The sequence below is a fragment of the Dreissena polymorpha genome, chromosome 7 (genome assembly GCF_020536995.1).
Source record: "Dreissena polymorpha isolate Duluth1 chromosome 7, UMN_Dpol_1.0, whole genome shotgun sequence".
Classification (NCBI taxonomy): Eukaryota; Metazoa; Mollusca; class Bivalvia; order Myida; family Dreissenidae; genus Dreissena; species Dreissena polymorpha.
The window spans coordinates 93,101,111-93,173,199 of NC_068361.1; the positions used below are offsets into that span (position 1 = coordinate 93,101,111).

Consider the following 72,089-nt stretch of genomic DNA (forward strand, 5'->3'; position numbering starts at 1 on the left):
TCGGTATCAAAAGTACTTGATATAGTGTCTTTGAGACGGCTGCTATCCGTATTCGAAAGATGAAGGTGCTGTCCGTATGGCAAATGTTTTACGCTGTACTTTCGAATGCTTGACATGTGGTGCTGGCACACGGTAGACGCTTTTGAGCACTTTGAATGATCGTTGCTGAAACACGGAATTATGTTAGCAAGAGCCTGTGAACTTCTTGTTACAAAGTAATTGCTATCGTTTGATTTTATTGTCTTTAAATTTTGAAGTTCCATTCGCACACGTGTTCGAACACCACTGGCAAGCATTTTTATGTAGTTTGTTTTGTCCTGTGTGCCCAACATTTTTAATCCAGTTTAATCCAGAAAATACTTTCTTTGTATGTGCAAAGGTTTGTTTAATCCCATCTGATAAGTGCTAAGGTTCTTGTTTTTCCCTGTGCTGTATCTATTTTTGTTAATTTTTAAGATAGGCCAGTGGTCATCTCTATAACTTTTGGATTACCTCCCTTTCATTGGGAGATATTGTCATTTTAGTCCATTGTGGCAGCCAAAGCCATGTTTAATCAAATGTTTACATTACTCAAAGTACTGTGCTTGTTTGTAGAAGAAAATTCAGTGGTAGGTTTGCATAAGAAAAGGTAAATCATGTAATTAAATGGGCTTTTTTAAATGAAAATATGTAAAAACTTTCAAAAAATTAACCTTTTTGCTATGCTTTTTGAGGATTTTTCAGCACCAATGCATTGATCAGAAGTGTTTGGCTGTTAATTATCATTTGGACATCATTTTTTAAATGATTGGGTACAAAAATGCAGTGTTTGTTGAAATTTGCTTGCAAACATAATGCAATTCCTGGCTCAGTAGTACAGTCTGCAGATAGTGGGAAACAGTACTGAACATGACCAAATTATCATGTGTAGAAAACAAGGCATAAAAAATTCACGAGTCGTCCCAGGATTTTAAAATTTATTGTACACACTCATATATGAGTAAACCTCATGAAAAGTATCAGATTTGAGTGGTAGTGGTTTGAAATGCATGCTTAGTGAATTCGAAAATGTGTCCAGTGCCTAGCCAGTGTGTCTGCTGGGCAGTAAAGGTCATGAAATACGTACATGCTGGTTTCTAGCTCCGAAGGCTAATTTTGCATGAATTTTAAAGGTGCCTCCACTCAACTGAATTTCTGCAAAAAACCGCGTGGATGACCCTAGGATTCTTCGGTGTCGGTCAAATATCTGGTTAGTGATGCAGTAAAGCAGAAAGTGTTTAATGAACTGGCATTTGCAGTTTAGTGGTAAATTTGTGTTGAAAATCACAGAAATGGCCTCGAAAACAGGTGACATTCAGACCCCTAAATTGGCTGATTTTCCATGATAAAAATATACAGCAAGTGGGTGCACCATGGCTATCCATGTATTTTCTGGAAGACAAACCCCCAACAATACTGAAGATATGTTTTGTATGATTTCAGGTGTAGACGTTGTGTTAGCTGTGAGGACGGACAGTGCCCCCACCCCGGCAGCCAGAAGCCGATTTGTGAAAAACTGTAGTGTGCCCCCTTAAATTAAGGCCAATTCGACACTAAGGCTCAAAACTGTATAGTGCTACCTTAAGAAACACCATACTATGGTAGAATCAGGAAAGTTGACTATTTTCATGAGGTTTACTCATATATGAGTGTGTACAATAAATTTTAAAATCCTGGGACGACTCGTGTATTTTTTATGCCTTGTTTTCTACACATGATAATTTGGTCATGTTCAGTACTGTTTCCCACTATCTGCAGACTGTACTACTGAGCCAGGAATTGCATTATGTTTGCAAGCAAATTTCAACAAACACTGCATTTTTGTACCCAATCATTTAAAAAATGATGTCCAAATGATAATTAACAGCCAAACACTTCTGATCAATGCATTGGTGCTGAAAAATCCTCAAAAAGCATAGCAAAAAGGTTAATTTTTTGAAAGTTTTTACATATTTTCATTTAAAAAAGCCCATTTAATTACATGATTTACCTTTTCTTATGCAAACCTACCACTGAATTTTCTTCTACAAACAAGCACAGTACTTTGAGTAATGTAAACATTTGATTAAACATAACTTTGGCTGCCACAATGGACTAAAATGACAATATCTCCCAATGAAAGGGAGGTAATCCAAAAGTTATAGAGATGACCACTGGCCTATCTTAAAAATTAACAAAAATAGATACAGCACAGGGAAAAACAAGAACCTTGGCACTTATCAGATGGGATTAAACAAACCTTTGCACATACAAAGAAAGTATTTTCTGGATTAAACTGGATTAAAAATGTTGGGCACACAGGACAAAACAAACTACATAAAAATGCTTGCCAGTGGTGTTCGAACACGTGTGCGAATGGAGCTTCAAAATTTAAAGACAATAAAATCAAACGATAGCAATTACTTTGTAACAAGAAGTTCACAGGCTCTTGCTAACATAATTCCGTGTTTCAGCAACGATCATTCAAAGTGCTCAAAAGCGTCTACCGTGTGCCAGCACCACATGTCAAGCATTCGAAAGTACAGCGTAAAACATTTGCCATACGGACAGCACCTTCATCTTTCAATACGGATAGCAGCCGTCTCAAAGACACTATATCAAGTACTTTTGATACCGAAACACTTCAATATGTAAGCAATCTGTACAATGCAAACAGATGTGAGAGTTTGCACTCGACAATTTTCAACTATGCCCCAAAATTCACATGTTGGAAAAGGAATTTTTCCGGCCTATGCCATTCAGCAACCCATTCTCGAACACTTGGAAAAGGCAGAGCCACGTTTATTTTGGCTCGCACTGTAGGTATTAAAGTAAAACAGCATTCACAGATGTACAGGAATTTACAACATATTGACAAACGGAGCACTTATCATTCACGAAGAAAGGAATCCTTTTAATATAAGCAAACCAGATACTTTTTGCGAAAACGGGTTTCAAACCTTCCACTACTGAAAGACTCACTGTATTCATCTCAGCCATCATCTTCAGCTGGGGACCATAGTTATGGAATAAGTTATTAGATCTGTTTGCAATGTGCAGATTGACAAAGAACAATCTTAACTAGAAACAAAAACAAGAAATCAGAGATTTAAAACAATGTAAACAGTGATCAACAAACCAGTTACCTTTCAAATAATACACTTCGGGTAACCATGATGACCAGTGCATTCTCTTGTCGCCAAGCACTTTTTTCGAGAATAATTCACCGATTGGGGCTCATACGACAAATGTTCCACCTTAATGCACGTTTTGTTGTGACATATATGTGAAACATTCATTGTGTCTGTCATAATCATTGTACCCAAGAAGTGCAAAAAGAACGCAAGCCGGTGTGCGAGGAAATGTATGCGCTTGCCGGCCACTGTGGCTCGCAGCACCCCATATCCATAGCGGTCATGCTCATCCACCCATAACCGACAAGCACCTGCTGCACCTGCACCTCCAGACTTTTGTTCTACAAGTTTTTTAACCGTTGAACTGTGTGAAAAGAAGGGACACTTGCATAAAATGCACTGGCCATAAGCTATGACTGAAAATGCAAACAAGTATGGATATTAATGCTGTTTTTGTCCATTTTCCCCCCGGAAAAACCTTACATTTCACTATTGGACTCTCGCTTTAGCACAAAAATCTTTGTAAGCAGTTGTAAATTGGTAAATATGGTCAATAAAACTTGTAAAGATCCATTAATGTGCATAAATAAAAAATTGCCAATACCAGACATTGAGTTACCTCCCTTTGTTTGAGCCCTTAGTATGCTGGTGTTAAGTGTTTTCCGATTGGAAATATTGTCGAAAATAAAATGCTGACATGTTCAGCAACATTTTTAAATGCAATTAAATGTTTTTGACAGGACTTGAAAAATTGACACTTTACCTTAAGAAACACCATACTATGGTAGAATCAGGAAAGTTGACTATTTTCATGAGGTTTACTCATATATGAGTGTGTACAATAAATTTTAAAATCCTGGGACGACTCGTGTATTTTTTATGCCTTGTTTTCTACACATGATAATTTGGTCATGTTCAGTACTGTTTCCCACTATCTGCAGACTGTACTACTGAGCCAGGAATTGCATTATGTTTGCAAGCAAATTTCAACAAACACTGCATTTTTGTACCCAATCATTTAAAAAATGATGTCCAAATGATAATTAACAGCCAAACACTTCTGATCAATGCATTGGTGCTGAAAAATCCTCAAAAAGCATAGCAAAAAGGTTAATTTTTTGAAAGTTTTTACATATTTTCATTTAAAAAAGCCCATTTAATTACATGATTTACCTTTTCTTATGCAAACCTACCACTGAATTTTCTTCTACAAACAAGCACAGTACTTTGAGTAATGTAAACATTTGATTAAACATGGCTTTGGCTGCCACAATGGACTAAAATGACAATATCTCCCAATGAAAGGGAGGTAATCCAAAAGTTATAGAGATGACCACTGGCCTATCTTAAAAATTAACAAAAATAGATACAGCACAGGGAAAAACAAGAACCTTGGCACTTATCAGATGGGATTAAACAAACCTTTGCACATACAAAGAAAGTATTTTCTGGATTAAACTGGATTAAAAATGTTGGGCACACAGGACAAAACAAACTACATAAAAATGCTTGCCAGTGGTGTTCGAACACGTGTGCGAATGGAACTTCAAAATTTAAAGACAATAAAATCAAACGATAGCAATTACTTTGTAACAAGAAGTTCACAGGCTCTTGCTAACATAATTCCGTGTTTCAGCAACGATCATTCAAAGTGCTCAAAAGCGTCTACCGTGTGCCAGCACCACATGCCAAGCATTCGAAAGTACAGCGTAAAACATTTGCCATACGGACAGCACCTTCATCTTTCGAATACGGATAGCAGCCGTCTCAAAGACACTATATCAAGTACTTTTGATACCGAAACACTTCAATATGTAAGCAATCTGTACAATGCAAACAGATGTGAGAGTTTGCACTCGACAATTTTCCACTATGCCCCAAAATTCACATGTTGGAAAAGGAATTTTTCCGGCCTATGCCATTCAGCAACCCATTTTCGAACACTTGGAAAAGGCAGAGCCACGTTTATTTTGGCTCGCACTGTAGGTATTAAAGTAAAACAGCATTCACAGATGTACAGGAATTTACAACATATTGACAAACGGAGCACTTATCATTCACGAAGAAAGGAATCCTTTCAATATAAGCAAACCAGATACTTTTTGCGAAAACGGGTTTCAAACCTTCCACTACTGAAAGACTCACTGTATTCATCTCAGCCATCATCTTCAGCTGGGGACCATAGTTATGGAATAAGTTATTAGATCTGTTTGCAATGTGCAGATTGACAAAGAACAATCTTAACTAGAAACAAAAACAAGAAAACAGAGATTTAAAACAATGTAAACAGTGATCAACAAACCAGTTACCTTTCACATAATACACTTCGGGTAACCATGATGACCAGTGCATTCTCTTGTCGCCAAGCACTTTTTTCGAGAATAATTCACCGATTGGGGCTCATACGACAAATGTTCCACCTTAATGCACGTTTTGTTGTGACATATATGCGAAACATTCATTGTGTCTGTCATAATCATTGTACCCAAGAAGTGCAAAAAGAACGCAAGCCGGTGTGCGAGGAAATGTATGCGCTTGCCGGCCACTGTGGCTCGCAGCACCCCATATCCATAGCGGTCATGCTCACCCACCCATAACCGACAAGCACCTGCTGCACCTGCACCTCCAGACTTTTGTTCTACAAGTTTTTTAACCGTTGAACTGTGTGAAAAGAAGGGACACTTGCATAAAATGCACTGGCCATAAGCTATGACTGAAAATGCAAACAAGTATGGATATTAATGCTGTTTTTGTCCATTTTCCCCCCGGAAAAAACCTTACATTTCATATTGGACTCTCGCTTTAGCACAATAATCTTTGTAAGCAGTTGTAAATTGGTAAATATGGTCAATAAAACTTGTAAAGATCCATTAATGTGCATAAATAAAAAATTGCCAATACCAGACATTGAGTTACCTCCCTTTGTTTGAGCCCTTAGTATGCTGGTGATAAGTGTTTTCCGATTGGAAATATTGTCGAAAATAAAATGCTGACATGTTCAGCAACATTTTTAAATGCAATTAAATGTTTTTGACAGGACTTGAAAAATTGACACTTTACCTTAAGAAACACCATACTATGGTAGAATCAGGAAAGTTGACTATTTTCATGGGGTTTACTCATATATGAGTGTGTACAATAAATTTTAAAATCCTGGGACGACTCGTGTATTTTTTATGCCTTGTTTTCTACACATGATAATTTGGTCATGTTCAGTACTGTTTCCCACTATCTGCAGACTGTACTACTGAGCCAGGAATTGCATTATGTTTGCAAGCAAATTTCAACAAACACTGCATTTTTGTACCCAATCATTTAAAAAATGATGTCCAAATGATAATTAACAGCCAAACACTTCTGATCAATGCATTGGTGCTGAAAAATCCTCAAAAAGCATAGCAAAAAGGTTAATTTTTTTTAAGTTTTTACATATTTTCATTTTAAAAAGCCCATTTAATTACATGATTTACCTTTTCTTATGCAAACCTACCACTGAATTTTCTTCTACAAACAAGCACAGTACTTTGAGTAATGTAAACATTTGATTAAACATGGCTTTGGCTGCCACAATGGACTAAAATGACAATATCTCCCAATGAAAGGGAGGTAATCCAAAAGTTATAGAGATGACCACTGGCCTATCTTAAAAATTAACAAAAATAGATACAGCACAGGGAAAAACAAGAACCTTGGCACTTATCAGATGGGATTAAACAAACCTTTGCACATACAAAGAAAGTATTTTCTGGATTAAACTGGATTAAAAATGTTGGGCACACAGGACAAAACAAACTACATAAAAATGCTTGCCAGTGGTGTTCGAACACGTGTGCGAATGGAACTTCAAAATTTAAAGACAATAAAATCAAACGATAGCAATTACTTTGTAACAAGAAGTTCACAGGCTCTTGCTAACATAATTCCGTGTTTCAGCAACGATCATTCAAAGTGCTCAAAAGCGTCTACCGTGTGCCAGCACCACATGCCAAGCATTCGAAAGTACAGCGTAAAACATTTGCCATACGGACAGCACCTTCATCTTTCGAATACGGATAGCAGCCGTCTCAAAGACATTATATCAAGTACTTTTGATACCGAAACACTTCAATATGTAAGCAATCTGTACAATGCAAACAGATGTGAGAGTTTGCACTCGACAATTTTCAACTATTCCCCAAAATTCACATGTTGGAAAAGGAATTTTTCCGGCCTATGCCATTCAGCAACCCATTTTCGAACACTTGGAAAAGGCAGAGCCACGTTTATTTTGGCTCGCACTGTAGGTATTAAAGTAAAACAGCATTCACAGATGTACAGGAATTTACAACATATTGACAAACGGAGCACTTATCATTCACGAAGAAAGGAATCCTTTCAATATAAGCAAACCAGATACTTTTTGCGAAAACGGGTTTCAAACCTTCCACTACTGAAAGACTCACTGTATTCATCTCAGCCATCATCTTCAGCTGGGGACCATAGTTATGGAATAAGTTATTAGATCTGTTTGCAATGTGCAGATTGACAAAGAACAATCTTAACTAGAAACAAAAACAAGAAATCAGAGATTTAAAACAATGTAAACAGTGATCAACAAACCAGTTACCTTTCACATAATACACTTCGGGTAACCATGATGACCAGTGCATTCTCTTGTCGCCAAGCACTTTTTTCGAGAATAATTCACCGATTGGGGCTCATACGACAAATGTTCCACCTTAATGCACGTTTTGTTGTGACATATATGTGAAACATTCATTGTGTCTGTCATAATCATTGTACCCAAGAAGTGCAAAAAGAACGCAAGCCGGTGTGCGAGGAAATGTATGCGCTTGCCGGCCACTGTGGCTCGCAGCACCCCATATCCATAGCGGTCATGCTCACCCACCCATAACCGACAAGCACCTGCTGCACCTGCACCTCCAGACTTTTGTTCTACAAGTTTTTTAACCGTTGAACTGTGTGAAAAGAAGGGACACTTGCATAAAATGCACTGGCCATAAGCTATGACTGAAAATGCAAACAAGTATGGATATTAATGCTGTTTTTGTCCATTTTCCCCCCGGAAAAACCTTACATTTCACTATTGGACTCTCGCTTTAGCACAATAATCTTTGTAAGCAGTTGTAAATTGGTAAATATGGTCAATAAAACTTGTAAAGATCCATTAATGTGCATAAATAAAAAATTGCCAATACCAGACATTGAGTTACCTCCCTTTGTTTGAGCCCTTAGTATGCTGGTGTTAAGTGTTTTCCGATTGGAAATATTGTCGAAAATAAAATGCTGACATGTTCAGAGATAGATAGATAGAGATTGCGGTTATATCCCCAGCGCTAACTAGTCATGCACGGAACCAATCAAATTCTCTGCGCGGAGCACTCTGGATCAGCAGACGATTTATTTCATAAATCAATCTTACGGAGGAATCCGAGATAGCCGATGTATCACGATTGTGCGCGGAGGTCGATTTGCAATCGTGATACATCGGCTCAATCGGGACTCCTCGGACAATTCCGCCATATCGGCGATCGTCTCTCGGGTGTATTTGGTGGAAGAATATGTCTAACGCCTCTAGGCGGAAGATATTACACCGAAAATATAGTTCGGGTTACACACCAACAAATTTGCACTAAATCAACCGATAATATAGATATATAATGACCAATATCTGTAAAGAGTAATATAATAGAATATTTATAAATGATATTGTTTAAAATTAGATATTATTGCATGCAAAATATTCAAATTTTAATAAAATGTTAAGAAAGCAAAATAATTGTTTATTGAAGTGAAAACATCAACATTATTTAAACTTAAGAGAATCAGTATTTCTTAAATTATATTCATTGCAACATTGCTGATGTTCGGCTCCAGGCGACAAACTTTGAGATTTAATCAATATGTTTATGTTCTATACCATAAACAATCGTACAACACTGTACAGTGGTACAGAGAAAACTCTTGGATGTAATATAAAAAATAGTAAACTCCACATTGGTCCCAATGGCATTATAGTGACCAGCCAGGCAGTCACAAACTGTATATGGACTATAGCCATACAGCCCTCAGTGGGGCTACAATCAGTATTGAGACACCTGAAAGGTTTCATGGAATGGAATGAGTGGGGCTTGATTTAATTTGAAAAACGATTATTTCTGTACATTTGATGATTGCAACCATACAGTACTTCTGGCAGATATTGTTTATATTTTATCCTAGGCATTTTAATTCCAGATGTTGTTATAATCCCGGCCAGGCAACTAGCTTTTCAAAGCCTTAAGCAATCCAGTGCCATTAAAATTAGGGACAGCCTGTTACAATGTTCAGTTTGGTAATATTATTAAATTAAGGCATAACTTTGCCCTTGGAAATGAACTCAATTCAGAATGGCCTCTCAAAATAAGACATACTGTATTGGAAATGTTAAAACTGAGCAGTGGTGTTGTAAAAATTTATATTATTTATCTTTTAAGAATCTTTAAGATACATATCACAGGCATGCCCATGGTTTTGGGTCAGTACTCTTTAGATGGGAAACAAAAACACTAAATATGGTTGACAGTGCCGGCAACAATTGTAAAAAGATATTTTCCATCCCTGACTGCCATTACTGACATGAAGTTATTTAACTGTAATATGTCTGGAAACAGTGTCAGTCACACTTTTCTAAATATTGATTTATTCATGCATATGTATATATGTCATACAAGTACAGATCATACAATACAGTCAATTTACAACATTTAATAATTGGAAAACAATGATTACAGGTTTTGGATCACAATGGATTGATATATCACATTTTGAATATCACAGTCAAAGTTAATCATTTAAATTCAGTTACAAGTAAATAGTAAGTGTATTTAGCAGAGATCTGAAATAACAAGTAGTTACAAAATCAAGACATGATATATATACCACAGGATGTCCCATGAAAGGTTTGCAACTTATTTCCAATGGGGCCTTATAGATGGGTGGAAAATGTACAAAAATGGTGGCATTAATACGCATAAAAATATCATTAATTTAAACTTGAGACTATAGTCTTGAGATCAAATAGTAATTAGTATGTATTATTAGAGAGCATTAGTTACACAATGTATACTACTATCTTGTCATCACATTTAAATGTACATACAAATACTTTATTAATGACTTATTTGAACAACAGTAATATATATATATATATATATATATATATATATATATATATATATATATATATATATATATATATATATATATATTTATAAAACAAACCAATCACATAAACATTAATTTAAACAATAAGACTACTAGTAACAAATAAAATCAGCATCTTCTTTCAATTTCAATCATATTGTCTGTGAGAGAAGTTTTCACTCTGTTTTCAAATTCATATTTATTCTTTTATAATGATTTTTACATCAGAAGGTAAACAGTTCCAGTCTTTGATCGTTTATAATTAAAAGTAGTGCTGGTAAAACCATTCACTTGAGGACATTGAGGTAAATAAAAGTTATCTTTACTATGTCTACTGTTATCACTATGTATATCTGACACTTAACTAATATTATTATACAAAAAAAGGTCATGTTAGAAGGACATTTCTTGTTAACAATTTTATAAACATGGTTGAGTGTTATTTGCTTAACTCTGTTTTGAACATTTAACCAACCAATACTACTAAAATCTTTTACTTTCAAAGATGTTCTAGAGTCATTATATCCATGAATAAATTTAACAACTTTATTCTGTACAACTTGTAGTCTATTTTTTAACTGTTTACTTATACCATTGTACTATGAAGAGCTAGCATAGTCAAAATGGCATTGAACCAATGAGTTACATAACAATTTTCTTAATTCCATATTTGAACAGTGGTTTTGTCTATACAAGAACAGGGTGTAGCTGCTATTAGGCACAGCAGGCCCGGACCTACAATTTTTTTTGAAACCTGAAAAAATTAAAATTGCTTCAACTTCGAAAAATGCATTAAAATGTTGACCCTGAAGGTGGTGAGGTGTAAGAAATCTGCATTTCATATTGACATGATCCTCAGGCAATGGATTCCAAAGGACCTACGCCCCTGAAGAATCTTATTCTTGAGTTCACCTTTTTAATAATATTATTAACAATAGATGTAGCAGAAAGATCAGTGTCGAATATTGAACCAAGGTGTTCAACAGATGATTGAGAAACAATAGTGTGATCATTACATTATACATTAAAATTATGAAGTTTAGATTTCCTTTTGGAACCAAACACTATACATTCAGTTTTTCCAAGGTGTAAAGACAGTTTGTTATCCACTAACCATTTAATACAATTGTCAAGTTCTTTACAAAAAACACTACTGATGATACTAGGATCTTTGTGAAAATAAAGGATGATACTTTCATCAGCATAGAGAATAAGTTTACATAAATACAATAATAAAAAATCACTAATATCCTATATCAGTGTTAAGGCATTATGAAATGGAAATGGATGTGACAAGTAACAAGAACCCTACACATTTACATCACAAAACATATGATATCTACAATTACTGGATATAATATATTAAAGTTAATATAAAGAGGGCAATACAAAAGAATGTACAAAAGTAGTAATAAAGACAAAACAAGCAGTTTACAATGTTAAGATCTATACAGTTGTTGGCAATAAGAGAACAATTACCATTCTTAACTTTGAAATTTGCAAGTGTAAATACATGTATGTAAATCAGAACACAAGAATTTGATTCCCGGTCACTTTGAGCTATATAAGTGCCCAATGTTTACACTCAGTGAATTTGTAAAACCAACTTATATGTGCTAACTGTTTGTCCGAAAACTTAAACATTTCCTATAACTTTTGCAATATTGAATATAGCAACTTGGCATACATGTGTATCTCATGGAGCTGCACATTTTGAGTACTGAAAGGTCAAGATTATCCTTTAATTTCAAATATTCGGCTTCAAAGCGGCGCAATAGGGGGCATTATGTTTCTGACAAACATATCTCTTGTTTTTACATGAAAAACCACAGACATTGTTGGAATTTGCTACAAATAAGGCATTGTGTATACATTTTAAAACTCAATTTTCCACACAATGAAACAACTTTTTAAAAAGGCACCAACAAATGTTCCTCCATCCCCTTTGCACGCTAAACAAAGAATCAGTTTTTAGCTCCACTGGCTAAATTTGTTCAAATTATGCCCCTGGGTCAAATTTGACCCTGCCCCGGGGGTTACAAAATTGAAAATTGCTTATTTAAGGCCTATTTTGTGAAAACTTTCAAAATCTTCTCGTCCATAACCATTGGGCCTAGGGCTATCAAAGTTGGTATGTAGAGACATCTAATAGTCCTCTACCAAATTTGTTCAAATTATGCCCCTGGGGTCAAATTTGACACTGCCCCGGGGGTCACAAAATTAACATATGCGTATATAGTGTCTATTATGTGAAAACTTTACAAATCTCGTCCATAACCATTGGGCATAGGGCTACCAAATTTGGTACGTAGTGGCATCTTTTTGTCCTCTACCAAGTTTGTTCAAATTATGCCCCTGGGGTCAAGTTTGACCCTGTGCCGAGGGTCACAAAATTTAATATATGCTTATAAAGTGCTTATTTTGTGAAAACTTTAAAAATCTTTTGTCCATATCTATTGGGCCTAGGGCTACCAAATTTGGTATGTAGTGACATCTTATAGTCCTCTACCAAGTTTGTTCAAATTATGCCCCTGGGGTCAAGTTTGACCCTGCCCCGAGGGTCACAAAATAGAACATATGCTTATATACGGCCTATTTTGTGAAAACTTTAAAAACTTCTTGTCCATAACTGTATGGCATAGGGCTACCAAATTTAGTATGAAGTGACATGTAATAGTTCTCTTCTTAGTTTGTTCAAATAACGCCCCTGGGTCAAATTCGAAACTTCTCCGGGGGTCACAAAATTGAATATAAGCTTATAAAGTGCTTATTTTGTGAAAATTTCAAATATATTTTTGTCCATAGCCATTGGACCTAGGGCTACCAAATTTGGTATGTAATGACATCTTATAGTCCTCTACCAAGTTTGTTCAAATTATGCCCCTTGAGTCAAGTTTGACCATGCGTCGAGGGTCACAACATTGAACATATGCTTATATATGGCCTATTTTGTGAAAACTTTAAAAACTTCTTGTCCATAACTGTATGGCATAGGGCTACCAAATTTGGTATGTAGTGACATGTAATAGTTCTCTTCTTAGTTTGTTCAAATAATGCCCCTGGGGTCAAATTTGAAACTGCTCCGGGGGTCACAAAATTGAATGCTTATAAAATGCTTATTTTGTGAAAACTTCAAATATATTCTTGTCCATAACCATCCGGCCTAGGGCTATCAAATTTGGTATGTAGTGACATCTTATAGTCCTCTACCAAATTTGTTTGAATTTTATCCCTGGGGTCAAATCTGACCATGCCCCAGGGGTCACAAAATTGAACATATGCTTATATAATGCCTTTTTTGTGAAAACTTAAAAGAAAATTCTTTTCCATAACCATTAGGCCTAGGGCTACACAATTTGGTATGTAGTGACATTGTATAGTCCTCTACTTAGTATTTTTAAATTATGCCCCAGGGGTCAAATTTGACCCTGCCCTGGGGGCCACAAAATCGATTATATGCTAATATAGTGCCTATTTTGTGAAAACTTTAAATATCTTCTTGTCCTTAACTATAAGGCATAGGGCTACCAAATTTGGTATGTAGTGACATCTTATAGTTTTCTACCTAGTTTGTTCAAATTTTGCCCCTTGGGTCAAATTTAACCCTGCCCGGGGGGTCACAAAACTGAACATACGCTTATATGGGGCCTATTTTGTGAAAACTTTAAAAATCTTTTTGTTCATAACCATTGGGCCTAGGGCTACCAAATTTGGTATGTAGTGGCATCTAATATACCTCTACCAAACTTTTTCAAATAATATCTCTGGGGTCAACTTTGACCCTGCCCCGGGGGTCACAAAATTGAATAAACGCTTATAAAGCGCCTATTTTGTGAAATCTTAAAAAATCTTCTTGTCGAAAACCATTCCGACTACGGCTAACAAATTTGGTATGCAGTAACATCTTATAGTCCTCTACCAAGATGGTTCAAATTATGCTCTTTGGGTCAAATTTGACCCTGACCCGCGGTCACAAAATTGAACATTATATACGCTTATATCTTGCTTATTTTGTGAAAACTGTTAACATATTCTTATCCTTAACTCTAGGACCTAGGGCTACCACATTTTGTATGTAGTGAGGTATAGTAGTCCTCTACAAAGTTTGCTCAAATTATGCGTCTGGGGTTAAATTTGGCCCAGCCTAGGGGTCACAAAAGTGTACATGTGCTTAAATAGGGCCTATATTTAAGTATTTGCACATGCCGAGAATATTTATTTCAGCCTTTTTTCAGCAGTGGAGCGATACAGGGCCATTGTGGCCCTCTTGTTTATAAGAATATGTCAAAATGGGCAAAAGTCAGGGACAATACTGTCTAAATGCCCTTTTAACAACTCTGGTGACATGCGGCTGTAGTATATTTTCTCTGTAAATTTACAGCCAAACACAAAATGTCATCATCATAAATGTATACAGGGTAGCTTACATGTATATAAATATGATACGAGGTCTTATACAAATTAACCTGGATATTTATAAAAAAAACCATCTCCCTGTAAAGTGTAAAGAGAGAAGGCATTTATTCACCAGTAACATTATGTTCAGTACTGGTAAATTGCAAGCAACGAACATGAAAAATTCAGTTCCCAATTCGAGTTTTTAAAAAGTTCAACTTTGCTTAGGTAATAATGCATCAATGTTGATTCTAAAGAAAAAGAGTAATCATTTATGCCTAAACTGTTCTGCTGTCCAGAAGCATTGACTAAGGACGTCATACACAAGCTTTACAACATTTATAGTTTTAGTTACTAAACAATCTAAAATGAATGTCCATTCTAAGTTTGCTGTCTTATTCTTCCCTCAAATCATACATGTTTCTTGCATAATTGAATGTTCATGTCCATGGATCACAATGTATATTGTAACAAACATTATTTCGAATTATCTTTCACAGTTATATATTTAATATTAGGTTAATTTTGGGATACACTAAAGCAAATATTAACATTTGTCTCAAAATGAATCATCCTCTGAAGCCCCCGATGGGATTCAAACCCATACCTCTTTCCTCTGGAGAGGAAAGTATTCTATCTTAAAATACAAGGGCATGTAAGAGGAAAACTAGCAATTTCAAAGGGACATTTTCACAAATTAGACATGTATTGAAGTTTGTTATTAAATACTTTAAATTGATAAGTAAACATTTTAGAAAAATAACTCAATAAAAAAAAAGAAAAAAAAGAAAGGAAATCTCCCTTAACTGGGCTCGATCCACTGACCCTTGGAGTAAAAGCTTAAACAAATGGGCCATCAGTGCTCCCATATAGTCAGTGGTTTATTTTATACTTATAATATATAAGCACTCCTTGTAATGTCACAAAATCTATCTATCTATATATACTGCCAAGCGCCCTTTAGAGCATTATAGGCAGAGGGACATTATCGAGTCCGTTTCCTGGGAAGAACCAGTACTAGGTGTCTATGTAGGAGATAATGAGAATGCTCGCCGATTGGGGAGCGAACCCACGAACTCCCGATCGCTAGGCGGACACCTCATCCACTACACCACCGCGATCTAACTATACCATAAGAACTCCCCAAATAATTTTTGTCATTATAGACTCTATGCTATATTGATAAATGCAAACATTGAATCTAAAAAGCTGCAATAAAAAAAGAATAAAATTAAATAAAAATATAAAAGTAACCCTCAAATGGGCTCGAACCATTGACCCCATGGAGTAAAAGTCTACCGTTTGGATCAATCGGCCATCCATGCTCATACAATGAGTGATGTGTTTCATACGTTATCAAGTTTATGTAAGCAATCCTCGTATCTCACAAAATATAACAAAAACAGTCGATTTAATTTTTAAATTTACTCGATGTCAATATTATAAGTACTCCTATCAGTATGTCAGTAATGGCATCTTTAAATTTTAACAAGTTTTTAAGTACGTTGTGGGAATTCACAGATCTACATTAAATTAGTACTTAAAGAATGTAATCTTGAAAAAGACGAGCTAAAACACACATTTCAATTTTTCCTCTTTACGAGGGGGCCTCCATCTTGTTTTCTAAAGTAGTTCCAAATCCAATATGACGGCCGCCTACGTACATCAGAGAGACGGTGTGGTGTAGCCCACTGTCCGATGCGTTCAGATTGACATCGGCTATCTCGGATTCCTCCGTAAGATTGATTTATGAAATAAATCGTCTGCTGATCCAGAGTGATCGAATTGTTGCATTGTAACCGAAACACAGTGCGGCGTTGTATGTTTACATTCCAGTGCATCACTTAAGTTTCCAACATAGTGTGAGCAAATTGTCAATTTTTAAAGCAAGCTTACAATGTAAGTATGTTTATTCCAGGAAACCATATTCTTTTTATTGTTATAATAGTGATTGTTTCATATAATACTTTCAAAATGTATTGATATTATGTTTCTCACTATTTGTTTACACTCAGCAACCACTGTGGCTTTGCTGGGTGGGGTAATATTTTAGTAGCAATATTCCTACTCCCTGATATTGACCCTCCTGGTCGCTGGGAGTTGCAACTGATAAAATTCTTTTTCATGTAAACATCCCGGTTTGAATCCAGTCGGCACTTTAAATGGTAATATGGGCCACATAAACTATTTTCTAACAGTGCGCCAGCTAGAATTTTAAAAGGGACAGGGGTTATTTTGTCAAAAAGGGTACTTTTACAGTCATATCCGGAATGCTTCCTGTTGAATATTAATTTTTTTAAATATAAATAATTGTCAGAATATATTATTTTCGTTATTATTAAACCATGCAAATAAAATGTCTTCAATGAGGAATAAATTACTACAGTGCTCCAGCTAGCAATAAATAGAGGGGCGCTGCACACTTCTAAAATTTGACCCCTTATTATGGGCCACATAAACTATTTTCTAACAGCGCTCCAGCTGGGATTTTAAAAGGGACAGGGGTTATTTTGTCAAAAAGGTACTTTTACAGTCATATCCGGAATGCTTCCTGTTGAATATTTTTTTATATACCGTAAATTTGCAGCCATAAGTCGACCTAAAAACGCTGCCAAAATTGACTTTATAAGTCAACTCGACTTATGGATGAGGTACTAAATAAAAAAAATAAAAAAACATATTTCTGTACCGTTTTTTTAAAGTAATAAATCTCTGAAGCGGAGGAATGGTGACTGTTTACGGAAAGGCCGACTCGTCTTTTACTTATATGTCCGCCGATAACAAAATATCCATGTTTACATTGGTTTTTAATTCATTAATCTTCGTAATAAGTCCAAATAAAAACATGTAAAAATAACTTCGAAAATATTAAACATTTGTGACATACGGTAAAGTGGTGAAAATTATACATGGCAATTTGTCTATTGATACATCGCCCGCTGTCTGCTAAGAACAATAGTAAATCGACTGCTGACACTTGTACCCATTTAAAGTTAATCCGTGTAAATACAAACTGTCAACAGTTGCAGGTGTCTTCATGCCACCAATTATCGCTTCTCGGCCTTTGACTAAGATCAAAGTGTAAAGTATAGTGTTAGCATCCTTTCGATCATTTGTCTTTATTGCGTCACGCCTAAAATAGTTATCCGTTAATGATATGCACAACGGTTCTGCTACAAACTACTTCTGACCAATCAAAAATAATTACTTGATCGTTGGATACGCCTTTAACCAATCGCTATTGTTCAACTTCACATGGTATATTTTTTGATTGGATGAAGGTGTGGTTTCGTTGATTTATTCACAACTGTCCCACAATTTATGCATAATCGTTTCGTAAATAAATAGATCTTATCTGATTGAAGATTTCATTCATTGAATGATTATAATAAAACGCACTCACCCTGAATTATTAAAAAGTGTAATTGGACATATCAAATACACAATTACTTTGGATCATCTGCTTAGTATTATCAGATAAGACGTTTTTCCAGAATGCAAAAAATATTCCTCGGGTATCTCGTGATTTACGAATATGTTAATAACAGTCGAATAGCGAGCGATGCGAGTGTTGGTAAATTCACGTGTTTCACGCATAATGGCGAAAGCGTTGTTGATTATTTGAGAGCAAGTTACAATTATTTTGACCATATAATGAATTTCTGCGTTCAAGATTTTACCGAATTTTCACATCAATAGCACTAACATTTGAATACAAAAATATCTGCTCATAATATAAACACTGAAAGTTATTACGTTAAATGGGATACTAATTTTAATTTGTGAAATATATATTAAGTTCGAAATAATCAATTATATGTTATTATGATTTTTAACAATAAAATATATTTTTCGTGATAATAAATCATTGAAACGTTGAATGTTTCGTTTTAAATATATTCTAATTATTAATATCCCAAAACATGTCAACTGCCGGTACAAAAGCCCTCAGAACCATGACTAAAACGTCACTTAAACATGTCCGAGATAAAGGAAATTTACCCCCCGACTTATGGCAGAGTCAAGGCAAAAAACCAAGTTTTTCTAGCCACATTATACCCCTCGACTTATGGCCGAGGTAGACTTATGGCCGCAAATGTACGGTATATAAATAATTGTCAGAGTATATTATTTCTGTTATTATTAAACCATGCAAATAAAATGTCTTCAATGAGGAATAAATTAATTATCAATATAAAGCATTGAATGAAAAACTTCAATGTATGCAGAAGCATGTATTAAAGTTTTTCATTCAATGCTTTATATTGATAAATGTAAACATTGGATTAAAAAAAGCTCCTTTAAAAAACAAGAATAAAATAAAAGAAAGAAAATACAGTAACCCTCAACTGGGCCCTGGAGTAAAAGTCTATCGCTTAGACCACTTGGCCATCCGCGCTCATACAATGAGAGATGTATTTTATATTTTATATAAGCAATCCTGGTAGTATCACAAAATATCACGACAACAACACAACTCTCCATATTATTCAATCGTTGCACGTTATAATTTTCAGGATTTTAAATCGTCAAAAGATGTATATAATGGATATTTTAGAGCATGGGAAATATTCAGTAATACTGTTTCCTCACAAATATAATAACTACAATGAAAATTTGCGAATCTGAAACAAGTTTCTTTAATTTTGTCAATTTACCAAAATGTGAAAAGGCCCCTTTAAGAGACTTATAAATTTATTATAATATGTAAATTTAAATGTGCCATGTAACTTTTATATACATTAAACATGAAACCTTTTAAACAGTTTACACCTTAATGCATGTTACAATATTATTGCTTAAAGTTTTAAGTATTATAAAAATCATTTCACTGACTCAAGAGATGCTGTGCTTAAACATTGTTCAGATCGTTTTTACAATGGAGAAACTATTTAAATTGTGATCTTCCTGGAATCATAACAGAGTGTCTGTATATGCCAGACGTCCCAATCTTGGGGTGTTTGTCAGGCATCCTGATATGAGTAGGGCTGTCATGATTCACCGGTATATCGTGGTGCATGTCGTGAAAAAAATCGCACCGTGGTACGGCGTTGCAGCACCGTTTTTTTTAATATTATTATATTAGCACAGATATAAATACATTACATAATTATTTTCATATAGATATCGTTTTAAAAACTGTAGAAGCGATTCAAAAGGGCTAAATAAATAATCCGTTAATATCCAGGTCAAACAAGCGCTTCCACTGGTAGATGTTTAACTTTCACGTTTTAAATACGGCGATGTATGGGTCCGTACCTTTTTAGCTCATCTATTTTTTGAAAAAAAATTATGAGCTATTGTCATCACCTTGGCGTCGGCGTCCGGTTAAGTTTTGCGTTTAGGTCCACTTTTCTCAGAAAGTATCAATGCTATTGCATTCAAACTTGGTACACTTACTAACTATCATGATGGGACTGGGCAGGCAAAGTAAGATAACTCTGGTGTGCATTTTGACAGAATTATGTGCACTTTTTATACTTAGAAAATTGAAAATTTTGGTTAAGTTTTGCGTTTAGGTCCACTTTTCTCAGAAAGTATCAATGCTATGGCATTCAAACTTGGTACACTTACTTACTATCATGTGGGGACTGGGCAGGCAAAGTTAGATAACTCTGGCGTGCATTTTGACAGAATTATGTGCCCTTTTTATACTTACTAAATTGAAAATTTTGGTTAAGTTTTGCGTTTAGGTCCACTTTTCTCAGAAAGTATTGATGCTATGGCATTCAAACTTAGTACACTTACTTACTATCATGAGGGGACTGGGCAGGCAAAGTTAGATAACTCTGGCGTGCATTTTGACAGAATTATTTGCCCTTTTTATACTTAGAAAATTGAAAATTTGGTTAAGTTTTGTGTTTAGGTCCACTTTATTCCTACAGTATCAAAGCTATTGCTTTCATACTTGCAACACTTATTAACTATCATAAGGGGACTGTGCAGGCAAAGTAATGTAACTCTGACTGGCATTTTGACAGAATTATGTGCCCTTTTTATACTTAGAAAATTGAAAATTTGGTTAAGTTTTGTGTTTTGGTCCACTTTACCCCTAAAGTATCATAGATATTGCTTTCATACTTTGAACACTCGCAAACTATCATAAGGGTACAGTAAAAGGACAAGTTGCATAACTCTGGTTGTCATTTTTACGGGATTATGGCCCTTTTTTGACTTAGTAACTTTGAATATATGGTTAAATTTTGTGTTTCGATCCACTTTACTTCTTAAGGATCAAGGCTATTGCTTTCAAACTTCAAATACTTTCATGCTATCATGAGGTTACTGTACCTGGCAAGTTGAATTTTACCTTGACCTTTGAATGACCTTGACTCTCAAGGTCAAATTATTAAATTTTGCTAAAATTGCCAGAACTTCTTTATTTATGATTAGATTTGATTGATACTTTGACAAAACTACTCTTACCTGACATACCACAATAGACTCCACCCAAACCATCCCCTGTGCCCTTCCCCCCCCTCCCCCCCCTAATTTTTTTTTTTTTTTTTTTTTTTTAAGATCATCTCACAAATGACCACCACACCCTCACACTATACCCCCCCCCCCCCCCCCGCCCCAGCCCCCCAAATTTTTTTTAAACGGTTAAAAAAACACAAATATTTATTTTTTATTTTTATTATTTTATGTTTGAAATACCGTCCAACCATCGCACCCAAAAATCCCCCCCCCCCCCCCCCCCGGCCGGAATCCCCCCCCCCCCTAATTTTTTTATTTTTTTTAAGATCATCTCACAAATGACCACCACACCCTCACACTATACCCACCCCCCCCCCCCCCCCCGCCCCAGCCCCCCAAATTTTTTTTTAAACGGTTAAAAAAACACAAATATTTATTTTTTATTTTTATTATTTTATGTTTGAAATACCGTCCAACGCATCGCACCCAAGAATCCCCCCCCCCCCGGCCGGAATCCCCCCCCCCCCCCTAATTTTTTTTTTTTTTTTAAAGATCATCTCACAAATTACCACCACACCCTCCACACTTTAACCCCCACCCCCTCACCTCACCCCCCAATTTTTTTTTTGAAACGGTGTAAAAAAACACAAATATTTATTTTATTAGTTTATGTTTGAAATACGGTCCAACCATCGCACCAAAAATCCCCCCCCCCCCCCCCCCCCCCCCCACCCCCCCCCACCCCCCCGAAATTTTTTTTTTTTTTTTTTCGCATTTTTGGAAAGATAATGTAATAAATTCCACACCCCCACACTATACACCCCTCTTCTCTAACTCCGCCCCTCCCTCCTTTGAGATTGAAAATGAGAGTCCCTTCACCTTAAAAAGAAATAGATGATGCGGTCTGCACCCGCAAGGCGGTGCTCTTGTTTGGAATTTGGGACAGATTTCCTTTGCAAATAAGTTTATAATTATCCAAAAGATGTTTATTCTATTTCTTATTTTCTTTCTTTAGTATATCGATTGTTCAAAGCAGTGCACTTCCGAATCATGTTATCTTAAGATTCTGAATAAGTTGAGGAAGAGTCAGAACGCTACGGATTTCCAATACTGGGCCTGCTGACTCCGCATTTTAAACATGCCCTTGAAGCGTTTGATTTACACAGATCATAGTCACAGCTATTGTAAACAACATGGCGGACATTTTAGAAAAAGACGCGAATAACAATAACAATAACAATGACTACTTCTATCAAGTTTATTACAGTTTTTTTTAAGTTTCTAGTCATACTATGATACCAATGTTTTTTTATTATTGAGTTTAATAAAGTTTGTAAAACTTGTTATTCTGCTGTTTTCTTCACAGATACATATTCTGTAAAATATCGCGGTACGTACCGCAATATAGTGTTGCCGTACCACGATATACCGCGGTACGCTCACGGCGTATCGTGACAGCCCTAGATATGAGACAATTTGTCCCGACATTCGTAAAAAAATGAAGTGTGTTTTATAACGTCACAATAAAGTTCACTATTCAAGCTCTGTCTGGCTAAAACTAACCATTGCTTATCACTTTATTGCCCCCAACTAACAACTTTCTGCTTCTAGTGTTTTTTTTACATCTTATCAGCAATTTATCAGCAAAATATTGATTTTATCAGGTATTCACACCATGGTGTTTTTATGATAGGGGTCACTAAATTGCTATCAATAGATGTGTTGTATTGAAATTAAAGCCAAATGCGGCATAATCAAGTCAAGAGATGATGTGTATTATACTATTGAATTCTGATCATTTCACATCTCTGTTTCACATAAATTTTTGTTTTGGGTTGTAACTTGTTTACAGAAAATAGTTTGTACATTGCATCAATCTAAATTTGGAGTAAATTGACCATTGGTTGAATAAGAACAGTGCTCTTAGCGCACACATAGCGTTTCACGATTTACACATGTTCATTTGGAATACCGTGTCTTGTTTGGTTTAATTATTTAATTTGAAACTTTTTGTATTTCAGGAGTGCAAGCAGACCGAAGACTGGCCAGAGGCCCATAGGCACAGGTTTGTACACTTCTTGAAGACTTCATTCTAGTGTTTTCATGAGCCACTACATGTTTATTTTTAAAAATTATTGAAAAGAAACTAGTAACAATTCAGAAGTGACACAATCCATTAGTACATATAACATTTCTTTTAAGATTGAAATCAAAAGCTAATGTGTATGCTCTTGATGAACACAATTAAAATATTATCATGTTCAACATAAGATACACCAGTTTAAGTAATAATAAAAATTTCCATCTTTTTTACCCAATTGCAAGGTTAGACATCATGTCATGAAATCTCTTTTTGTTGGATACCAGACCACTTCATAGAGAAGTGAAAGATTGCTGCATTCTTACGTCTTTTTAAGTCTTTAAAATTATTCTTTCTTAGTATAAAATATCATACAGTTACTAGTGTCATTAACAGTCGCTCATAAGTCAGGGGGTGTGGAGAATTGTAAAAAGAAATGAATTTGTTTATGATCACTCCATAAGTCATGTTAAAATTAAAAGAAATGATGGTGCAGTAAACCAACACTTTCTTTGTATGGTAATGGCAACCTTGTTTATGTTTTACCAATCAAGCGCAACAGTACTCATATCCTGTGCATTATACCAAATGGGGCTTAGATAAGGGTATGCTATCTCAGTCTATCTATCATAACAATGATTTTGTAGTCAGTAGACAAATATTCAAATATTGAAATAACTCATTTGCATACTGAAATTTGAAGTTACTTGTGGATTGATTAACATAATTAAATAAGAACAGTCCTCAATTGGTGCATATTGCATTACCTGTTGCTAAATGGGAATAACACCCTCTGAAGCTAGGTTGATTAAACCCAGTTTATGAATGGAGGGCCAATATCTCCTCTCTATTCATTCTCCATATGCACTTTGTTTTTCATTTGAGCAAAATTGTGCCTATGGAGAACTTAAATGTACATGTAGATTCCCTCATAACTAAAATGTATTTAAGCTTGGTTGATGAAACTTGTGGAGATCCTGTTCAAACTCCAACAAGACTAACCATGGTAGGGGACTTTTGTTTTGTCTGTGACAAATTTGTATGCCCCCGAATAAGGGCATATTGTGATCGGACCGTCCGTCTGTTTGTCTGTCTGTCTTTCCGTCACACTTTGCATTTAGGTTTCGCATTTAGGTTTCGAAAAATGCTCATAACTTCTATGTCCCTTCACATAGCAACTTGATATTTGGCATGCATGTGTATCTCATGGAGCTGCACATTTTGAGTGGTGAACGGTCAAGGTCATCCTTCAAGGTCAAAGGTCACAAAACATGTATCAAAGCGGCGCAGTAGGGGGCATTGTGTTTCTGACAAACACATCTCTTGTTTGTTATAATGATTGTTTTTTCATTAGAAAATAGTGCGCATTATTTTGAAGATTTTTTTAAATTGCACAATGAGTTGATACAGGAGTTTAATATTACGTTGTTGTTTTAGCCGCGGGTCGACAGCCTGGCACAGCTACAAGACTGACAACTGCTATGGTAAATGTTTACATGGTTATAATCTGCGTGAAGTGAACACAATATTCATAATTTCATTTAAGAAACAATCTTTCTTATATTGATAACTGCTGTTTGTTGACTAACACAAAAAAATTTGAACTTTGGTTTATGAAAATAAAAACATTATAGCCCTAGTGGTACTGGATTGACAGCGTTAAACACATTTATTTAGAGTTGTTGATTGGATGATAAATAAGGATAATGTGAACATTGTAATTGCAATTGAAATGAAAACTATGCTTACTATTCCATGTTAAGGATTGGGGCTTCTTTTCTGCTTAGTTTCAAATATTCAATGGTGTTTTCTGTGTTTACAGACTGATCAGTGAGTATCATGTTAGTCAAAATCAAACTACAAATTACAAAACATTAAACAAATACATGTACATGGTCAATTGTTACCAGTATTGAAAGCAAATGTTATGAGCCTCACTAAGGGAAAATGGGGCATGATGCATGTGCCATAAACGTCATCCCAGATTAGCCTTTGCAGTCTGCACAGGTTAATCAGGGACACCACTTTCTGCCTAAGCTGGATATTCACAAGAAGAGACTTCCTTTTAAAAAAAATACCATAAAAGCAGAAGGGTTGTCCCTGCACAGTCTGAACAGGCTTATCTGGGACGGCACATGCATAAAACCCTGTTTTCCCAGATCGAGGCTCATATTGTATTTGTTTTCAGAACCCAACAACAGCGCGGCCTGGGACCAGGGGTGGTGCTGCTGCCGCAGGTGTAGGTGAGGCACAACATAGTGCAATTCCATGCAACTGTGAAAGCAACAGCTTAACCCTTTACAACTGAACTCTGATTTGCACTTGACGTGTTTCTTGTGCCTTAGAAAATCTCACTTAATTTAAGACCTTTTTTATTAAAGATTAAAGTTGCAAAGCTTTTATTTCCAACCATACAATAGTGATGAGCAGCTAATAGCATAAAACCTGGACAGAATGTGAGTTACTCGCAGGCTGTTCTGGTTTTATGCTGTTTGGATATAGCCATTTTCTTTTAGCTTCTGATTGGGAAAGGGTTAAGCACACCACAAGACTAATATGCACTGTAACTTTTTCGATTAAATTATTTAAGCAGTGCAATTGTACAAAAGTATTTTGCATGCACACAGGATATGTCATAAAGAAATCAAAAAAGTTATTGCAAGAACAAATTATTATAAATAAAGAAAATAGTTTCCATTGTGCGCATGGAAAATTCAACATTTTTCATTTGATTCATTTGTGTTTAGTCTTCTTTGTCCGTGCTTCGTGTTAGCTTTTATCAAAGCACACACACACACACACACACCTATACACAGATGATACATACGGAATATTACGCTCGTCAATTGTTTCAAAGGTTTGTATCAGTCGAGTGGTTTGTGTGATGACGTATCTCACGAGAGTAGGAACCTAGAGTGTGATGCGAAAAAGAACAAGCCACGAGACTGATACAAACACTTGTAACAATTGACTTGCGTAATATTCCTTTTATTATATACAACTTTGAATCATTTAAATAAAAAAAATGAGTTTAAGCGTTCATAATTAACCAAGAATGCTCTTATAATTTTCTGCATTCAAAGTGACGTCATTAAAAGTAGTCTGGCTAGTATGGTAATATGGAATTGGAAAACTGGTGAGTAGCATAATATGGGAATCATTTCTGTGCAGTTGTATTTTACCAATTAATGCAACTTGTATTTTTTGGGAACATTAAGCAGATTTATAATAAAATGATTTAACATCCCTAATCATGTTTTGCTTGCATTCAAATGTTAATGTTTTATATTTGAGTTGATCGTCAGCTATATGTAGATAATGTTGACTTAAACTTTTTCAAGAAAGCATAAATCTTCTTCAGTTCACATTAGTTTTTCCACTATATGAGTGTGTGATAGTCATGTTTTCTATTCTTTCAGCATTGAATGCTCAGGTGACCGTTGTTGATCGACCCATGACACAGCAAGGCTTGGGTGGCATGAAAACAGCAGCAAAAGGTGGGATGGGCCATGAATGACTTCTGGCTATATGTATTTTATATTTTTACGTTTGTTGACATAAAATATAACTTATGTTAGCTCTGTCCCAATGTGCAAAAAATAAGAATATATAAATCATTTATAATTTAGCTTTGATGGACACATTAGTGTAGTTCTATTTATTAACTTGTTTGAAACCAGCATGTAGATGCTTTTAAGAGCATGTTTGAAATAATCTGTGGTACCAACTATCTTTTATTAGCCTCTGTCTGTCAATTTAGTGTGTGAAAACATACATTATTGACCCTTCTTCTTCTGATGTCTATTAAAAGTGCTTAAGGAAATTTCTCTTTTATGAATCAAACATGTCTTCAGAAAAGTTCCCTTATGTCATAGTTAAATATCAAGAATTTGAGCAGGATGAAGGTTCCAGCTGCTTTACTTAATGATATCCCAATGCCTTCCAACAAAGATATAAATTAGTTCTTTATCACTTGCCTGCAATGATTTTCTAACTCAAAATATCACATGACTTAATTTGGGATATAGTCTGTTGTTTTGCGAACAATAAATACTTTAAAATTTTAAATACAGGTGTTTGTAACATTTCATGTGCTGAGGTTTAACTCATAGAGCTGGATAGGTAGATCAATTGAATGTTTTAATTATGATAATTTGAGGCAGTCACTTGGGAAAAATGAATACTAGTTTAAATTGAAAATGGGGCCCCAAATCTGACCTTAAAAACCAAACTGCAATTGTATTGTAGGTATGAGACAGGTGCATGATCGTACATACTACCTGGGTCTTGTGAGGAGCAAGGTGAATGAGCTCAACTCTGAAATCACAAGACTGAACAAGGAGATTGAGAACATCAGTGAGGAGAACTCCAGCTATCTCACATATGAGAAAAGGTTGGTGCAATGTAACATACCCATGTGAAAAGGTTGGTGCAGGGTAACCTTTTTATGAGAAAAGATTGATGCAGTGCAACCTAGTTTTGAGTATATGTAAGTGCATTTTAACCTACTTATGAGGAAAGATTGGTGCATGGTTATCTACTTTCATTTTTAGGGGAATTCATTGGATTGAGTGTAATTTTTGGTGGTTTTGGAGTGAATAAGAGTTTACTTGAAAGTCATGATTTCATTTTCACTGGCTCAAAGATTGATGGTATCATAATTTTAATCTGGTTTTACCCTTTTTTATTTACCAAGTAAAATTAGGTCAATTAGCTTTCAATTAGGTACATAATTATAAGAAAACTTTTATTTGCTTTCAGGCTCTGTGGGTAGTTTTTAGACTGCATATAGTTTGACTGGCTTTTTTCGTAGTTTTAATGTATATCTTGGGGATTGAAAATGAAACAGGAAACAACATGAGATTTTATCGCAGAAGGATTGTATGGAAAAAAATGTTTAAATAACTCAGTAAAAAGTTTGATATTGGTACAATCTAGTGCTATAATGTAATGTTAGTTCAAAATAGTTTAAAATAAGAATCTAGTTATTGATATCTAGTTAAAAACAGATCTTCTTATATTAAAGCCTGGCTTTAGTTCCAATTTTTGCTTTGTAGAGCGGAGATTTTGGCGAGTGAGATCAAAGATCTGCAGGGAGAACTGGGTGACTACAATACGGTATAAAGAGATTTTATATTCTGACTATCCCTATATGAAAAATAGTTTCCAATAATAGTTAAAATAAACTCATTTCAATTCTTTCTAGGCCTAGTTTAAGGAATGTCTGCCCACTTTATTGGGGTTTTCCACTCAATGTTTTTAGCCACCAGAAATTATCTTTAAATATATGTAATTGTTTGTCTCAGATCACTCTTTAATGTTTTACAGCACTGTATCCTCTGCATCAGTGTAATGATCCCTGTTTAAGGGTTGCTGCACTGTTACCACATCAGGGTGCCACTGGGATATAATACAAGGGATTTAGTATAGTAGGGGAGTCAAATTAAGAAGGCTTAAAGTAGACCTTTAATGGGTGGTTTTCATTTAAGTATTAGTAAATCCTCATTTTAAATTGCAAAATCTGTGTTGTACTCTGAAATTATTATGCAGCTCAATTTCGAAATATAATTTGCTCGTTATTGCAAATGTCAATGTCTTGCCACATAAATGAATGTTAAAATTATATTTTCTTAATTTTTCCAAGTATTGGAATTATGTGATTTATAAAAAAATCAGTTGTATTGCCTATTTGAAGTATTATTTTACTGCGGAAAATTGTTGGGATGTTTCCATGTAAAACTAAATCTTAACTAAAAAAAATAATTAATCAAGCAGTGTAAATTATTATTAAAATATTGATCTTGTTTCATACCCATATTTCAGTTGGTGGACAAGCTGACCACTGATGAGGACATCCAAGATGTTGAGTTTGATCTCAATGATGTTAGTATAAAACATTAAGAAGAATATATATTTTATGTTATTATCCCCCGCCAAAAGTGGAAGGATGTAGAATTGGCATTGTCAGTCCATCATTCTGTCCATCATCTGTCCGTGCGTCTGTTACAAAATTTTGAAATTTGCGGGGGATATCAATTGAACGAATTTACTTTTAGACAGCCTTCATCCGATGCATACAAAATAATGCACCTGGACTGTAAAATAATCAAGGCTGGATGCCTCTCATGTCTCTTGTTGCTGCTGAAATTAGGCAGTTCTACCAGCAAAAACGTTATCCTTTGTGCCCAATAATTCTGTCTCAAAATATTTTTAACAAAATTTAATATTTGTCAATTGTTTCATCTGTTATTTAATTTAACACTTTCAGTAAGGTTTTCAGTTTTTAACACCAGATGCATAAAAAATATCCCTGCTACAAACCTTTATAACCACATGTTGTTTTTTACAGCTCAGAACAGCCAATGAGAGAGAGGCTAAGAAAATAGAAGATCTCTTTGAAGTTAAAAAGAAGTGAGTTATTAAAAAAAAAAATTTGTACCAGTGGAACCTACGTTAATATGTATAAGATATCCATCTTTATAAAGTTTATAGAATGCTATTCCTAGAGAGTTCCCCCCTGTGTTAAAATGATACAAATGTTTGCTCACCGTATACATATGATATTTTGTTATTTTTCAAAATTGTTACATGCAAAAGTATTTACATAAACGCAAAAGTATTTACATTTTTCTTGCTTTTGGTAAATGAAAACTTGGATCTAGTTTTTCTCAGTTTTTGTTAAAATTCTGCATTATAAGTATGCTTAGAGACCTTTATGTGCCCTGTTAGTTTCTCTCTGTATTAAAGCTTTTTTTGTGAGAAATAAAAGCATTTTGTTTAATAAAACTTATTTTACATATTAAATTTTATTTCTTGTAAGATGAGCAATAAAAGAAGTAGGAGATGGTTCATTAATTTAGTCTAGTTCTGGGAATATTGACATTAATGCATGTACTTAAATTGTTGTCCCAGATTAGCCTGTGCAATCTGCATAGGCTAATAAGGGACAACACATTCTTCGCACACTGGATTTTTCTTCAGAAGAAACCCCCTTTGAAGAAATAATTCCATAGAAAGCAGAAAGTGTTATCCCTGATTATCTTGTGCGAACTTCACAGGCTAATCTGGGATGACTCTTTACGCAAATGCATTAAGCCCCATTTTCCTGAGCTCAATATATTGCATATCCTCGGTGCTTACAGGAAAGAGGAGACCATCAAACAGCTGGAACATGAGTTGGACCAGGAGAAGAGAATGGCTGATAATCTGGTCAATGACATGGTATGTTGACTACAATAAAGCCTCGTGCTGGGAAAACGGGGCTTAATGCATGTGTGTAATGTTGTCTGAGATTAGCCTGTGCAGTCTAGACAGGTTAATCAGGGATGACTCTCTGCCTAAACTGATTTTGCTTAACTTAAAAGTATTTTAAAGCAGAAAGTTTTGTCCTTGATCAGCTGGGCAGACTGCACAGGTTAATCTGGAACGCTAGTTAACACACATGCATTGAACCCTGTTTTCCCAGAACAAGGATCAATAAGTTTTTTTGACTTAGTATGTTACCTGTACCCATATTATTTAGTCAGTGACATTGCCGGAGACTTTCAACTGTTGTCAGACAGTATACATGTATTTCTGGCTAAGGCTATTAATTTCTAATATATTATAATTTTTAACCAGGTTTTCCGAAGGAAAAAACTGGTTATTAGATTGGTGAATGCGGGCGGGCTGGCTGGCTGGCGGGCGGGCTGGCGGGCGGGCGGAACAAGCTTGTCTGGGCCATAACTTTGTCGTTCATTGTGAGATTTTAAAATCATTTGGCACATTTGTTCACCATCATTAGACGGTGTGTCGCGCGAAATAATTACGTCAGTATCTCCAAGGTCAAGGTCACACTTTGAGTTCAAAGGTAAAAAATAGCCATAAATGAGCTTGTCTGGGCTATAACTATGTCATTCATTATGAGATTTTAAAATCATTTGGCACCATCATGGGACGGTGTGTCGCACGAAAGAATCACGTCAATATCTCCAATGTCAAGGTCGCCACGACTAAAAACAGATTTATTTTGAAACAAACTTACAATAGGCGGTTAATTTTGTTTGTTCATTTCAAAAGTTCAGTTTGAGTTGTCTCCCTTTATCAGATTTTTTTTTCACAATGAAAACCTGGTTTTGTGACAATTTTGTCCCTTGTTCTTATTGCACTATTGTTCTCACTAACACCCTACAAGTAATTATTAAACATGAGAAGCAGTTAAGATATTTGAGAACGTTTGCACAAAGGCTTGCATCACAAAAGCAAATTTACAATTCTTTATTGATCAAGTTCCGCTGGTAGATATTATTGTGTGCGTTTGGAACCCATGATCAAATCAATAGCACAGGGTTCTGCCATAAGCCCACTTAGACACAGTTTGTATAAACTGGCGTAAGTTGTATATAATTGTTAAACTAGATGAATTAATGTTTGTGAAATGCAAAATGTAAATTTGTAAGAATTAGAACTGACTTCAAGGCATTGACAGTATATTTTTAGGCACTCATTCTGTAGGACAAGTTTCAGTGACTTTCCACTTGTCCTTTTGTAATTTGGAATCTTTCTCTCTACAAGTAATGTTTATTTGTCTCAGACCTGTGAAACCGGAGGGGACTTATGGTTTTCACTCCGTCTGTCTGTCTGTCAGTCAGTCTGTCAATCCGTCACACTTTTTCCGGATCCTGCGATAACTTTAAAAGTTCTTCATATTTTTTCATGAAACTTGAAACATGGATAGATGGCAATATGGAGATTATGCATGTCATTTCATTTTGATCTTACGTCAAAAATTCTGGTTGCTATGGCAACAAATAAAAAAACAATTTTGTACTGACAATGGTGGAGTTTCACTGGTAGGGGACCATATTGCTTGGCAATCTCTTGTTCAATGAAAAGTCTGTATTTATCACGTTTTTATTTAATATAACAACATATATTTGTATATTTTTCTAAATTTTCTTTCTTATTTTTGGGTCATTGTTTGTGATCTTTTTGAAGAAAAATTTGGAGACAAATTGATATTTCTTTAGCCAAATGGGTAAACTTGTAGCCATTAACTGATTTGATGTAGGGTAGAGTAAGTAAGCCCTTCTGTTTTCATGTCCCTCATGTACATTTTGGAACCCTGAAATGCTTCAGAAGTATTCCCGCCCTAAGGACATCAGCAAAATCATGATGAATCATGACAAAGTGTTGCAAAATATTATCAAGCTCGATTAGTTGAACCACAACCCTTATATTTCAGAACCCGGAGATGCGTCAGAAATATTTCCGGCTGAAAGACATGAACGAGCACATGTTGAAGCAGTTGGAGAGTGGACAGCAGGAGCTTGATGTGCTCAACTCGAAGACAGAGGGGCTACAGGAGGTAAGTGAGGGCTGGGAAATAGGGAACCATGCAGGAGGTGAGATAGGGCTTCCAATTAGGGAAACATCTAGGGGTCACTTTAGGTACAATAGCTCATCTCCAAGACAGATTGGCAGCAGACGGTAGGTGAGGGCCTCAGCCAAGACTTGATTTTCATTTAGAAGAGACTTGAAACAAAATCCTCAATTAAAGCAGAGAGTGTTTTTCCTGATTAGCCTGTGCAGACTCAATAGCTGTCAATGGTAGTGTACATATTATTGTCTACTCTTTCAATAGCTGTTTATGTTAGTATACTCAATGGTAGTGCCCTGATACTTGTGTACCATTCCAGGAGCTGTCGATGTCGCAGGTGAAGCAGGAGGCGGTGCGTCTGTACGAGCAGCTGAACGAGCTGGAGATGAAGCGAGACAGCCTGATAGAGGAGGCCAAGTCCACGACGAGTCCTGCTGAGGAGCGCGAGAAACTCCTCAAGCAGGTCAAGGAAGACAACCAGGAGATTGCAAGCATGGAAAGACAGTTAGTAGTCTTCCTTGCTTTTTGTTTAATCCCTTTACCCCTCATTTTTTTCGCATTTTTAGCTGTTTGTAGTCCACAGAAAATCAAATTAAATTAAAAACCTTTCTTAATAGATTCAAGTTTTAAATTTCCATCATTTGAAATTCTATGGTACTGATGAGCAGCAAACAGCATCAAACCTTAATGGACTGCGAGTTGCCGTTACCAAAATCAGTCTGAACAATTCATAGCTTTTATTGAAATCTGTCTGACCAATTCATAGTTTTCATCGAAATACATGTATATCTGACCAATCATAGTTTTTATGAGCTCACCTGAGCACAAGGTGCTCATGGTGAGCTTTTGTGATCGCCTTTTGTCCGTTATGCAGCGTGCGTTGTGCGGCGTCAACATTTGCCTTGTTAACTCTCTAGAGGCCACATTTATTGTCCAATCTTCATGAAATTTTGTCAGAAGATTGGTCTCAATGATATCTTGGATGAGTTCGAAAATTTTTACGTTTGCTTGATAAACATGGCTGCCAAGGGGCGGGGCATTTTTCCTTATATGGCTATATATGGCTATAGTAAAATCTTGTTAACTCTCTAGAGGCCACATTTATTGTCTGATCTTCATGAAACTTGGTCAGAATATTCATCCCAATAATATCTTGGACGAGTTCGAAAATGATGCTGGTTGGTTAAAAAACATGGCCGCCAGGGGGCGGGGCATTTTTATGTCCCCCACCACTATAGTAGGGAACATATTGATTTGCCCTGTCTGTTGGTCTGTCTGTTGGTTTGTTTGCGCTTACTTTAAAATTTTGCAATAACTTTTGTTATATTGAAGATAGCAACTTCATATTTGGCATACATGTGTATCTCATGGAGCTGCACATTTTGAGTGGTAAAAGGTCAAGGTCAAGGTCATCCTTCAAGGTCAAAGGTAAAAAAAACTAAATCAAAGCAGCGCAGAAGGGGACATAGTGTTTCTGACAAACACATTTCTTGTTCCTTATATGGCTATAGTAAAACCTTGTTAACACTCTAGAGGCCATATTTATTTTCCGATCTTCATGAAACTTGCTCAGAAGATTTGTCCCAATGATATCTTGGATTAGTTAAAAAATGGTAACCTTTGCTTGAAAAACATGGCTGCCAAGGGGCGGGGCATTTTTCCTTATATGGCTATATATGGCTATAGTAAAATCTTGTTAACACTCTAGAGGCCACATTTATTGTCCAATCTTCATGAAACTTGGTCATAAGACTCATCCCAATAATATCTTGGACGAGTTCGAAAATGATGCCAGTTGGTTGAAAAACATGGCCGCCAGGGGGGGGGGCATTTTTCCTTATATGGCTATAGTAAAACCTTGTATCACTCTAGAGGCCACATTTATTGTCCAATCTTCATGAAATTTGGTCAGAAGATTTGTCTTATTGATATCTTGGATGAGTTCAAAAATAGTAACGTTTGCTTGAAAAACATGGCTGCCAAGGGGCTGTGCATTTTTCCTTATATGTCTATTAATGGCTATTGTAAAATCTTGTTAACACTCTAGAGGGCACATTAATTGTTCGATCTTCATTAAACTCGGTCAGAAGATTCATCCCAATAATATCTTGGATGAGTTAAAAAATGATGCCGGTTGTTTGAAAAACATGCCCACTACAGGGGCGTGGCATTTTTCCTTATATGGCTATAGTAAAACCTTGTTAACACTCTAGAGGTCACATTTATTTTCCGATCATCATGAAACTTGGTCAAAAGATTTGTCCCAATGATACATGTATCTTTATATGGCTATATATGGCTATAGTAAAACCTTGTTAACACTCTAGAGGCCACTTTTATTGTCCAATCTTCATGAAATTTGGTCAGAAGATTGGTCTTAATGATATCTTTGATGAGTTCAAAAATAATTATGTTTGCTTGATAAACATGGCTTCTAAGGGGCGGGGCATTTTTCCTTATATGGCTTTAGTAAAATCTTGTAAACACTCTAGAGGCCACATTTACTTCCGATCTTCATAAACTTGGTAAAAAGATTCATCCCAATAATATCTTGGATGAGTTCAAAAATGATGCCGGTTGGTTGAAAAACATGGCTGCCAGGGGGCGGGGCATTTTTCCTTATATGGCTATAGTGAAACCTTGTTGACACTCTAGAGGCCACATTTATTTTCCGATCTTCATGAAACTTGGTCAGAAGATTTGTCACAATAATATCTTGTTATCTCAGGTGAGCGACTTTGGGCCTTTCAGGCCCTCTTGTTAAAAGGTTAATGTTGTGGGCTGGTTTTCAGGACCAATGAGTTCCGTGAGAAGACTGACTCTCTACGGGAGGAGATACACCAACTAGACATGGACATCGAGGAGAACCAGGGTACATGCAGTACCAGGGCTTACTCTGCCGTTCACTGATGTTGCCAATGGCAAACAATTATCAAATTAGGCTATTTTTGTTTTCTTCACTTTTTTCTACATAAATCATCATGTAATAATAAAAATTAAAGTCAAGATCGTTCTTTATAGTTGGAATGATTATCCTGAGTATATTTCTTTTTGTCCCCTACCAGTCAAACCGGAGGACACTTATGGTTTGCGCTCTGTCAGTCAGTCAGTCTGTCACACTTTTCTAGATCCTGCGATAACTTTAAAAGTTCTAAATATTTTTTCTTTAAACTTGAAACATGGATAGATGGCAATATGGAGATTATGCACGTCCTTTCATTTTGTTCCTACGTCAAAAATTCTGGTTGCTATGGCAACAAATATATTTAAAAAATATAGAATTTCTGACAATGGTGGAGCCGGTAGGGAACTTATATTGCTGGGCAATAGTCTTGTTTTAAAGAGGTATCGCCCCTTTTTTAAGATGATATTTTAATGTTTTTTTAATAATTTCTCCTAAATGTTTATTGCCATTTTCTGCAAACTTGTTCAAATTAATTATATAAGTTCTTTTGTGCATATTGTCAAGGCTTCAAAATTGTGTTACTATTTGATTAATTATTGCCCTTTGTTTAAAATTCACATAATGACAAGGCATTGTGATTGCAGTTTTCGTTTTTTTTCACCAAAATGAAATTTCACATTTTTACATCACCTTTTCGACAACCAAGCACCTATGTCAGGGTAATTCACTGTATTTGCCAGCTTTTTTGCTGCTTTTAAATATTGAGAAAGGTGTGACTAGAAGCTTTTCATATTATTGACAAAATAGATTAATTGCTAAAACTAGCAAGAGCAATAGCTCTTGTACACGGTTATGATTGTTGTTTTCAGGGGAGAGAAATCAGAAATACAAGGAACTGAAGAAACGTGAGGAAACAATGGAGGGTATGAATAACATATATTTTACCCTGCAAATGTAGTTTTAGTGGCTGTATATTTCAGTTACTCTGTGTGTTTTTTTGTCTTTCTGATTTTGTCTGTCATTCATATTGTACAAAATGTGATAAGTTTGTGAAGCGAACGATATGGGATTTCCTAAGCTATACAACTCATATATCAGAAATGACATCTCCATGAAGCCTATGTGCGCAATACTTGTTTGCATGCTTAATGCAAGAAATATTCCTGAGTTATTTGTGTTTTAACATAGCTGATGATGCCTAGCAGGGTTTAAGCCTAATATTTGACACTGCTCTTGTTTTGAGTTTCAGACCTGGTAAGAGATTGTTAGTGGGCTGTGCTCTGTGAAAAGGGGGGTTGAATGTTTGTGTGTAAAGTGTTGTCTCAGATCACACTTTGCAGTCTGTAAAGGCTAATCTGGGACGACACCTTCAACGTTTATGATATTTTCTGTTTAAAGAAAGTTTCTTCTTAGCAAAAGTCCAGTTTAGGCGGGAAGTGTTGTCCTTGATAAGCCTGTGCGGACTGCACTGGCTAATCTGGGATGACACTTTACGCACATGCATTTAACCCCCTTTTTAGTCCCCTACCGATTTCACCGGAGGGGACTTTTGGTTTGCACTCCGTCTGTCAGTCCGTCCGTCCATCACACTGGATCCTGCGATAACTTTTATAGTTCTTAATATTTTTTCATGAAACTTGAAACATGGGTAGATGGCAATATGGACATTATGCATGTCATTTCATTTTGTTCTTACGTCAAAATTCTGGTTGCTGTGGCAACAAATATATAAAAAAAATATGGAATTTCTGACAATGGTGGAGCCGGAAGGGGACTTATATTGCTGGGCAATAGTCTTGTTTAACAGAGAATAGCACTAGTTTTTTTTTGTAGAGGGAAGATAAGACAACTCTGTTTCATAACATATTATAAATAAATTATCATTAGAACACAATTTATTATTTAAATTGTCATTTATATGTTTACTAAGACAAATGTGTGGTGAATATTTATTTGCTTGTTGCTTTCAGAATTCCTGACAACATTTGAAACTGTGAAGTCTCAAGAACATGTAAGTTGTTAATGTTTGCTATTATGAAGGCAGCTTTGTTTGTTCTGGAAGAAAATCATAAGAATCAGAACTTGAATTTGTAGACTTTCTCTGCATATATTGTTTCTTGGTTTTCAAACTTAATTATTTTCTCTTTTGGTGTTATATGAATAATAAGATGAGTATGCCTATATATGCAGTCAGTTTTACTCAGACAATTAATTTAGGAAAGCAATTTTATGTAATCATGCTGTATGGTTTCAAAGCATTATTTTGAGAAAGATGCTTCAATCTCGTCAATGTTTTTATTGTTTAATTATATTTTCTTATATTCATTCTTTTAGAATTCCTTCTTATATTGAATATTGAATGATTGACTAAATCTGGCATGACTTAACTGGCTAGCTCAGTATGTTAAGCCTTAAGTTATTCAGCATGTAAGACCACAAAATTGGAAATAAATTTTGTTCTGCACCAATTCTTTCCCTTTCACTGATTCAAGCAGGGCAATTGTCAGTTTCTTTCATAAGCATCTGCCCAAAGTACTGGTAAACCCTTTCCTTCTCTGAAGCAAAGTGAAAATTGCTATGTGCAAACCAGAACAGCCTGCGGGTTACTCTCAGTCTGTTCAGGTTTAATGCTGTTTGCTGATCATCAGTATCTAAGGGTTTGAAATGAGGCCTCAAAAACTTCAAACAAGTATGAAAAGTCTTAAATTAAATACATATATAACTTTCTACAAGAATACACATGCCTAAAAAAGGTATCTAAGTGATACGGCTTAAATCAGTATTCCCTAGAAATACAGGAAGCAGGCAATTTCACCTGTTACATTCAATCTAGTTGCTGGCTACTTTTGAATTGGTACAAAAACACCCATTTATTGCTTAGCCGCCGGCTACTTTGAAAATATGACTGGCTACTCAAATTTTTCTGGAGAACACTGGTTAAATACGTATCTAAGTGGTAAAGGGTTAAATACGTATCTAAGTGGTAAATGGTTAAATACGTATCTAAGTAGTAAAGGGTTAAATACATATCTAAGTAGTAAAGGGTTAAATACGTATCTTAAGTGGTGAAGAGTTAACCAGATTACCCAGATATAGTGTGAGTAGGTTCACTGACCACCGTGATACGACTCAAATGCTGTTTAAAACCGTGAAACATCCAAAGAAACAAAGGAACGCTGAATATGTTGTTGTTTGGAAGTCTATTTAAAAGTCTGTTTGCTCATATTGAAAAATACTGCATCCTTGATTCATACAAAGGAACAAACACTTACTGAGATGATGTTTGTTGATTCATACAAAGGAACAAACACTTACTGAGATGATGTTTGTTGATTCATACAAAGGAACAAACACTTACTGAGATGATGTTTGTTGATTCATACAAAGGAACAAACACTTACTGAGATGATGTTTGTTGATTCATACAAAGGAACAAACACTTACTGAGATGATGTTTGTTGATTCATACAAAGGAACAAACACTTACTGAGATGATGTTTGTTGATTCATACAAAGGAACAAACACTTACTGAGATGATGTTTGTTGATTCATACAAAGGAACAAACACTTACTGAGATGATGTTTGTTGATTCATACAAAGGAACAAACACTTACTGAGATGATGTTTGTTGATTCATACAAAGGAACAAACACTTACTGAGATGATGTTTGTTGATTCATACAAAGGAACAAACACTTACTGAGATGATGTTTGTTTTCAGCAAAAGATTGGAGAGCTGGAGCAGAATGTTGTCAGTCTGCTGGAGCATATCAGTAGGGTAGGTTACACACCACTAGCTATGGGATGCATCTCATGTGGCGTTTGATCTCTTTTTACATGGTTTCAGTCTATTAAACTCTAAAACAACTTGGAATATAGTCTGAAATTACTTTTGTTTTACCCAGTCAGAATGAGTAATCTCTCCAATTTGTATACCCCACCCAAGTCAGAGGGATTCAGTTTTTGCATTGTCCGTCCATCTGTCACAAACCTTTTTAAAAAAACTTTTTTTCATTATGCGCCCTTCAATTAACATTTTTATTCAGCAGGGACTAATAATAAAAAACAGATTGATGTATTATAGAACATGGGTCGGTTCCAAGCCCTGCCAAGTCAGAATAAGTTATCTCTATGTTTAGAACATGGGCCGGTTCCAAGCCCTGCCCAGTCAGAATGAGCTGGCTGAAATGAAGGAAGACCTGGCCTTCAAGGAGGGGGAGATGAAGAAGTCAGAGTACACATCCATGGGGCTGGCTCATGGTGAGACAGGGTTGTGATTTAATTATTTTGCCTTTATCTGTCTCAAAATATTGATGCTTTTTTTATGAGTACCCGGTATCACTTATTATTTTAAACAAATCTTAGAATATTTAAGTGAATGAAAGAGCAAATAATGAAATACCACTTTTGGTATTTAATGCTAAGCCCATCATGGAGTCAATATGTTGCTGTAATATCATAATGACTTTTCCTATTGGTTAACACACCACTTTACGAGTGCAAATATTTATTTTATAGTTTAAAAATGATGATGATACAAATGCAAATTGACACTTTATGTTATGATACTCAATAAATGCATATTATATTGTATTATTCAAAATGAATCCATTTTTAATTTGTGATACTTAATGCATTACTATTATATGGTATTTTACTTAACAAAATAATATGTTACTAATGAATGTATATGTAATGATTCTATGTGAATGTAGATGTTACAGTATGATACTAAATCAGGGATAGAAAGTAACTTTTGACATTAGGTTACCTAGACAGGCAACTATATCTATTACTTTGGTAGCCAAAGGTAAGTAGCCTAGTGCCAAGTACACATCATTCATATCTAATATGCATTTTAAACCAAAATAAGACAATATTGTTCAATATCTGCAATGACTCAAAGCATAATGACCTTTTGTGAACCTAAATCTTCATGCTTTTAAGAAATAAACGGATAGACTGTTTGAATGTGTAATATTAAATGCATGCATATTTTCTGGTGTGATACTATCAGAGAACAAGAAAGTGAGAGCAGACCTGTAGAAGGTAGAGCAGCTGTAGAACAAGACCAACCCAGAGTTGGCCATGCATATTTGAGTCCCTGTTCTGGGAAAACTAGGGTTAATTCATGTGCATTAAGATTTGTCCCAGATAAGCAGTCTGCACAGGCTGATCAGGGACGACACTTTCGCTTTTATTGATTTTTTGGTTTAAAGGAACTCTCTTCTAAACAAAAAACCAGTATTCATGTAAGTGGAAAGTGCATCCCTTGTTAGACTTCACAGGTTAATCTGTTATTACACTTTACGCACATGCATTAAGCCCAGTTTTCCCAGAACAAAACTCGCTGTATTGTGTAATACTTCATAAATCAGAGAACGAGAAGCTGAGAGAAGATCTGGAGAAGGTAGAACAGTTGGAGGACAAGATCCAGACAGAGCTGGCCATGCTGAGGGAGAAGATAGCCAACATGGAGGCTGAACTGGTCACCTTCAGAGACCTCGACTCACTCCAGAGGAAATCTGATGATAAGAAACAGGTTGGTTGTAGTTCTTATGACCACTTTGCAATGGTTAAATTTAATTGAGAGGAATGAAGACTTTAGGGGTGCTTCAGAAGCTGCATTGCATATTTCTTGATTTGCTTTCTGTTAGTTTTTGTGTTTAAACCATTACCCCACCCACCATGCATATGAATACATAAATTCTCAATATTCGTAATTCTGTCAAGGTATTAACATGTTGTGTGATGTAATCGGATTAAAAAAAAAGTATTATTACCTCATCCCCCTTGCATATTTAAACAAGTCATACCTATAGTAACAACATTTTGTTACCTTTGATACCAGGCTGTGTATCATTCAGTATTTTATCACTTTTGTGGTATTTAGTACTGTTCAGTATTGTATTTCATGTAAGATTCATCAACAGTTAGTACACTTCTCCCAATTTCATTAACTGCAAAAGGGTTGGCCGTTGCAAAATAGAGGACAAATACTGCAGCTTATATCAATGAACTTTTGATCATTCTGTGTTTCTGAACATATTTTGGTTAAAAATAGAAGGTCGCATGAAATCTAAAATCAAGCCTTTTCCTAACCATTTTGGGAAAAAATAAATTTTGGGATTGGCAATTTTTTGGTGGGTAATGTCCGCTGATTTGGGAAAAAATAATTTAATAAAACTCATTTTATATAACTCTTTATAAGTATTCAAATTATAAGAATATCAATCATATAAATTATTAATTAATACTTTGTTAGATGTACTTGAAAATGAATTTGAGATGTTATAATCATAAGACAATTGATGTGGGCATTTTTGTTTTTTAATTCGGAATTGTTTGTTACAATTAAGCCCTAGGAAAGGCTGTGTTAAAGGTACGCCAGGAAAAGGCCTGTAAAAAACATTTCAAATTCCGAAAATAAGACATAATTCATAATTTATTGGCAATCCTCAGACTGTAATAACCTTTGACATCATTTTACAGAAACTGCAAGCTGACAGAGTGATTCTACAGAAGAGAAAGGAAACATTCAAACGGAACTTGAAGCAGCTCAATGCCACATATGAAAAACTCAAGTCTGACTTGAATGACAACGAGACATACACACAGGTATGGCTGAATTATACTATGAGAGGTCGTTATGGTGTTATGTCTACCTTGCAGTGATCTCTAGGGATTGAGCCCATGCAAGAAATACTCCCAAGGGCCTAGTATCACGAACACTTCTGAGTGGGAAAGGGTTAGGTCAATATTTTGACTCAACTTTGGGGCTTTCCTTTCTCAATTTCTCAGATGAGTTTAATCATCTGGCTAAATTTTGTGTTTACAGAAGATATTTGAGTGTTCAATCTTACTCACTCCTGAGTTTGAGGAAGAATATATGCTTATTCTGATAGCTGAGAGTGTAGATTGTTTCAATGTTTGTGTGCTGACCAACATTCTCGGTACTCAGCTGAGTGGTAACTCATATCTCATTGTCTTGGTTTAGCTCAATAAGTTATGTCATAGACCATTAGTCCTGTCTTGTACAAACATTAAGCGAGCTGTTAGTAAATCCAATCAGGCATTGAATTAGCTAAGCTACTTGAACATTTACTATGTACACATAATTTACCCGAACTACCTACATGTACCTATATGCAAAAACACTTGCCTAAACTTTCAATTAATATGCGAAGACAGATCACTAGTCATGTGATTTATTAAACAGGCAGCCAAGTCTAGATGTTTTCTATATACATAAAAGATAGTAATTTATTACGCAAAATCAATGCATTATTTTTTTTAGATAGGAGCCAATCTTTAATGATGTGTTTCTCATGTATTTATCAGTTGACAGATTTTTTGTTGAATATGGCAACATTGTTGGTAATGGTCATGAAATTCTTTCTTCAACACTGAGTCGCAGTCTGAGAAAACTGGGTTTAATGCATGTGCGTCAAGTGTCGTCCCAGATTAGCCTGTGCAGTCAGCACAGGCTAATCAGGGACGACATTTTCCGCCTTAACTGGATTTTTGTGTACAAGACAGTTCCTTTTAACGAAAAATACCATAAAAGCGGAAAGTGTCGTCCCTGATTAGCCTGTGCAAACTGCCCAGGCTAATCTGGGACGACACTTTACGCACATGCATTATGCCCAGTTTTCTCAGAACACGACTCCAATAGTCCTCATCCTCATTCAAGTAGGGCGGCTGTCAGGTACTAGGATAAGTATGTGCATTTGCTACTTGTAAACCAGGTAACTGAGTTACAGTGTGAGTAGGTTAACTGACGACCTTGAGGTGACTGAAGTACTGTTGAAAATTATTTTGTTAATTGTATGACTTTCTCGTGTGCTTTGCCTGCAAGTACTCTTTAAAATTATGTTGAAAATTTTATGACTCTCTGAATTGCTTTGCCTGCAAGTTATGTTGAAAATTATGTTGTTTATTTTATGACTTTCTCATGTTCTTTGCCTGCTAGTACTGTTTTAAATAATGTTGTTTATTTAATGACTTTCTCGTGTGCTTTGCCTGCAAGTACTGTTTTAAATAATGTTGTTTATTTAATGACTTTCTCGTGTGCTTTGTCTGCAAGTTCTGTTTAAAATAATGTTGTTTATTTTATGACTTTCTCATGTTCTTTGCCTGCAAGTACTGTTTAAAATAATGTTGTTTATTTAATGACTTTCTCGTGTGCTTTGCCTGCAAGTACTGTTTAAAATAATGTTATTTATTTAATGACTTTCTCGTGTGCTTTGCCTGCAGCTTGGTAACCTGGAGAGGAAGTGGCAGCACCACGAGCAGAACAACTTTGTCATGAAGGACTGTATCCTTACATACGCATTAATAGCAGGTGACCAGGGCTTGCATTTAGGGAAGTTTGGTATTAATTTTGAAATTTAATTTCCAGTTGTTAGTTCGACTATTCCCATATAGTCCAGGGTATCCTAATAGCTCAGTTTTCAGCATCATCGTTGGTGACTGCGTAACGCTCTTGTTAAAATTGGTTTGGAGCATTACTCTTTAAACCATGAAAGCTTTGAACTTGAAAAGACTATGTTACTTAAATATAAACATAATCTAGTATTTTTTTAATAATGTATAATACTTCTATGACATTTTTCAGTGAAAATGAAAAACAGGCCAGTAATTTTTCAGATCACTTTTTAGGTCACCTAATTAAACATTTTCAAATTCCCCACATTTGCCTCTTCTATGATCGAATTGTATAGTTTCCTTAACTCCGCCTCCCAGTTATCAATGCCAAGACGATGGAATGCAACTATCGGCCAATCAGCAAGCGGGTTTTTGTTGGGGTCGGCGAGTACAATGCCCAGCTACAGTCACAGATGGCAAACAACCCTGGAGTGTAGGACTCATTCACACTGTGCTTGTTTTCTGTGAACATTCGGAAACTTTAAATGTTAGAACTCTGATTTATGATTTGTTTTATCTTGTGCTGGACCATTTCTTCAGCTATATTGCTTATTGATTTGAAGTACCCAATAAATACAAACTGATTGGGTAGAAGTCTTCTTTTAGACTTAAAAATTTATCTGATATTGTTATTGTTTTTAAATACTAAAACATAGAAATAATAATAACTTTAATAACTTGTCAGAAGCTTATGAATTCTAATTGTGTTAAGTTTAATAGTAAAATCACCAACTGAACTGAATTTATAATTTATTGTTAAACAAACACAACTTTGAAACTGTAAGAATGTCCATTTCTATCTGGTATGATTTCAACAAGCATGTAAACTTGCGTCTAGCAATTTGATTAATTACCTATATTACGTATGCATTGAACACAAACTGAATGTTCCATGTTCTTGAATGCTGTTTTATACCAGATAATTACATGAATCGTTCACAACGTTTACCAGTATGTAAACAAGAGTACAACAACTTTAATATAATCAATTCATAAGCAAAACAATTATCGTTAAAGTAATTGATTGTACTGAATACGTTTAATTAACCATACTGACTCGGCGTTACATGTGTATTTCATGTGTTTGATTATAATTATAGTTAAACCGTCCATCTCATTGCTATAAGATCTGTGATAGACATGTGTATATTTATTATTTCTTTTGATGGTGAATAAATACATTTAAATGTACATGTTTTTAGTGTATTTTGAAAGCAAATTAATATTAAGGGCAAACTATTTGCACCTTTTCATGACTGAAAATGAGAAGACTCATATCACATTTATAATTAAATATTTTTCACATGGATCATCATATATATGAGCCTCGCTCTGGGAAAACGGGGCTTAATGCATGTGCGTTAAGTGTCGTCCCAGATTAGCATGCGCAGTCCGCACGGGCTAGTCAGGGACGACGCTATCCGCCTAGACTTGATTTTCGTTAAGAAGAGACTTAAAATAAAAATTCCATTAAATGAAAAGTTTCGTCCCAGATAAACATATTTTAATCAAATGCAATATTTCTTAATTAAAACAAGCTCGAGTTCGTTGTTAATTACTAATTTATTCATCTGATTGCATAATAAACTGACGTGTATGTTAGAAGCCCAGTTAAAGATTGATTCTAAAATGTTAATTTCAAAGTCCTCTTTAAGTATGTAATCAACACATTTACTTGGTAAGTACTTAGAAGCAGTCATTAAACGAGCGAGTTTATTTTAAACGGGTAACATACTCTGATATAATTTATTTGGAATATGTAGCCGTAATTAACCCAGTAAAGTGAATCTTATCAACATCCTGCATTTGTTTTGTCATGCACAGAATTTACTTTATCATAGGCAGTTACCGTATTCAGATTATTTAACCGCATGACAGACGCTATGACGTCAAATGGGCAAGCCAACAACGCAGATCCATTTGTGAGATTTCTTTTCTCGCCATGAAATTACTGCCTTATGACCGCTTAACATGGATGAAAAAATTGCTTTCAGTTTGAAATATGTCCGAGACCGCTTTCGACAGATAACTAAGGTATTACTAATTTTCGTCAGGGGATTCTTTACTGACCCATTATGCCAGGTGACCGCTTAACTCATGTGACCGCTAAGTCAGGTTGAACTGAACTTATTGTGGCGCTGTCTTTTTCTTTTAACCACACGTCGAATGAAACATGTAAAATATCGAATAAAAGCATCAGTTTCATCACACGTCATGAAATTGGACTTATCACTTAATTCAAAAAAACATCAGTAGTAACAGTAATAGTGATTTGTAAAGCCAGGTTATGAAAAAATGAAAAAAAAATTATGTTGCGATTTACAAACAAACTTGTAGACCAGCAGATGGATAAAAGCTCAGAGCATTCAATCAGAACTGGTCGATAGATCATCAACGTGATCGTCATATCACCGTCATTAAAGGCTCTATAAAGGTGAAGATACGTAATTATTTACAGATTTTTAAATATTTTTTTCATATTTTATTTATAAAGGTTATCAAAAAACAATATATATATATATATGCTATTGGACATGTAACATAACGGTATATAAACTTAAGTACAGATAGATTTAATAATAGGGAAATATTTTAATAATATGTTTGAGTTTTTAACGTTGCTGTATGTTGCGGGTATTTAGGAATTAACATAACAGATGTCAGTCCGGAAGGGACATGTAATGAAGTTTGAAAATTTGATTATGGAAGTATGGTTTCATTTCACCAATGCAGTTCAATTATCGGGAACATTCGGCTCGTACATAACAAGCCCCAATTCAGATATATGGTATATAATGAAATTTAAATAATTGAAATATCCAATTTCCCAATGTACATAACAAATGTAAGTTCGGATTGAGTGTGTATCTTATGGGTATCGGGGTTTACGTAATCGATTATAGGAGCGTTAGGTTTCACACTACTAATGTGGTTTGTCCATAAGAGAACACCTGGTTATATGATCAAGTATGTTAATGAATTAAGGTCTCCTATTCACAATGGTTATTATCCACACATGTTCATCACGAACGTATTGGTCAAACGTGATAATTGTATATTGCACTTTTCTACTGTAGCATGTGGTACAGACATGAGCGATCCATCCAATCAACAAGGGTTATTCGAAGGGGTGGGTATAAAAAATTGGGGTAAGAGAACAGTTAACCAACCAAGAATAAGATAGGAAATATCTAAATTTCATGTTCATGTACCTTGAAATAAAATGCTGTGTTTTGTTGTAAGATAAAAATCTGGAGTCCTAGTTTGACAATCGAGTAGAGCAGTCACGCTTTCTTGACGTGGCGGCCAATTGGCCGCCGCGCTGTAAAATTGTACTTCATGAACATTAGAAACGTTGTGTTAGAAATTATTTAACAGAAATAAATCTCGATGAAAACAGAAATAAACTTTGTTTGTTACTGTGTGTTATCCACGATCGATGCGTAATTACGTGACAGACATAAGAATAAAAAATGAGCAATACAACTTGTTTTGAGCTCAAAATAAAGTGTCCTCCAAGTCAATTGTGTTTACAATCAGTTTATTTACATCGCTGTTTACTCGCGAAAGAGAAAGTGAAAGTGACTCAGGTCACCAAAAATATAACGATGACTTTTAACGTTTTTCGGTATCACTCACAAAGTAGGTCTATTCTGAATGGTTAAAACGTTTGTAGTGATCTAATAAGTTACTTTCTGCTGGTAAAAAGTTGTTAAAATAGAATTAAAATTGAATCTTTTTTTCGGCTATTTTAGCATAATTATGTCAACGCTCTGAGGCTACATATCACGTTAGTTGCAAAAAAGTATACATTTCTTCCAATTATGAAACGGGTTTATCTCCCATAATTCTTGACAACGTTGTACCTAAGCTGTGTTATTAGCAGTTTTTATGCAAGAGTAACTGAAATCCGGTAAAAATAAGACCAGTTGATATGCATAATAATTGGATGTGTGACCTTTATAGAGCCTTTAATCCTCTAATCGTATCCGTCTCCGTGTTGAATAAATTATTTATTATAGCTCATGTTCTGCGTATAAAATGGGCACGGTCCCGTCGCGAATAAGCACTTATTACTCTGCTTTGTGCGTCATGATAACGTGTCACACAATTTCAACAAAATTACATGAATAAAGGCCGTTCCCGACATTGTTTTGCGGCGATGTGCATTCATATAGGTGATTGATTGCTACAAGTGAAAGGATGCATTGTGTCTAATAAAGTGTGGTTTTACTTACTATACATAGATTTGATACATAGATTTGTTCACTTTATGTGAAGAAGCTGAGCAGAGTAACACTCCAGGAGAAGACAGTGATATGTAAGTATTGCATTTCCTTTAGTAAAGTCAGTTATTCAGAAATATATGTATCCATTTAAAGATTTTTTATTAATATACAATTATACATAGAAGTATATGTTGGTAATAATGATTCACTTGTGTCCTCAAGAAGAGTATAATGTTGTTTGCGGCACAGAACCAAACCTGAAACACAGGTGGTTAGCGTGTTCTATGATAATACTTAGTATAAACTTCATTTTGAATGAATAATAGTCAAATTATAACGAAAAAACCAATTCTATGAAAAAATCACTATCAAATTTTCACAGGTTATTAGACGTTTCACTGTACAATACGGAGATATATTTGGACGAGTGTGTGTGAGTCCAAATATATCACGTATTGTACAGTTTAAACGTCTAATAAGCTTTTTACTCTATTTCCCTTTCTTATGGTCTTTGTTTGATTTGAATTCTAATTTTAATTTTAAATTGCTTTTATTGCATCTATCATATTTTCAAGACAAGCGCCCGTTTGAATCGATTATTGTACATTCGGATACTTTTTCTCGGTAACGGCTTTTATCATTATAAAGAAAATGCTGAGTACAATGTACTCAACTGTCCAATATGGAAAAAATACAGACTTTTTGTATCCAATAACGGACTATATTGGACGGTCACGTGGAACATATGAATAATGCACATTGGATTAATTTATTGGATATAGAATATTTTTCTATGTATATTTTTCATTCAAAATGATGTTTTTGCTAACTATTATCTTAGCAACACGCTAACCACCAAACCACTTGTGACCTTAAAGGCATAGCGCTGAATCTCGGGTTTTACCTAGTTGTTTTTGCATATTATTAGGAAGTGGATAATTTTGTTAACCGGCCTGCTTTGTGAGGCTTTCTCGAAAGCAGACTCGTACTCGCAAGGAGAGTCAGACAATGCGTCGCCATGGTTACGAAAAATGCGTCTTGGCGGACCGGACAACAACTTGATGCCCAACGGTAAACTCGGAATCCCAACCCCGACAGTGGACAGTCTGCTGTCATGGGACGACTTTGTCACGCATGTAAGTATTTGTTTATATTTAACATCGCATCAAACTATTCATTCGGGATGACTTCGTTATTATTGTCTCTATTCACTTTTATGCATTTTTTTTATAGGAAAACAAAGCTTTGTTCAGTAAAAAGAAACACACGCTTTCTTTTATCAGGCAATGTCTTCTGCTTTTGTTGATGTTTCTTCTGATAATATTGCTATTTTCTAAAGGTGGTCGGGAGGACGTACATGGCCATATACGGTATCTACAATTACGAGGAACTTTTTGATCAGAAAGCGTTCAAGTTTAAAATTCGATGGACTTTGAATGGGACATTTATACACCGCGCAGGCAGTAGCTGGTATGTTGTCTGTAGTTTTACTTTCATCGCTGTTCATTATTTTTTTGACTTCTTCTCATGTCAGTTGGTATCGGCATGTTTGCGTTTTAATTTCCCTCATAAATGATAATTATTGTTTGCGTGCCTTTCACCGCTGGGCAGCTTTTAATTTATCTTAGCTCGATTGCATCGAAAGACGTAGGCTTATTTGAAACGCTCTCGAGTTCGTTTCCTCGGACTAGAACCAGTACTTAGTGCCTTTGAGAGAGATCTAAACAACACGCCCACAATGGGGATCGAACCCATGGCCACTGGTCGATAGCCGGACACCATATCCAATACGCCACGGCGACCTTAAACAGCTCTTATATCTTCTTATATCCACACTTCGAAAATACTTGAATCAGCTTCTTACACGTATATGTGACGCAGGTGTTTAGTTAAACCTTGAGTTGTGCGAATGATACAAGGATTGTCGAAAGGGGAAATTCGTGTTTGTTTGTGTTGCGAAGTTTATAAGGACTCTCCGCGCCTAAAGCTGCATTATGTTTAAACCCGGAGTGCGTCCCAGCATAGACTACACCCACGAAATTTGAGATGAATATTGAATAAAGCTTCCATTTCTAAATATTTTATTTTTACTGAATGATATTAAATTTTTCGGTGATCAAGTGCTGCCGGCGGGGGGGGGAGGGGGGGGGCAGAGGAAACCTTACATGTCCGCCTGTTCGGTATTGGTACCACAAACCGAGCTCAAATGCACCGGGGGCGGCGTTCGTATCCGGGTCGTCTGGTTGAGAAAGACGTGTTACAGTAATTGCGCTTACAGAAGAGCTTTCAATTTGATCTTGTTCAGTACGAGTAAATACAAATTTTCAGGCACGCTAATGAAATGCCGGCTCCAAAATGCGTCAATTACACAGACGGCAGTTTCCGGAGACTCGACTCGAAAACCGCCAGCTGGCGTGCTGTGACTGCAAGTATGATTTGCAAGCATCCTGATTTATCCGCTCCTACAAACTAAACAGTTTTGTGCAGCATTATTTTGCGCCATTGGGGCAAAAAGGTACCATTTGCCTTCTCATTCTAACGTCACATGGTACCTTTTTTTGCACCCAGGAAGCGATTCGGTTCTATCCCTGACCTTCCATGTTTTCATTGTTTGCAAAAAGGATGCATAATGTATGACAAAAGAACATGTCCCGTCAAGCATTCAAAATAGGCTGTGTCACGACCGAATCAGCCAGACAACGATACATTTAATTTATCCTGCGATTGTCTGAAAGACCAAAACAGGATATTTGTTAAAAAAAGGTGACGCATCGTTAAGATTTATTTAACCTTGGTCAACACAGTGTTTGGTACCCTTTTGACGATTGAACTTTACCGGTACGTAAACAGACTGGAAAAGCGTATAATTTTATCGTTGCTAAGCGTGCAACACCTAACACCTAACGCAACACCTAATAATCCTTGTTATCCTATATATTTCCTTAGTATCGGGAGCTACCGCCCCCAAACCCCCGCTTTGTCGATAGTGGTAAACAACTGCGTACCGGTAAAGTTCAATCTAGCCGATAACCTTAATGGCGTAATATCAATATCACTTAATGAAAAAATAAACGGCAATATATTTAATTTCAGCACCGTTCGTCCCGGCTTACCGGACGGACTATCTTATCAGTGACAACCCCAGCAAGTACATCATTTGGCACATCTGCTTCGACCCCACACAGAACGTGGCCAACAAATGCCCGGTTTCTGAAACTCAGCTTGTTGTTCGGGTAGGTAAATGCACAATTTTTCTTAATATCAAATAGTTTGATAATGCTGTTTTCACGTGTCTTTATTCAGACCAATGGACGCTTATAATGGGCGACACTTTTTTATGGACGTTTTCTTGTAAAGGAATTCTCTTCTAGACGAAAATCTAAGTCTAGGAGGGAAAGTTTCGTCCCAGATTAGCTTGTGCAGTACGCACATGCATTAAGACCAATTTTCACAGAGTGCAACTTATATTTTTTATGCAATAAACATCGAGCCAATCGCATTCGAAGTAAATCTTTAAGTAATAAAATAATATGGTAAATTATACATTTAACAGGACCGACGTCCTAACGTGGACGTGAGTCCCGCTGACGGCATTCCCGACGGTGACCTTGACCTCACGAACACCGACTGGGCCGCCATTGACCGAACGTCCAGGTTGTCTATCGGTGAAGGTCTCGTCAACACGGACGCCCTGGGGTGGGAGTGGTACTGGAAAGGACCTGGTATGCTGTTCTTCTTTTCGATATATTGTCACTTTTTACTGTTGATGTCTAGAAACACTTTATCCGGATACATTTAGAACTTAAACAAATAAAAACTTCAATTTAAGAATTGTTTGGATAAGGTGTTTGATTTTTTTTACAGAGTGCCCAATACCATAGAAGACGCCAACGAACATCGTTCCGGAACCTATCTCGGCCTGTCAACTACCAACTTATGCTTACTTCTTCACAAACAATTCTCAAATCATTGATCGTTCTTACTCCAGATCAGCATATAAAACTCATTTTAATAGAAATTGAAGAATGTCAATATGTTTTCCCCATTCATTTCAGTTGACCGTTATGTGTTTGTACAAGATGACATAATTTAGTTCAATTAAGTATTTTATTAGTTGCGTCTGTCAGATGTTAATTACATATTTCGACGTTGAAGTAAAAGAAACCGTCAATTTTCACGAAGGGCGCACTTTATTAACATAATAATACACATATTATTTGTCTGTTGTGTTGCCCTGTCAACGAGACTGTAGAGTGAGAGCACTACATATTCTTGATCAGTTAGTCCAAGTGTTAATTACACGTCTGTGTATGAGATAACGACGTTGGACAGGTTTATTAAATCCCCAAGATTTACTACATAATGTCGCATATTGAATACCTTTTATACAGAACAATATTTAAGATGATTGCAATAATGAATAAAAAATAGCCCAACTTAATTCCGACTATCATCATATAGATTAAACATTGAACGGGGTCGACAAAACCACAGTATAGCTCAGGATAACATAACATGGACGTTTTGTAATCTAAATGTTGTAGAAAGTGAGTGTCAATTTTATATATTTAAATGTCCGATGTACAGAGTCATCAGAGAAAACTTATTAAAAATAATATTTTCAAATGGGAACAACGTTTAATAAGCTTGATATGTGAATGCGACCACGAGATAAAAAAGCACTAATCTGTCAATGTGAATAATAATCATTATCATGTTAACATGATATAATGTATTATATTTATCAATGGACTCTTTGTTAACTTTCATCATTACCAAATGTTCGTTATTCTTATCAACCATGTAATAATACTTGTTTTTTTGGGGGGTATGTATAAAAAGCAATTGTAGGCAGTAAAGTTTATACATGTTTTCATTTTTTTATTTTGTTGTTGTCGTTTTACTCGGTTAATTACGGGAAAATATTTACACGTTTTAAAGGTTCCAAGAATGCAATATGTTTTAAGTAAGTATCGCACATTCAGTGATCGTTTATTATCCCCCGCCATTAGCGGAGGGATATTGTTTTTGCGTTGTCCGTCCGTCCGTCCGTCTTTCCGTCCGTCCGTCCGTCCGTCCGTCCGGAGCCATATCTTGGAAGTGCTTTGGCGGATTTCATTGAAACTTGGTATGAGTATGTATATGGATAAGAGGATGATGCACGCCAAATGACATTGTACACCATCAGTTAATAACAGAGTTATGGCCCTTTGTATCTTAAAAAAAATGCTTTTGTGTGTGTCCGAAGCCATATCTTGGAAGTGCTTTGGCGGATTTCATTGAAACTTGGTATGAGTATATATATGGATAAGAGGATGATGCACGCCAAATGGCATTGTACACCATCTGTTAATAACGGAGATATGACCCTTTGTATCTTGAAAACAACTTTTTTGAGTGTCCAATATACTACTTTTGTGTCCAGAAGCATATTTGTGGGGGATATCAATTCAACGAATTTGCTTGTTAGAATTAATCTTCGTCAAGGTAGTAATCACATAATTAAATATGGATTGCAAGATAACATTATCGGATAATTATTTAACTAATCTTGTAACGTACAGGTCCATTTTACATGCAATCGGATTAATACGTAATGTATTAGCAATTAATTCGAGCATGTTGGTATTGATAGAGATTGTCAGTGGTTTGAAACATTTTTTTAAAAACGGTTTTACATATTTAAGTAAGGCTACAGTAAGCTTGTGGTTGTTTTAATGAAAACGATGGGTGTGTGATGTATGAGAACAAATAAGTTTTATAAGCTTTTGATGTTTGTTTTATTTGAGACAGAACGGATACTATCAGCTGACCAATCATGAAATAATTGACTATAGCAGCCACCAGAATCATTTATGACTTGTTTCCGCGTTAACGAATATTTTTTCGATTCTATATCATTATTGACATTTGTTGTTCATAAACCATACTCCGAACTTCATCTCCATTATTATCAGGTATTTTATACGTTTGTGGATTTGTATATTGAACTTATTCTATTTTCCTCCGCCGTTGGCTGAAAAGATAAACATATTTTTCCTTTATCGCTCTACCACTCACTTTTTTTTCGTTTTCTGATGAATATAACTCAACTCCCAACGGCCTAACATTTTTATGTGAAACTGGTTTTCCTTGTCGATCCACAACTCTGTAAGCTACCTGTTCTTCAATATTCTGTTCAATGCTTCAGCAGCCTAAAATCAAGCTTTACTATTCAATGGAACATTTTTTAAAATACATCTTATACTGTCAGCAACTTGTTCTCACCACCATTAAATTTAGCAAAAACTTGCATGTATACTTAACTAGCAGCCCATACTTCATCAATATCCTTGAGTGAGCCGAATCGACGCTGCCCATATTTGACGCAATTTTTGTTTTGCATCTGTTTGATACATAAGCGACATCCGTTGACGTCAAACAATAGCACATGGTACACTACGCAAAATTTACTATAGTTGTATTTTATTTGGAAAATAGCGGGTTAAAAGGTAAGATATGGTTGCTTGGTTTGCAATTGATGGACTTTTATGTATTTCACTAAATGCAAAACTTTTGAACACTTTACACCTAATTGTCTTTGTAAATAAGACCGTGGGATAATGCATCGGTTTCGTCTGCAAAAGTTCACCATTTCATTCATAAGTCACGTGACTGCCATTTGACAAAACATTGTATAAATAGATTAATTTTTACTATGAAAAAGGTGTACGCGTAAACATTGATTTGAAGTCCGTATATGTTTTTGGTTATGCTGTAATACAATTTTTATTACATGTAGCAAGCGTTTATGTTGGTAATTGCATATTATGTTTATAACTTATTTTCATTTACTTAATTATAATTGTAGGTTCCACAAAAGAAGTACAGGTTATATTTACCTACTTCCATAAACACAGCTTATGACAAGGGGTTGCTGACAGGGGCCCCTATTAAAACCACTGCCAGAAAGTATGGCATCCCAAAATTAAAGACCTTAATTGATTTAATTAATTTCAGTTCCATATTGCTTTTACAGTGATACAAATTTAAGTACAATAATCATGATTTAATATTTTATGCATTCAGTCTCCACAGGAGTGATATTTACGTTGAAATCAGGTAACCAATCAGATGCGTCGTTTTAGGGCACTCTCAACAAATATGGCCGCCGATACATAGACTTGGGTCATTTCGTTTTTCAACGAATTTTTGCTGATAACACAATCAATTCAATTTTATATGTGTAAATAAAAGGTAAATGTGTAATCAAATAACAAAATTAATGGCATAAACCCCTATATTGAGTAACAAAACTTCACAAACTGCTTGTATGCGTCGAAATTTGGCACTCGAGGATACCTTTAACAACGACTCTTCGTTTATCAAAAAGTTTTGCGACAGGTCTATGCAGTTCGTCTGCAAGGCAAGCGTGTCAGTCCATTTTAGGTCTTTAGCTTCGTTGTTTTCATTCGAGCTCTAACCCAAACTTTGTCTTTGTAGACACTATTGGCTTCATATACCGCGCTCCATTCTTTCACGACGAATAGTTGCGTCTTCCTTTGCGTCCATTTCTTCGAGCAAACTTGTATCGTCTATGTTTCTAGTGGAAGTGCATAGAAAGAGTTGGTAAGCTCAATGATGATGGTTAGCATAATTGCCAACTGGATCGACTGGTCTACCCCAGTGATTATAAACACCAGTTGATGTCAATTGCTAGTTTTTAATAGTCCGAGGTCCTGCCAAGTTCATTCCTGGAATATGCATTTTACCGAGAAATTCAGCCCCTGGGCGCTTTACTCTACTAGTAACATAATTCAACGACGAAATACATCCGCAAACGGTACACTTTCCGCGAAGCATTAGTCTATTGATGTTAGTGGCAACATATTGTGAATTAACTGTTTCAGTTTTCGCATTTACGCTTTACGCAACACATTTTGTAATTTACGAAAAATTCCATAATACAAATAATGGAAGTTAAAACCATTTCGTGGAATGATAGATTGACAAAAATACGAGGTCTTATTATTGGTAAAGCGGGTGTGCAAAAACTACACTACCATTGATCCGTTTGCAACGATTGGGTTGGTTAGACTACAACAACTTATAATTTTTTTGACAAGTCGATATTTCAGCCTAGGTACATGATTATTAAAAAAGCTTTTGAAGAAAAGCTATATTAAGAAGCAATTATAAGATGGCTGGACAAGGTATACTGACTCTTAATTTATCCCCAATCAGCATAGTTGAATAATTGGCAAAAATATTACATAAACCGGCTGGTATTGAATTTGTTTTTTGAAGCGTCTGATGATGTACCTAATTATAACGACTTTAGCAACTCTATTTTCTTTTAAATCATGGTTGACAACCTTCACTGTTAGAAAAACAAAACGAATTTGATTATTATTACATAAGAGGCCGTTACATTAATGTTGAGTGCTTCTATCTAGCACGATACTACTGTTTTCTTCCAAGGCAAATTATGTGTAAAAATGCAATAGTTTATGTGTTTGTTCACATAATACACTAACAATGTTTATCACATTTACATTATACATAGACCATGTTTCAACTGATATATTAAAGGGGCCTTTTCACAGATTTTGGCATGTTTTGAAGGTTGTCATAAAATGCTTTATATTGATAAATGTTAACATTTGATATAAAAAGCTCCAGTAAAAATTCTCCCACTTAGACCACTCGGCCATCCTTCCAGATACAATGTCAGGTGTATTTTATACTTCATATAACCAATCCTCGTAGTTTCACAAAATATAACGACAACAACAGAACTCTCCAAATTATTAATTCGTTTCGCGTTGCAAAGCTTTATAAATTCGAGTTTTTAAATCGTCAAAACATGCAAAAAATGGCTATTTTAGAGCATGGTAAATGTTCAGTATTACTTTGTCCTCACAAATGTCATAACTGAAACGAAAATTTGCGAATCTGAAACAACTTTTTTCAATTTTGTCAATTTACCCAAACTTGAAAAGGCCCCTTTAAAAGACGAATTAACACAATTTTGGATTCGGTGTGTTATATTTTACTTGTAAAAACAATGACAAGTATAGATCAAGATTCGGCTACTTTGATGTTCCAGAAATACATATCACTTATACAAAATGTACTAAATTTGGAAAAACACTATTACAACAAGTATCAACAGTATTAAAAATGACGCTAAGACAGGTCCGAAAACAATAAGGTCCGAAAACAATATTTTCACATAATATAGAAAGGAATATCTCTAGAATGTTTATACTTCTATACCACAGCCAATTAAATATAAAAAAGAAAGCAGCATGAAATGACCTTAGTTAATTTGAAGACCAACTATTCATTTCCATATGCAGACTCTTTAAACTATAACATTTGTTCTAGTGCAGACAAGAGTATTGCATGGGTTGATATTGACCTTCCAGAAGGGTAATGCGGAATTGATGATATCAACGAATTCATATACAGAGTAAAAAGAGGTAGTGAACATTGCAACTCTGCCTTAATTAGTACGCTAGAAACGGACAACAGCACACTCAAGAAGTACTAAATTTATATTATGTTATAACATAGACTTTACAACGGAACATTTTATCAGATCGGCATTGGGGGTCTAATGTACAAGTATACTCACCAAGACATAAAGAGTCAGGAGTATTTTGAATATATTAAATATAAGTAGCTTGAGAGTCACTATTAATATAAACAAGAGGGCCTGAAAGACACAAAGTCGCTCACCTTAGATACAAAGGAACTGATCTGTTCTGTACAGCCCAGGATGTAATTAGAACAAATTTCTCGACTAAATTGCATGAAAAGTGAACTCTAAATGTAACTTCAAGAGTGCTAACAAGGTTTTACTTAAGCCATATAATGGTTACTTCCCCACCCCCTTGCAGCCATGTTTTTTCAACAGACAAGAACTATTTTCGAACTCTTCAAATATATCTTTAAAACACATGTTTTTACAAAGATTCATGATGATTGGACGATACATGTGACTTTCAGTCTGTTGACAAGTTTTTAATATAGACATATGGGGAAAAATGCCCCGCCCTCTGACCGCCATATATTTCAACAAAGCGGACCCATATTCGAACTCGTACAAAATATAATTGTGACAAATTGTCTGACGAAGTGTCATGAAGATCGGACAATTATTACGGACTCTAAAGGTTTAACACGGTTTTATTATAGCCATTTATAGCCATATAAGGAAAAATGTCCCGCCCGTTGGCGGCAAAGTCTTTAAAGCAACTGTAACCATTTTCAAAGTCGTCCAATATATTATAAGGACAAATCTTCTGAACAAGTTTCATGAAGATTGGACAATAAATGTGGCATCTAGAGTGTTAACAAGGCTATGTTTTTCAACCAACCGGAACCATTTTAGAACTTGTCCAAGATAGTATAAGGACACAATTTCTGACACAGTTTAATGAAGATTGGACACTTAATGTGGACTCTAGAGTGTAGACAACGTTGAATTATAGCCATATTTAAGAACTGAATAGCATTTTCTGCATTTCATCGGTGTATGAACAGTCGGGAAAAGTACGCCTAATTTGCATAAACGCCGACGGCGCTTATGCATAAATTAGGTGTATTTTTCACGACAGGTCATACACCGATGAAATGCAGAAAAATGCTTTTCAGTTCTTTTAATTACAACTCAAAATGATATTAAAGCTGAAATTCTATCGTGGTAAGGGTCATAAAAGTCCTTTTTAATCTAGCGTATGAATCTATTTTCAGTGTCGGTTTCAAACGGGTAAAAAGGTGGGTTTCCACTGCCGATCCGATCAACTCGATCATCCCGATCACCGAAATTTCCCGACCAACCCCGACCAAGCTCGACTAAAAAGGGTATACACGACTTCTTCTCGACCTCTTGTCGATAACACACGAACCCCACACGACTCATTCACGACGTCCACTAAACCATCCTTCCGATTTCCGCTCGATCATCTCGACCTATACGCGAGCCCTATACGATCTCGGCTCGACCAAGTGGGCCTCAGCTCGATCGCCACCAGATCTTCACACGACCAGATCGTAATGGTCGTACTACAGTCGTACAAAGCAATCTAAAATAACTCGGGTAGAGGTCGAGCGGATCGGGTACAGAGCCTGTGTATGGTCGAATAGCAATCGGGAAGTGATCGTGTACGGTCTAGTAGCCGTCGGGTAGCAGTCTAGTAAATCTGTACATCAAATCGAATAGAGGTCGAGTGGATCGTGTTGCGATCTAAAATAAACTGGGTAGAGGCCGAGCGGATCGGGTACAGATCGTGTAAAAGATGTCAATCCGATCGCCACACGATTGCTTCACGATCAACTCGATCTTCTATTCGACTAATACACGACCACTTCCCGAGCGCTTCTAGATCCATTTCCTACTCGACCGCTACTCGATATTTTTTTACATGTCAAATAATATCGGGTAGGAAGCCCGACCAATGCCGACCTACCCGACCACCTCGACCACTCATGCCGATCGAACAAGACCAGTACCCGACCGCTTGGTCGGGCTTGATCGAGTTGATCTGATCGGCAGTGGGAACCCAGCTTATCGTTGAAGTTCGCGCAAAAAGTATAACGTCATTTCGCTATTGACCAATAAAAACAACGCCATTAAGTTTCGCGCAAAACATAACGTCATTTTGGCAACTTGTTTATGACCAGAAAGTAGCGCCATGAATATTCATGTTTGAATTTGCATACGAAGTAGGATCATCGGAAAATGAAAAACCGGCCACGTGAACAAATGATCCAATCAGAATTCAGCATATGAAAGTAACAGAAGTTGTAATTATATACCAATATACGGAAAAATGCCCCGCCCCCTGGCGGCTATGTTTTTTAAGTCACTATAACCATTTTCGCATTCGCCCAATATATCATTGGTTATATTTATAGCACTCGCAACCGGTGCGCTAACCGGCCAATGAGCTGCAGCCGGCAGTAAAATTGTTGACTTTTAATAAGAAACTTAAGTGGGTTAAACGATTGCATTTGTCTCCATGAAAGAAAGCTATTAAGATAAGAGAGAAATGAAAGACATGAAAAATCGAAAAGGCATGTACATGAAACCAGGATCAGGACTGTAATTAAGTCTTACAATGACATTTAGCAATATTCCGTTACTGGGATTGCTTTTATATATCGGTAATAATTTTATTTTATATACAGATAACATATTTACATAAAAATGGATAAAATTATGTGTTATAATTATGATTATATAACCTAGTTACCCGTGATGAATATGATGAATAGAAGAAATTCGTAGCTATAAAGTATATTATAAAGTATGATTACTGGAAGGAATTCGTATATATAAAGCATACTATAAAATATGATGATTGGAAGAAATTCATAGCTATTAAGTATAATATAAAATATGATGACTGGAAGAAATTTGTAGCTATTAAGTACAATATAAAGTATGATGAGTGAAGGGGGTTCGTAGTTATAAAGTATATTATATAGTATTATGACCGGAAAGAAATTGTAGCTATTAAGGTAAATATAAAGTATGATGACTAGAATGAATTCGTAGCTATAACGTATAATATAAAGTTTGATGAGCGGAGGGAATTTGTTGATATAAAGTATGATATAAGGTATGATGACTGGAAGAAATTCGTAGCTATTAAGTATAATATAAAGCATGATTACTGGGCGGATTTCGTAGATATAAAGTATGATATAAAGCATGTTGACTGGAAGGGGTTCGAAGTTATTAAGTATAATATAAAGTATGATGACTGGAAGGAATTCGTAGCTAAATGTATAATATAAAGTATGATAACTGGAAGGAATTTGAACATATATAGTATAATATTAAGTATGATGACTGGAAGAAATCCGTAGCTATTAAGTTTAAAATAAAGTATTAATAGTTGACGGAATTCGTAGATATGAATTTTTATATAAACTATGATGAATTGAAGGAATTCGTACCTATAAAGTATAATATAAAGTATGATGAGTGGAATAGGTTCGAAGTTTTTAAGCATTATATGAAGTATAATGACTGGAAGGAATACGTAAATATAAAGTATAATATAAAGTATGATTACTGGAAGATTGGAAGACATTCGTTGATATAAAGTATGATTACTGGAAATAATTCGTAGATATAAAGTATAATATAAAGTATGATGACTGGAAGAAATGTGTAGCTATAAAGTATAATATAAAGTATGATTACTGGAAGGAATTTGTAGATGTACAGTATAAAATCAACTATGATGACTGGAAGGAATTCGTAGCTATAACGTATCATATAAAATATGGTGAATGAAAAGAATTCGTAGCTATAAAGTATAATATAAAGTATGATGAGTGGAAGGGGTACGAAGATATAAAGTATAATATAAAGAATGATTACTGAAATGAATTCATAGCTATTAAATATAAAATAGAGTATGATGAGTGGAAGGGGTTCTAAGTTGTAAAGTATAATATAAAGTATGATGATTGGAAGGATTTCGTAGCTATAAAGGTCAATATAAAGTATGATGACTGGAAGAAATTTGTCGCTATAAAAAATAATATAACGTATGGAGAGTGGAAAGCTTTAGCTCTAAAAGAGATTGAACCTAAAATTGTTTTACAGAAAAAAAAGAATGCAAAGGAACATGCCATTTCACAAGTTAATCCACAAGTATAAACGAGCAACCCCATCCCCATCGTCATTAAATCATGAGAATCATGAACATCCTGCAGAACTACTGTATGGTAAATGGAACAAATTAAAAAAAAAAAACAATCGTTAACTATTTAATCGAGAGTACCATTTACAATTTCCTTTAAAAAAGGTGTGCCATTTCACAAGTTAATCCACAAGTATAAACGAGCAACCCCATCCCCATCGTCAATTAAATCATGAGAATCATGAACATCCTGCAGAACTACTGTATGGTAAATGGAACAAATTAAAAAAACAAACAATCATTTCCTTTAAAAAAGGTCTTCGTATTGTGGTTATCTCCGCCGTCTGTCCGTCCGTCCGTCCTGGCCACTATTTCTTCCCACACTATAAGCACTAGAACCTTGAAACTTACACACATGGTAACTATGAGCATATGTGCGACCCTGCACTATTTGGAATTTTGATCTGACCCCTGGGTCAAAAGTGAATGGGGTTGGGGTGGGGCCGGGTCAGAGATTTTCACTCATTTTTATGCCCCCGGTATGGTACATTGGCCATAACTTTTGTAATATTAAAGATAGAAACTTGATATTTGGCATGCATGTGTATCTCATTGAGCTACACATTTTGATAAATATTTAATAAATCAAAGCGGCGCAGGAGGGGGCATTGTGTTTCTGACAAACACATCTCTTCTTTTATGTTATTTTACATTAACTTCTTCATGTTTACACAGATCCACTTCCATTTGATACTGAACATCTTTTATGAAAATTCGGTCAATCTCAACTATGCATGGTCCCATTACCAACCCTGGGGTGCCCCCTGGGTTAAACATGCGGGGTGGGGATACGCGTCGGCCTCTGCCGTGCCATTTCTAGTTCCGTTTCGTTTTGAAAACGTTTTAAGGAGAATAGATGCATTTTACAATATTGAATACTTTCAAAAGCTGATGATAAAATAGTTATAACAATTCCAACCACCTTTCACGCTTCAATAGATCTTGTTGAAGGTGAATTTATATGTTTTGTCAGACATCAGTCGGTTTAAAATATAAAAATTAATTTAAAATGGAGTACAAATATACTAAAGTAGAAAACGTTCATGAATGGTGTTTCTTACGTATATCCACCCCTACCTGTTTTCGCCAAAACCGCCCCAGAGCTGAAGATTAAAGAAATGCCCAATCAAACAGACTTCAAAAGATTAACAAAATTAAAAAAGAAATTGCTGCAGAACAAGACAAGCGTGCAAACCGATTTGAGAAGTATCACAGAGCAGTGATTGTTTAAGCAAGAGTGGATATCGCTCTTGTTGTTTCTTCAATGGTTTTAGGTGCTACAGGATTAGGAATATTGAGTACCATCATTGCTGTGTCAGTTGCAATAGCAATGGAAGGTGTTGCCGTAGGTATAGGACATTTGTCTATCGATTGAGGTCACAATAATAAAAAGCTATCAATTAACTCTGACAAATACGAAACAAATTTCTAATGAAGAGTACTAGCACATACTTAGTGAACTAGGTACAATTGATCAAATGTAAGAAAAATATGATCGCAAATAAGAGATGGTATATTGGAAGAAACAAAATGTTCTCTTACTGAAAAAAGGGCGAGATGACACAATTTTGTCTTTTTAAAACATTTTAAGTAAATCGAGATAGTCGTTTAGAAAAAATGACGTTAGACGAATAACGTATGACTTAAGACGTACGGCGTTGAAACTCACGCCTATAATCACGTTGAAAATCACGTATAAAGTCACGTGAAAAATTACGTCTAAAATTCACGTCTATAGATGTTTTAGAGATCGTCATAAATACATGTACATCATTATTTATATTACGTAGTTATTTTAAGATAACAGATCCGGGAAATATTAATTAATTGTGAATTATGATCTTTAAAAAATAAATTTCGCCATGACACATGTTCACAAAGAGAGTTAAAAGAAGCAACGTGAAGTACAATATAAGCACTGCCTGCAGCATTAGCTTCAACACCTTATGCAATTTCTTTCTCTCAATACCCAAGCGCACGAGAAGAAGAGGATAAAGAAAAGTGGTGTTTCTTACATACTTTATTCAGTGGTTACAATATCTAGGTAAGTTATTATTGTTGGGAAAACATGATTGGACGGAATGCCTGGTCTTAGGGAGACCAAATTTGTACATTGTACATACAACCATTTTGTCGCATAAGATTAAATCTCTGATCATGAAAAAAGTATTTTCTCAAATGATGTCACTGTTCATCTTTAAGAGTTTTCGATAAGGCATCTTATTTCTAAAGCATAAACCATAAGCTTTCTAACAATTCTTCTTTTATTTTTCGAGTAACCTAAACTTCCTTTCCTTTTTCGTTGTAAACGTGTCGACAACAACTATCTTACAAAATGAAATCTACTTTAACTCGCTAGTAGGAATACATGTGATTTTTTTTCCGCCATTAACACTTCATAGATTCTTAATAAATAAGTGAAAACAATGGCCAGACAAATTATCAAATAGGACTGGGACAAAACTTGTAGGGATATAACCTTTTTCTGAACCTTTTTGATCCTAAACCTAGAAAGTCTTCTTTTACATTTGCCATGCACAATTAATTTGCCCTATCCGATATTCCATTCGATTGAACTGTAACTACATAAGAATACATTTCGCTACATGAAGATTTCCCTATTCTATCAAATGTACCTTTTAATGTGGTACTCCCAATGGAAAACAAACATTGCAAGTCTTTGATTGCACGGTCTAAATTGTAAGGATGGGCTTACTAGACATGCTTTTAAAGGTTAAAGTGGTCAATGCCATGTATTAATTAATCAATTCAAGATATTTAGAGGGAGCGGAATCCATACATGAAAACAGCTTCTGGCTCTAACCAACAAAGTTCATAACCATAAACAGGGGAAGATTCACTGGTCCATGTGTTAACGGTTTGTCGGGCCTAAGAAACACCAATGTTTCTGGGCTTCCCCCGTTTAACGTATGTTTTACATACAGTCTGTATTTCTCCTGGTAAGACTACCTGTTCCAAAGAGCTATTTAGTCAAAGTGTATTTTGTGATCAAACACTTCACAAAGACCTTGTTTGTTAATCAATGTTTTGAGGATAATTTATATCATGGAAACCCTCATTTATAGTCCTGCCATATTTTTCAAATCACGAGCAGTTGAAGAATTGTTTACCAATGAAGTTCTGGCTTAGTGATTCAAACCCATAACTGTGTCCATTTTATTTTAGTCTTGCTCATAAAAACTAAAAAAAAAAGATGTAGGAAGAGGAGGTCTTGGAGGTACTTCTTCAGATTATAATTTGTGTGGAGTACTGGAGGGAAAGTTATTGTACATAATGATATCTTCTTGAATGTGCTTGTATTTGTGAAACTCGCCACATCTCATTCGAATATGTATACTGAATTGTTCGTGACCTCTGTCAAATCAAGCTTCTCACATTACCTTCACCACTGTACCAACTGAGGTTTTACTCGGCGCTTGAGAATCAATTGGGTAATTAGCGTATTTATCTGATGTTAACCAACTCGAGTAATCTGCAAACCATGTACCGCTTTACACAGTAAATGCACTCCATGTGTTCCATAAATTACAATTAAGCCAAGTTCTCAAACAATAGGTATCTAAACTATTTATTTCTTATTAGAATTTTTAGATCCGAAAACGTATTACTAATTGTACTAGTTAACTATACTCAGTTATCCTTACACAAGACAATATAATAATTGACAAAACAACAAGAGACCCATTTGCGTGCGATATTAGTTGTCCTCTCTTTTACAAGCAATTCCTTAAATTATACCCCCCTGTTGTTATATTTATTACTTAAGAGTCCATGGACCATTTATAAATGAACAAATCTCGGACGAGCCGCTAATGTAATAGCTGCAGTTTTATTACTGCTATTAATTGTTCTAGAAGAGTCAAGACAATTCAATAGTGATGTTTCAGGATTTCAAAACCCTCATTGTTCTAAAATGTTAAACATCAGATATATACATAATAATATTTTTAATCCTGATACATAGCTTATACATTTACTTGACGCTTACTGTAGAATCAATAGTACTTATAAAACTGCAGGGTCAAATATTCAGTTTGTTAATTGTTAAATTGTTGATGTTGATATAATGATGCAATGCATATCATGCCGTTCTTTTATACAATTGAATTCGATAGGTAAATGTAGTGTCATTGATTTGAATGCTTATTCTGATTAAAGGTAACTTCAGACGCTGCTCTTAACAAAAAAAATTGTTGTATGTTATGTGTCGGATTTCTCAATTTTAGCAGTGTGCAAAATTTGACTTATTCTTACATTACTGCATGTAGTCGGGACATTCTGAAGTGCAGAGCACTGGAAAAATTACACTGAGATCAGTATCAGAACGGGTTGCAATCAAGTGATTTTGCAGATAAATAAGTATGTTTAAGAACTTGTTAAACATGTACCTTATATATTAGTATGATATATTTTATATATGCACTTTTTGAATTGTGTTTGTTCACATATAAATGTTTATTGTAAATCAACGAGTTTTTGTGAACATTTTAAACATACCTAGAATATCTGATATAATTACATATAAATTAATAATTGCATGTGATGTGTTATCTATCTAACAAGAAGTACAGCATTCATCGATAATATAAAGGTGCCATTACAGTGAATTTCTACAATTAAGTTAATTATTTCAATTACAATATAAATTGTACTTTTATGAACCATGTCTGGTCTGTTGTACAGTCCGTACAAGTGGCGATGGGAGATGCGGTTTTAAAATTTCCTCAACCCAATTCATAAATCGTGTGCATTTTGGATCGACGGTGATGGACTATTATATGTCTTTGTACCACGAATACCCTTTTTGAACATGTTTAAAGAAGCTGAACATATCGATGGGCTGATACTGTGCGCTTACATGAATGGGCACATAAATGTGTATAATAAGCAAACATTAATAGGTGTATGTGCTTAAATAACTGATATTTTATGCAGCTATTGATATATTATAATTTTAAAAGGAAGGTAATACAGTTTTACATTCATTCTTTTTCAAATAAGATGGCTGAATGTAATAGGGAGAATTATCTTCCCTTTAGTGTGAATTTATTAGTACCTCCCTTTTAAATGGTTTCTTATTAATAACATCGATATTTCATCATATTAATATTTTAATGCAAATTAATATATAATTAATTAGCATTGTTTCAAATACACATACTGTTTAATTGTGTGATTGCATGTCTATATACTTTTATATATGATCACATTCAATGTATAGAATAATACATCGGCCTTCTCAGAATAGTCTGAGATGTTTAACATCTGATGTAGTGAAGTTTTTTTTTCCCTGTTCAATAATTTTCTTGACACTAACTGTAACATGGATTGTATTTATAAAACTGCACTGCTTAAACGCTTAACATTTTTCTCTCTTTCGTTGTGACCTTCGTTAAGGTGAACATAGGGCATGGGTATTATAACAACACTATTACATGCGACCTTCCTATCTAATGACCACGGTCATCAAATTGATCCCGAAGAGTAGTTTTAGATGTTAGAAATATTATTAAGCAAAGGATTTTGAAATCCTGATATTACTGATAACATTTTCTTGACTCTTAATGCGGAATTAATAAAAGCAATTGAACTGCAGTGTCAAAACATGCATCATATATGTTTGATAGTGAAATTATTTATTCAGAGGAGTTGATTTTTCGTAATCATTTCATTATTTTTCATTCAAAATGATGTTTTCACTAAATGTTACCATAGCCACACGCTAACAACCTGTCATAACATGCACAACAGTGCTATCGTTGTTGAAATGGTATTGCGACATATATTGTATCTGTCAACAATGAGCTTCGTCAGATTGCGTATTTGTTAAACATACTAGTATACCATTTCACATCACTTACTATTTGCCAAGTAAATAACACCACTCATATCACATAATTATAAATGTAAAAAACACATAATCAGCATATTCTTCTGCAGATTGTGCAAAGGGGCCATTCTTAAATGGCATTTAACATAATGATAATTGCTATATTAATTCCCTAATCGCATTGCATGACATGTTCTAAAATTATTTGGTGATTGTGTGGATCTATTTGTTTAGAAGTGTTGCTATCAATTCAATAATGGCACACACAAGTCTCTTTCATGAAGGGAAAACAAGCATTCTAAAAGAATTGCAAGATATACAAGATGCCAGTTATTTTATACCTCGTCCAAAAACGTCATTGCGTTATGAATAAATGGTTACAATACAGATAAGGTTTTAAATCATTTTACAAATACCTGTTAATACGCCGAACCGTTTCTGAGAAGTCAGGATTTTTGAAGTGTTGCGTGTAATGTTTAATGTATATATCATATACCATACGTTTAGAATACTGAACACACTATTTCAACGTAAGCATTACACTTTTATAGTCCTATAAACATACAAAGAAAAAATACATTGAATTGGAGCACATTATATCAATTACAAATTGCAAATATAAATACATTGAAAAAGGAATAATTACTGTTAAATGAAAGTATTTCAGGTAAACAAAGCATTCAGTTTGTAACAATTATTTTATATAAATTGTTATTATCTTAGAAGGAATATGGGTAAACTTGTTTAAAGTTAATTTATATCAAATGAAGGTAACTGCACAGCAAAAGGTAATATGTTCGTATATGGTTTTAGCAAAAAGTAATATGGTTTATTGTTTATTTAAAATACAATAGAAATACGATCCATGAGTATATATGTTCTAAACCTAGTAACATATATAAAGACTTAAAATGTTATCAGTATTGCATTCCATAAGTTGTTAAATAAAGTATCAATACATGAAAAGGTCAAGGAAAAATTGATTTCAGCATTTAGAATCAATTTTACAATGTAATAACGATACCATAAAACACTAAAGACGAATCTACAAGAGAGCGAGAAGTCAAGTTTGAGTAGTACATTACACAATTAATAATTAATATTCATTATTCGTATTGGCTAAAATTGGCTAAAGTTTATGCCTACATTGTAATTTTATGTGCATGTTTAAAACAGCATTTGCTGTAAAGATTGTTAAATACAACTAGATATAATTAATTCGACCAACTGTTAAATACAGAATATGACCATACATTTAGTATAAGTTTTTCCTCAATGGCGGCACCTACGCTAAAACTGACTTTTTAAAACTAACTTTGCGATGAAAAATAAGAAAGGTAGGTATTTTGTTATTGTTTTTTACGTTACTCAAGCTTTTTTAATTTAAAAAATGATATAAATTATCAGAATTAAAAAACATTTTCTGTAAGATATTTCATGATAAATAAATGTTAATTTTGCGAATATAATCAAAAGATTGAAAAATGATGGCAAATTTTACCTTCAATACAGAAAAGAAGTTTAGGATTAACAACCAAAATACGAGTTAGCCAGGTAAGGGGAAAAATACAACTTGTGAGGTCCGACAACAATAATGTCATATTTATAAGAGGGAAAATTGCAATATTAATAAACTAATTTTTACTTATTTAGTTTGAATTGTGATTACAAGTCAGCCGAATTATTTTTCAATGATGTAATTAAATGCATCGTATAATGATGCAATTTAACATTAGCCGTAAGTATCATAATACTTTCTAACAAACATAGACATAAACAAAACAACATTAACATGAGTTTTACCGGTATTATAGCATAGTATTGACCGCTGGCTTCACGAAGCAAAATTGTTGATAACATATAGTGGTAAGTGTTCGCTGTTAAAGATAAATGCTATCAAATAGCAATAACAGTGACATATATAAGTTATTGTATGAAAGATACTCATAAACATATAAATACAGGTTCACAAAGTAAAACAAGAATAGTAACAAACTACATTTCAATATCATACTTCCGTTTGCATTTCGGCTGCTAATATCCATTTGCTTAACAAAAAATCATAGCATGTATATTGATAGAGATCAAAGCTGATCGTTCATTTTCAGTATAATATTGAGAATTTCAATAATGAAACGAAAGGTTTTTTCGATTAATGTCTTAACTTTTGTTATTTATTACTCGTTTAGACTTGTGTTTAACAAGCATAATTATTCTGAATCGTATTCTCTATATAAATAATTTTCATTTGCGTATGAATTATGCTTTTGAAATCAATCAATAAAAAAAATATTTCATCTGAATCATTCGAATGCGATTTATTTTGTTTACTTATAAGGACAAAGACATATTAGTAAAACAACGCATTGGTATTAAAGTAGACAAGGACTGGGTTTTTTAATTACAAATAAAAATACTATATACTTGGTTCTCTTTCTGTATCCTTATATTAATGAAGGAAATATTTTATCAATTAAACTAAGTTGGATTTCTGCATTTAATAATTGCAATGAAGTCCGTCCTAAATCCTGATGCTGTCATACAGTAAAGAAGAAAATTCACTCCATTGTTCAAATACATAGGTATGATGGAAAGGTCAACCATGACAGCCCAATCCGTATACGACTTTATGTCATATATTCTTAAAATGGCATAAGGTGCATTGCAAATGCAGAATGTAAGGCTCAATAGAATTATTCGCCGTGTAATTGTTTTAAGTAATTTTTGACTTCCTCCGTTACCTGTTGTTTGATTGCCACGAGCTTGAAGACTTCTTTTGCTTTTTATGATTTTAATAAGAATTGACATGTTACAAATAATTATAATGAAGAACGGGACCAGAAAAAAAACATGCTCAAGTCAAATACTCGAAAGAAATCTAAATATGTTAGCATTAGCGAAGAATCTTGATAATAACAATATGTATATTCTGTTCCTTTTATTAATTCCAATCCGGTGCCAACAGGAAGATATGCAACTAAGAGAATCCCATAAACGAGTGCTGCAACAAAAAAGAGCGCCGGTTTATTTAATAAAGTCTTCATAATAAATTATTTCAAGCTTAATTCAAAGACAATAACTGTAATATATTTATAAACCGATTGTTGACGATTTATGTTTGTTTGTGTTGCATAATAATGTTTTATCTTTGCAAACTTATTAAATCAACATGTTGAAGAAGTTTGAAGAATTATGAAAACTTAAGTGATGAGTTAAGGAATTCGATATCAAATTCACATACCTATTATGATAGCAGCTATTTAGGGACGACATATCAGTCTAACGTTATGTGGCATCCAAACCCCCATTGCGCGCTCAACTGTAGCGACGACCAATATCCATGCCGAGATCACTCGCATTACAAAGTAACAGTACCACAACGGCCGACACAGCGCGAGGGAGTAATCTATAATATCAGTCATTAAGGTTAATATTGGTGTAATAAGTTTTGTTATGATATTGCAACAAAATTACATCTTAAGCGTCGGGCACACTGCTGTTAGTCGGGATTAATACAAATTAAATTGTGTACTTAACAAAGTAATTTAACCTCGATCACGGAGTTAAATCTGCCAGCATGATCGTGAGTTGTAACACGAATGTGCAATAGTGAACTTAATATGCTGCGACGTGAGAAACATTAGATTTCTTAAGACGCTTTAAGTCATTTCAGCCCAAGTCATACAACTACGACTGGTATAAGACTGGCCCATGATTCAACAAGTATTTTTGTCCCTACTTAGATTTTGAAATTCACGCGTAGTATCTGAGCTAAAAATCCTTCAGTTGTATTGGAATCGAATACACGAATATTGCATTTAATATGCATGGTAGTGTTGATGTGTAACGAGATAGCTTTTATTTCTGATTGCCTTGCATACATTTGTTGTGGGGCACACAGTTAGCATATCTAGTGTTGACGTTTAACGAGATAGCTTTTCATTTCTGATTGTCTTACATACATTTGTTGTGGGGCACACAGTTAGTATATCTAGTGTTGACGTGTAACGAAATAGCTTTTCATTTCTGATTGCCTTGCATACATTTGTTGTGGAGCACACATTTAGTATATCTAGTGTTGACGTCTAACGAGATAGCTTTCATATCCGATTGCCTTGCATACATTTGTTGTGGAACACACCGTTAGTATATCTAGGAGCAACATATGCATGTTGTACCAACAAAACCTTGGACAAGCATTTGGCAACTTTTCCTATCAAAAGGTCTAAGTTTTTATTTTGGGTTCGGCTACAAATCATAGAGCTGTTGACATCTGATTATTTCTCTTGTTAAACGCGGACCAGGCCCGGAAGGGCAAGGCCGCCCGGCTCATGTTTATTTTGTTTACTTGAACATTTTATAAAGTTTATTTGAAAATAACCGTATGTATCATGTTAATTAGA

The 72,089-nt window shown here is 35.0% G+C and overlaps 2 protein-coding genes across 2 annotated transcripts; both read left to right on the plus strand.

Moving 5' to 3' along the window:
- Positions 1–16,548: 16,548 nt before the first annotated feature.
- LOC127838550 (intraflagellar transport protein 74 homolog) lies at positions 16,549–45,091 on the plus strand. The gene is made up of 21 exons (XM_052366365.1): positions 16,549–16,610; positions 23,150–23,193; positions 24,646–24,692; positions 25,397–25,451; positions 26,628–26,705; positions 27,457–27,601; positions 28,266–28,326; positions 29,032–29,091; positions 29,558–29,619; positions 30,351–30,429; positions 32,432–32,554; positions 32,886–33,070; positions 35,359–35,438; positions 36,341–36,394; positions 37,442–37,482; positions 39,195–39,251; positions 39,613–39,733; positions 40,852–41,015; positions 41,966–42,091; positions 43,730–43,790; positions 44,219–45,091. Coding segments are annotated over exons 1-21 (1,764 nt in total). The 5' UTR covers positions 16,549–16,608; the 3' UTR covers positions 44,338–45,091.
- Positions 45,092–48,017: 2,926 nt separating this feature from the next.
- LOC127840129 (uncharacterized) lies at positions 48,018–52,161 on the plus strand. The gene is made up of 7 exons (XM_052368603.1): positions 48,018–48,221; positions 49,058–49,265; positions 49,469–49,599; positions 50,458–50,558; positions 51,223–51,362; positions 51,683–51,851; positions 51,994–52,161. Coding segments are annotated over exons 1-7 (768 nt in total). The 5' UTR covers positions 48,018–48,219; the 3' UTR covers positions 52,011–52,161.
- The last annotated feature ends 19,928 nt before the right edge of the window (positions 52,162–72,089 follow it).

Coding starts and splice junctions, on each gene's coding strand:
- LOC127838550 (XM_052366365.1), top strand. Junction 24,693..25,396: donor CAAGACTGACAACTGCTATG/GTAAATGTTTAC, acceptor ATTTGTTTTCAG/AACCCAACAACAGCGCGGCC. Junction 27,602..28,265: donor TATCTCACATATGAGAAAAG/GTTGGTGCAATG, acceptor TTTGCTTTGTAG/AGCGGAGATTTTGGCGAGTG.
- LOC127840129 (XM_052368603.1), top strand. Junction 50,559..51,222: donor CTGGCGTGCTGTGACTGCAA/GTATGATTTGCA, acceptor ATTTAATTTCAG/CACCGTTCGTCCCGGCTTAC. Junction 51,363..51,682: donor AAACTCAGCTTGTTGTTCGG/GTAGGTAAATGC, acceptor TACATTTAACAG/GACCGACGTCCTAACGTGGA.